Source organism: Convolutriloba macropyga, chromosome 12 (assembly GCF_964194025.1).
Source record: "Convolutriloba macropyga chromosome 12, txConMacr16.3, whole genome shotgun sequence".
Classification (NCBI taxonomy): Eukaryota; Metazoa; Xenacoelomorpha; order Acoela; family Convolutidae; genus Convolutriloba; species Convolutriloba macropyga.
In genome coordinates this window covers 49,274,465-49,346,553 of record NC_134479.1, presented here as the reverse complement: position 1 = coordinate 49,346,553, position 72,089 = coordinate 49,274,465, and the positions used below count along the sequence as shown (strand labels likewise).

General features: G+C 37.4%; 2 protein-coding genes across 2 annotated transcripts; one reads left to right on the top strand and one right to left on the bottom strand.

The window, feature by feature from the left end:
- Positions 1-28,730: 28,730 nt before the first annotated feature.
- On the bottom strand, positions 28,731-34,582 carry LOC142351149 (uncharacterized). The gene is made up of 2 exons (XM_075403265.1): positions 33,762-34,582; positions 28,731-29,000 (listed from the first exon to the last, which is right to left on the bottom strand). The coding sequence occupies exons 1-2, from the start codon at positions 34,434-34,436 to the stop codon at positions 28,830-28,832; spliced, it is 846 nt and encodes a 281-aa protein (XP_075259380.1). The 5' UTR covers positions 34,437-34,582; the 3' UTR covers positions 28,731-28,829.
- Positions 34,583-35,011: 429 nt separating this feature from the next.
- LOC142351217 (uncharacterized) lies at positions 35,012-39,639 on the top strand. Its single transcript, XM_075403348.1, has 4 exons — positions 35,012-35,301; positions 35,913-36,265; positions 38,809-38,972; positions 39,105-39,639. The coding sequence occupies exons 1-4, from the start codon at positions 35,140-35,142 to the stop codon at positions 39,371-39,373; spliced, it is 948 nt and encodes a 315-aa protein (XP_075259463.1). The 5' UTR covers positions 35,012-35,139; the 3' UTR covers positions 39,374-39,639.
- Positions 39,640-72,089: the final 32,450 nt, after the last annotated feature.

Below are 72,089 nucleotides of genomic sequence, written 5' to 3'. Positions count from 1 at the left end.
TTTTAAACTCACCTCCATATTCCACAGCTGATCTCCGACTTTCGACTATATTAGGAGGGTGCTTAATAATTATATAAGCCCTTTCGGAATACGAAATGCTTATACAGGGTTTACAACAACCTATTTTATTATATCCAGACCGCAAACCAAAACTCTTTCCTTTCACACAGAAAAGTAAAACGAATCACAAAGTTTAAGAGTTTCAACTCATCTTAATGAAATCTACAAACGTACAAATTATTTGGACAGACGGGAAAAACTTTTCACCCCTGACTCACTAAATTGTTCACAAATTTCCACTTCACTAGAGTAACCTCGCCCTAAAACGGTAGAAACACCGAAAGCAGTCAAATTGTTTATGACACAAAATCCCCAAACCCTGCCAGAACCCTGTCACTATTCTGATTCCAAAGAATACATTACCAATATTACAGCAGTGTGTACAAGAGACAACAGAACAAAAGACAACTACATTTTGGTTGAGCTTGAAAATAATTTTTTCTTACCAATTTTATATAGTTAGTAAACTGCCAAAGCACAATCAAAAGACTCGATAAAAAAACAAATACGACGAAAAAACAACAAGTCTCTCGCACTAACTCCACCACACGCCGATTACGCAGAAATAATGAACACTATAAAAATTTCACTTCCACCAATGGAAGACTTTATACCTGACTCACTAGAAGTTAACAATGGTTCTTTTCCAGAAAAAACGGAACGAACTGAATCATTTTTACAGGAAACACAAAACAAGACTCTGTACCGGGTCAAGTCCTACTTTGGAAACAGCACAAAAAACTATTACTCCAACATTAACAATACCGTCAAAAAAAAGATTTCTCCCATATTAACGCCTTTTTAACATAATTTAATAAAGTCAAATTTTGCAGTTTCTTCAAGGAAAAAGTTGTTTAACACTCTCTCTGTTACTGGTTATAATCTAAAAAGCACAGATGAATAATCTTTTATGCCATCCTGGTTGTGAAAAACCATATGCAAATCTTACAGAAGAATTATTCTTGCCGAACATTAAAACTTGATTAGAATCGAATTAATTCCTACACAAGGTTGTTTAGACTTCCAGGCAGGAAAAACAATGCCAAATGTTTTAATGGCCCCTTAAAAGCCTAAAAATAACTTCTAGAAGTTCTGCCATACTTCAATCATCGTATCTCAATGTACTCAAAAGGACCAATGACGCTCTCATCGGACAGAAATTCTTACTTTTATGTAATATTAGAAGCATTCTCACACCATGTCGTTCTACGCCCATCTCCCCAAAAAGATGCGGCTAATAAACAAAACGTACTGTTTGATCACCGGATCTCAAATTTCGGAACTTCCGATATCCCTGGCACACACAATTGAAATGAATATATTACAGTGAATTGACATATTTCTGTCGCATTTGCAACGTACAAAATTAACCATGCACGCCTTACGCTCTGTGGTCAAATGATCTTGCTGAAAACGGCAGAAGGCAATTGAATACCTTTCTTTGCACTGTTTTAGATACACAAAACGAGAGATTCTCACAGAACGTAGAAATTTTCCTCTTTGCTTCTAAGTTAAAGCAAATACCGGACTTTCCCCACAAAAAAATCGTCTTTGGAATCAAACCAAAGAAACCTACAATTTGCAACTTATCTTCCACTACAGCTGGCATTGGAAATTTTAACCCAGCAGAATACTCACAGTATAACTATTTATCGAAGCATACACATAGCTACCATCCTGACCACAACTCACAAATTAAGAACCTACCAAAAGGAACTTTCGCATTTTGGTTCGTTAAAAGAGCAAGACACATTCAGATGTTTAAGTTGGAACCCAAAAATAGTTAAAACAAAGCAAAACTCTTTGATTGTTGATTAATCACCGTTGCTGCACAACTCAACCACTAAAAATTAACTCATGTTTACTAATAGTAAATATAACACCATAGATTGAAGTTTCAAAAAAGATACAACCACAAAAAGCTGGACCCTACAAAATAAACCTATCCCCAAATTTTAGACGATCCGTGTAGAACGTATTTTACTCAGAAACTAAAATGCTAGAGTTGTTCGCCTACAAAAGCAACCGACGAAACACTACAGATTCTTTATACCGCAATGCGAAATTTTGGCTCCACAAACGAAAAACTACTAATGTACACAAGCACAAACTACAAATATAAATATTTCACAAATCTTTGTTGTTTTTAGCGGAACACAACTTAGCCTAACACGGAAAATACCGCACAAATAGAACCAGGCGGAATATACAAAAGTATATTTCTCAGCAACGGGGAAACGAATTTGAATAGTTTTTCAAAACTTCTATCCGTTAATACAATTACTTACAAAGGGAGTGTATACAAAAACTACTACCCCACGATATGTTCACTTGGTGATTATTTCATCACCTGCTATTGTAGCATAACCACGAAACCCCTCCATCAGGAAATGGATCCAGGGAAAAGCAGGTCAATCACTGGGGATATAAAGGAGAGAAAATAAGTTAAGTATTAATATGGGAACTGCCCCACAGATCGGTATGGAAATCCCCCCAATTCCATTAATTTAACTAGATACGGCTTGGTAACTTTAATATCTCCGAGAAGAAGTTGCAGTCAGCCCAAACGTTTTCGACCAAAATTACTTCACAGTCTTTTTTGCGTTGTTATCTCTCTCTTTTCTCTTTATTTCTTTGCCAAATTCTCTGGCTATATTATTAATCAATTTTCTCAGACTCTAACTCTCTTTTCACTGTTTCTAACTCTATCTTCTGAAAAATATAGAAATTTCTCGGCAAAACCTAAATTTTTTCCACATTTCATAAAATCAATAAGGAACTGTCTCACTGTAAAATTTGGTTTCTCTATTTTTCTTTCCTGGTCAACAACAAATTGGTCACAAGTCGAAAAACAATTTACAATTTTGTCAAGCACAGTCGCCCTCTTCAATAACTTCAACAATTGCTTAAAACAGCACTTGAATCCTTATTAAAGGAATAATCAAAAACTAAAAAAATTAGCGCTCTGCCACCTCCAGCATCTTTTTCCGTCCACAGTGCTGAAAATTCCTCTTTCCATGCATCTTTAACAACAGGTATGCAAACAACCCCTTAACAGAAACTTGAAGTTTCATATAAGAGAACATCGTATGCGGAAACATAACGAATCAAAACAAATTTCAAAACTGAAGGAATTAGGTTCTCGAAATCTTCTGTAACGTACACCAGGTACTCGATCCAAACAAATGTTGCGGACGTCTTTTTTATATCAAAAAATCTAACAAGGAATTTACTGCTCTTTTTTTTCTCCTAATTTTTGCACCACAAGCTATACCAAAACCTTCAGAACTTTTATACACAGATGTAATGTATACACTCAACTTAGATTCTATCCCAGCATCTCACAGTATTAAATCCAAAGGAGATCCTATTATTTTGGATGACCAACAACAATTAGCAAAGAGAAGTCGGATATCCGCACATCATTTTATCTTCAATAAGAATTTTAAAAACTTATTTTCAGGTTTTTCAGATCTCATCTCTAATTATAATGTCTCGCAAGCTCTATACTGAAATTTCTCTCACCATGTCATTCAATGCCCATCTCCCCAAAAGGATGCGGCCAATAAACTGAAAGTACCGTTTGGTCTCTGGATCTCAATTTTCGCAACACAATGGAGATGAGTCTATTACAGTGCATTGGCGCATTTTCGTCGCATTTACAGCGTACAAAATTAATCAGGCACGCCTTACGCTTTATATAGATTTGTCAAATGGCCCTGTAAATATCGGACTTTCCCCACATGAAATCGTTTTTGAAATCAAGCCAAAGGAACCTATAGGTTGCATTTTGTCTTCTTCTACAGATGGAATGGGAAATTTTAAACCAACAGAACACTCACAGAATAACTCTTTATCGAAGCATACACATAATGACCATCTTGACCCCAAAAATCACCAATTAGGAACCTATCGAAAAGAAACCTGCGCATTTTGCTTCCCTAATAGAGCAAAAACACAAACAGATGTCTACGTTGGAATCCATAAACAATTTAAAATGCAAAACAGTTCGACTGTTGATTAATCACCGTTACGGCACAACTCAACCAAAAATTAACTCATGTGTACTCATAGTAAATAAAACTCCAAAAACTAAAGTTTCAAAAAAGATACAATCACAGAAAATCGGTTATTATAAAATAAATTGAATGCAAATAAAACTAGAGGATTTTTCGTGAATAAAAAATTCGCCACCGCAGTAAAATTGTCCCCTGTTATCCGAATTTTTGATTCATTCAAAAACAAATTGAGAGTTAATTCTGTGATATTTCCGTTTTAAGACTGCCCCTACAAAAACCGACATTCTCAATATCGAAGTCCGCTTCGTCTAATCTATACAAAACCAAATTACTATCAATTACAGAGAAACCCTATCCTCAACTTTTAGACGATCCGTGTATTACGTATATTACTAACTCGGAAAATACAATACAAGAGTTGTTCGCTTATGAAAGCAACCGACGAAAGACTACAGAGTCTCTATACCACAATACAAAATTTGGGCTCCACAAACGAAAAATTACTAATGTACACAAGCACAAACTACAAATATAAATATTTCACAAATCTTTGTTGTTTTTTGCGGAATACAAATTAGCCTTACACGGAGAATACCCCACAAATATAAGCAGTCGGAGGATACAAAATTATATTTCTCACAACGGTGGAACGAATTCGGATTGTTCTTTCAAACTTCTATCCGTTAATACAATTACTTACAAAGGGAATATTTACAAACACTACTACTCCACGATATCTCCACTTGGTGATTATTTCATCACTTGCTATCGTAGCATAACCGCGAAACCCCTCCATCAGGAAATGGATCCAGGGAAAAGCAGGTCATTCACTTGAGGTAAAAAGGAGATTAAACAAGTTAAGAATTAAGATGGGAACTGCCCCCTTGACGTGTATGAACCCACCTCCAATTCCACTATTTTCTAGATACAGCTTAGTGACTTTTTTACATCCGAGAACAAGTTGCTGTCAGCCCAAACGGTTCCGATCAAAATTATTTCACAGTCTTTTTGAGTTGGTTTCTGTCTCTCTACTCTCTTTTTTTCTTTGCAAAACTCTCTTGCTATATTACTAATCAAATTTCTCAGTCTCTAACTCTCTTTTCACTGTCACTAACTCTATCTTCTGAAAAATATAGAGTTTTCTCTTAATACTTTTCTTCCTAAGTACTTTTCACATTTCATAAAAATAACAAAGATCTGTCTCACTGAAAAATTCTGTTTCTCTTGTTCAACAACAATTCGGTCGCAAGTCGAAAAACGGTTAACAATTTTGTCGAGCACAGTCTTCCTCTGCCTCAACTTCAAAAATTGCTTACAAGAGCACGTGAATCTTTATTAAAGGAACAACCAGAAACTAAAAAAAGCAGCGCTCTCCCACGTCCAGCATCTTTTTCCGTCCACAGTACTGCAAATTCTTCTTTCCATGCATCTTTTACAACAGGTATGCCAACAACCTATCAACAACGACTTGAAATTTTATATAAAAGAACATCGTATGCGGACACATACCGAATTACAACAAACTTCACAACTAAATGAATTAAGTTAACGATATCTTATACTAATGTCGACAAGGTACTCTATTCAAACAAATGTTGCGGACGTGACTGTCATATCAGAATTTCTAACAACGATTTTATTGCTCTATATTTTCTCCCAATGTTTGCACCGCAAGCTATACCAAAACTGTCAAAAATATTACATACAGATATAGTGCATACTCTTAACTGAGATGCTACACATAATGACCATCTTGACCCCAAAAATCGCCAATTAGGAACCTATCGAAAGGAACTTTCGCATTTTGCTTCCCTAATAGAGCAAAAACACAAACAGATGTCTACGTTGGAATCCATAAACAATTTAAAATGCAAAACAGTTCGACTGTTGATTAATCACCGTTACGGCACAACTGAACCACTAAAAATTAACTCATGTGTACTCATAGTAACTAAAACTCCAAAAACTAAAGTTTCAAAAAAGATACAATCACAGAAAGTCAGTTATTATAAAATAAAATAAATGCAAATAAAACTAGAGGATTTTTCGGGAATAAAAAATTCGCCACCGCAGTAAAAATGCCCCCTGTTATCCAAATTTTTGATTCATTCAAAAACAAATTGAGAGTTAATTCTGTGATATTTCCCTTTCAAGACTGCCCCTACAAAAACCGACATTCTCAATATCGAAGTCCGCTTCGTCTAATCTATACAAAACCAAATTACTATCAATTACAGAAAAAACCTATCCTCAACTTTTAGACGATCCGTGTTTTACGTATATTACTAACTCGGAAAATACATTACAAGAGTTGTTCGACTACAGAGTCTTTATACCACAATACAAAATTTGGGCTCCACAAACGAAAAATTACTAATGTACACAAGCACAAACTACAAATATAAATATTTCACAAATCTTTGTTGTTTTTTGCGGAATACAAATTAGCCTTACACGGAGAATACCCCACAAATATAAGCAGTCGGAGGATACAAAATTATATTTCATACAATGGGGAAACGAATTCGGATTGTTCTTTCAAACTTCTATCCGTTAATACAATTACTTACAAAGGGAATATTTACAAAAACTACTACCCCACGATATCTCCACTTGGTGATTATTTCATCACTTGCTATCGTAGCATAACCGCAAAACCCCTCCATCAGGAAATGGATCCAGGGAAAAGCAGGTCATTCACTTGAGGTAAAAAGGAGATTAAACAAGTTAAGAATTAAGATGGGAACTGCCCCCTTGACGTGTATGAACCCACCTCCAATTCCACTAATTTCTCGATACAGCTTAGTAACTTTTTTACATCCGAGAACAAGTTGCTGTCAGCCCAAACAGTTCCAATCAAATTTATTTCACAGTCTTTTTGAGTTGGTTTCTGTCTCTCTACTCTCTATTTTTCTTTGCAAAACTCTCTTGCTATATTACTAATCAAATTTCTCAGTCTCTAACTCTCTTTTCACTGTCACTAACTCTATCTTCTGAAAAATATAGAGTTTTCTCTTAATACTTTTCTTCCTTCCTAAGTACTTTTCACATTTCACAAAAAAAAAAACAAAAAACTGTCTCAAGGAAAAATTCTGTTTCTCTATTTCTCTTGTTCAACAACAATTCGGTCGCAAGTCGAAAAACAATTAACAATTTTGTCGAGCAAGTCTTCCTCTTCCTCAACTTCAACAATTGATTACAAGAGCACGTGAATCTTTATTAAAGGAACAATCAGAAACCAAAAAAAAGCAGCGCTCTCCCACGTCCAGCATCTTTTTCCGTCCACAGTACTGCAAATTCTTCTTTCCATGCATCTTTTACAACAAGTATGCCAACAACCTATCAACAACGACTTGAAATTTTATATAAAAGAACATCGTATGCGGACACATACCGAATTATAACAAACTTCACAACTAAATGAATTAAGTTAAAGATATCTTATACTAATGCCGACAAGGTACTCTATTCAAACAAATATTGCGGACGTGACTGTTATATCAGAAATTCTAACAACGATTTTATTGCTCTATATTTTCTCCTAATGTTTGCACCACAAGCTATACCAAAACTGTCAAAAATATTACATACAGATATAGTGCATACTCTCAACTGAGATGCTATCCCATCATCTCACAATATTAAACACATAGGAGCTCTTATTAAGTTGGATGACCAACAACAATGAGTAAATAGAAGTTGCATATCACCACGTCATTTTATCTCCAAACAAAATTTCAAAAATTGTTTTCCGATTTTTTAGATCTCATCTCCAAATATAAGATCCCGCCACCACTCTACTGAAATTTTTCTCACCATGTCATTCTACGCCCCTCTCCCCAAAAGGATGCGGCCAAATAAACTAAAATTACTGTTTGATCACTGGATCTCAATTTTCGGAACCCCCGATATCGATGGCACACACAATGGAAATGAATGTATTACAGTGAATTGTCACGTTTCTGTCGCATTTACAACGTACAAAATTAATAACGCTCGCCATAAGCTCTGTTGTCAAATGGCCTTATTGGAAACAACAGCAGGCAATTGGATACATTTCTTTGCACTGTTTTAGATACACAAAACAAGAGATGCTCAGAGAAAATAGAAATTTTCCCGTTTGATTTTCAGTTAAAACAAGTATCGGACTTTCCCCACATGAAATCGTTTTTGATATCAAACCAAAGGAACCAATAAATTGCAATTTGTCTTCCACTACAGTTGGCAATGGAAATTTTAAACCAACAGAACACTCAGAGTATAACTCTTTATCGAAGCATACACATAGCGACCACCTTGACCACAACTCATTTAGCGACAAACCATTACAAAATAATAGAAATGTAAATGTAACTAGAGTTTTTTGGGAATCAAAAAGTTCGCCACTGCAGTAAAATTGTCCCCTGTTATCCAAATTATTGATTCATTCAAAAACAAATGGAGAATTATTTCTCTGATACTTCTCTTAAACTACTGCCCCGACAACAACCGACATTCTCAATGTCGAAATCCGTTTCTTTTAATCTATACATCCCCAACTTACCATCAAATAAAGAAAAACCCTATCCCCAACTTTTAGACGATCCGTGCATAACGCATATTACTAACTCGGAAATTACAATACTATAGTTGTTCGCTTACGAAAGCAAACGACGAAACACTACAGAGTCTTTATACCACAATACAAAATTTTGGCTCCACAAACGAAAACCTACTGGTGTATTCAAGCACAAACTATAAATAAAAATATTTCTTGGCCTAACACGGAAAAATACCCCACGAATAGAAGCAGTCGGAAGATACAAAAGTACATTTCTCAGCAACGGGGAAACGAATTCGGATAGTTCTTTCAAACTGCTATCCGTTAATACAATTACTTACAAAGGGAATATTTACAAACACTACTACTCCACGATATCTCCACTTGGTGATTATTTCATCACTTGCTATCGTAGCATAACCCCGAAACCCCTCCATCAGGAAATGGATCCAGGCAATAGTAGGTCATTCACTTGAGGTAAAAAGGAGATTAAACAAGTTAAGAACTAAGATGGGAACTGTACCATTGACCGGTATGAAAGCCCCCATTTCCATTAATTTCACTAGATAAGGCTTGGTAACTTTTATACAACCGAGTTGCAGTCAACCCAAATGGTTCCGACCAAACGTATCTCACACCTTTTTTGCGTTGCTTTCTGTCTCTTCTCTCTTTTTTTGCAAAACTCTCTTGCTATATTAATAATCAATTTTCTCAGTCTCTAACACTTTTTTCACTGTCACTAACTCCATCTTCTGAAAAATATAGAGTTTCCTCTGCAAAACCTAAATACTTTTCACATTTCATAAAAACAACAAAGAACTGTCTCACTGTAAAATTCTGTTTCTCTGTTTCTCTAGTTCAACAGCAATTCGCTCGCAAGTCGAAAAACAATTAACAACTTTGTCGAGCACAGTCTTCCTCTTCTTCAACTTCGACAATTGTTTACAACAGCACGTAAATTTTTATTAAAGGAACAGTCAGAAACTAAAAAAGCAGCGCTCTCCTACCTCCAGCATCTTTGTCCGTCCACAGTACTAAAAATTCTTCTTTCCTTGCATCTTTTACAACAGGTATACAAACAACCTCTCAACAGCTACTTGAAATTTTATATAAAAGAACGTCAACGTCGTATGCGGACACATACCGAAATATAACAAACTTGAAAACTGAATGAATTAGATTCACGATATCTTTTCTAATGTAGACCAGGTACTCTATTCAAAAAAATGTTGCGGACGTGACTTATATATCAGAAATTCTAACAACGAATTTACTGCTCTATACTTTCTCCCAAATTTTGCACCTCAAGTTATACCAAAACTGTCAAAATTATTATATACAGATATAGTGCATACTCTCAACCTAGATGCTATCTCCGCATCTCGCAATATTAAATACATAGGAGCTCTTATTCATTTGGATGACCAACAAGAATTAGCAAAGAGAAGTTGCATATCCGCACATCATTTTATCTGCAAACAAAATTTCAGAATTTTTTTTCTGATTTTTTAGATCTCATCTCCAAATATAACGTCCCGCCACCACTTTACTAAAATTTCTCTCACCATGTCTTTCTACGCCCATCTCCCCAAAAGGATGCGGCACATAAACCAAAAGTACTGTTTGATCATTGGATCTCAATTTTTGGGACTCCCAATATCCCTGGCACACACAATGGAAATGAAGGTATTACAGTGAATTCGCACATTTTTGTCGCATTTACAACGTACAAAATTAATTACGCACACCTTACGCTTTGTTGTCAAATTGCCTTGTTGGAAACAGCATAATGCAATTGAGTGCATTTTTTGCACTGTTTTAGATACACAAAACAAGAGATACTCACAGAAAGTAGAAATCTTCCCGTTTATACATACACATAGCGACCTTCTTGACCAATAATCACAAATTAGGAACCTACCAAAAGGAATTTTCGCATTTTGGTTCGTTAATAGAGCAAAGACACAAACTGATGTCTACGTTGGAATCTATAATTAATTTAAAAAAGCAAAACTCTTCGATAGTTTTTTGATCACCGTTACGGCACAACTCAACCACTAAAAATTAACTCATGTGTACTCATAGTAAATAAAATTTCAAATCTGAAGTATCAAAAAAAGATACAATCACAGAAAGTCAATTATTACAAAATAATAGAAATGCAAATTTAACTAGAGAATTTTTTGGGAATCAAAGAGTTCGCCACCGCAGTAAAATTTTCCCCTATTATCCGAAGCATTGGTTCGTTCAAAAACAAATGGAAAGTTATTTCTCTGATGTTTCTCTTTTAAGACTGTCCCTACAAAAACCGACATTCTCAATTTCGAAATCCGTTTCTTTTATTCTATACAACCCCAACTTACCTTCATATACAGAAAAAAACCTATCCCCAAATTTTAGACGATCCGTGTAGAACGTATTTTACTCAGAAACTAAAATGCTAGAGTTGTTCGCCTACAAAAGCAACCGACGAAAGACTACAGAGTCTTTATACCACAATACAAAATTTTGGCTCCACAAAAGAAAAACTACTAATGTACACAAGCACAATCTACAAATATAAATATTCCACAATAATTTGTTTTTTGCGGAACACAAATCAGCCTAACACGGAGAATACCCCACAAATATAACCAGTCGGAAAATACAAAAAGTATATTTCCCACCAACGCAGAAAGGAATTCGGATAGTTCTTTCAAACTTCTATCCGTTAATACAATTAATTACAAAGCGAATATTTACAAAAACTACAACCCCACGATATCTCGACTTGGTGATTATTTCATCACCTGCTATCGTAGCATAACCACAAAACCCCTCCTCAAGAAGTGGATCTAGGGAAAAGCAGCTCATTCACTGGGGGTATAGAGGAGATTAAACAAATGAAGAATTAGTTTCACTCGATAAGGCTTGGTAACTTTTATACATCCGAGAACATGTTGCAGTCAGCCCAAACGGTTCCGATCAAAATTTTTCTCAAACTTTTTTTGCGTTGTTTTCTCTCTCTTCTCTCTTTTTTTCTTTGCAAGACTCTCTTGCTATATTAATAATCAATTTTCTCAGAGTCTAACTCTTTTTTCACTGTCACTAACTCCATCTTCTGAAAAATATAGAAATTTCTCTGCAAAACCTAAATAATTTTCACATTTCATAAAAACAACAAAGAACTGTCTCACTGTAAAGCTCTGTTTCTCTATTTCACTTGTTCAACAATTTGGTCGCAAGTCAAAAATTTTTTTTACAATTTTGTAGAGCTAAGTCTCTCTCTCTTCTTCAACTTCAACAATTGCTTACAACAGCACGTGAATCTTTATTAAAGAAACAATCAGAAACTAAAAAAGAAGCGCTCTCCCACCTCCAGCATCTCTTTCCGTCCACAGTACTGAAAATTTTTCTTTCCATTCATCTTTTACAACAGGTATACAAACAACCTCTCAACAACGACTTGAAATTTTATGTAAAAAAACATCGTATGCGGACACATACCGAATCATAAAAAACTTCAAATCTAAAAGAATTAGTTTCACGATATCTTCTGCAACGTAGACCAGTTACTCTATTCAAACAAATGTTGCGCACGTGACTGATATATCAAAAATTTTAGCAACGAATTTACTGCTCTATATTTGCTCCCATTTTTTGCACCACAAGCTATACAAAAACTGTCAGAACTCTTTTATACAGATATAGTGTATACTCTCAACTTACAATATCAATATATTAAATACATAGGAGCTTTTAATAAGTTGGATGACGAACAACAATTAGCAAAGAGAAGTTGCATATCTGCACATCATTTTATCTGCAAACAAAATTTCAAAACCTTTCTCTCTGATTTTTTAGGTCTCATCTCAAAATATAACATCCCCCCACCACTATACTGAAATTTCTCCACCCATGTCATGTCATTCTTCGCCCATCTCCCCAATGGATGCGGTCATTAAACTAAGAGTACTGTTTGATCACTAGATCTCAATTTTCGGAACTCCCGATATCCCTGGCAGACGCAATGGAAATGAGTGTAGTACAATGAATTGGCACGTTTTTGTCGCATTTACAACGAACAAAATAAATCACTCACGCCTTACACTCTGTTGTCAAATGGCATTGGTGAAAACAGCAGCAGGAAATTGAATTCATTTCTTTGCACTTTTTTAGATACACAAAACAAGAGATGCTCACAGAAAATACAAAATTTTCCCGTTTGCTTTTCAGTTAAAACAAATATCGGACTTTCCCCATATGAAATCATTTTTGGAATCAAACCAAAGGAACCTATAATTTGCAATTTGTCTTCCACTACAGTTGGCATTGGAAATTTTAAACCAACAGAACACTCACAATATAACTCTATATCGAAGCATAGACATAGCGACCTTATTGACCACAACTCACAGATTAGGAAACTAACGAGCGGATTTTTAGCATTTTTGTTCGTTAATAGAGCAAAGACACAAAGAGATGTCTACGTTGGAATCCATAAATAAATTAAAAAAGCAAAAATCTTCGATTGTTGATTAGTCACCGTTACAGCACAACTCAACCACTAAAAAATAACTCATGTTTACTCATAGTAAATATAACACCAAAGACAGATGTTTCAAGAGATACAACCACAGAAAGTTGGACCCTACAAGATAATAGAAATGCAAATGTAAATGGAGGATTTTTTAGGGAATCAAAAAGTTGGCCACCGCAGTAAAATTGTCCCCTTTTATCCGAGGGAGTGATTCATTCAAAAACAAATGGAGAATTATTTCTCTGATAACTCTCTTTACGATTGCCAGCACAAAAACTGACATTCTCAGTGCTGAAATCTGTTTCGTTCAATCTATACAACCCCAATATAGCATCAAATACAGTTAAACCCCTTCCCCAATTCTTAGACGATCCGTGTATAACGTATATTACTAACTCGGAAAATACAATACTAGAGTTGTTCGCTTACGAAAGCAACCGACGAAAAACTACAGAGCCTTTATACCGCAATGCAAAATTTTGGCTCCACAAACGAAAATCTACTAGTGTATTCAAATTACAAATACAAATATTTCTTGGCCTAACACGGAAAAATACCCCACGAATAGAAGCAGTGGGAAGATACAAAAGTATATTTCTCAGCAACGGCGAAACGAATTCGGATAGTTCTTTCAAACTTCTATCGGCTAATACAATTACTTAGAAAGGTAATATATACAAAAACTACTACCCCAAAATATCTCCCTTTGGTGATTATTTCATCACCTGCTGTCGTAGCATAACCACGAAACCCTTTCATCAGGAAATGGATCGAGGGAAAAGCAGGTCATTCACTTGAGGTAAAAAAGAGATTAAACAAGTTAAGAACTAAGATGGGAACTGTACCATTGACCGGTATGAAAGCCCCCATTTCCATTAATTTCACTAGATAAGGCTTGGTAACTTTTATACAACCGAGTTGCAGTCAACCCAAATGGTTCCGACCAAAAGTATCTCACACTTTTTTTGCGTTGCTTTCTGTCTCTTCTCTCTTTTTCTTGCAAAACTCTCTTGCTATATTAATAATCAATTTTCTCAGTGGGGATATGAAGGAGAATAAATAGAATAAGAATTAAGATGGGAAATGCTCCATAGACTGGCATGGAACCCCCCAATCCCACTTATTTCACTAGGTACGGCTTGGTAAATTTTTTACCTCCGAGAACAAGTTGCAGTCAGCCCAAACAGTTTCGACCAAATTTTTTCACACTCTTTGTTTTCTCTCTCCTCTCTCTTGTTTTCTCTCTCCTCTCTCTTCTTCTCTTTGCAAAACTCTCTTGCTATATTACCAATTATCAATTATTATCTAAATATTTTCAATTTTCTCAGACTCTAACTCTCTTTTCACTGTCATTAACTCTATCTTCTGAAAAATATAGAGTTTTCTCTGAAAAACCTCTTTTTTTCACATTTCATAAAAATAACAAAGAGCTGTCTCACTGTAAAATTATTTTTCTCTACTTCCCTATCTTGTTCAACAACAATTCAGTCGCAAGTAGAAGTACAATTTACAACTTTGTCTAGCACAGTTTGCCTCTTCTTCAACTTCAACACTTTCTTACCGCAGCACGTGTATCTTTATTAAAGGAACAATCAGAAACTAAAAAAAGAGCGCTCTCCCACCTCCAGCTTGTTTTTTCGTCCACAATACTGAAAATTCTTCTTTCCATGCATCTTTTATACCAGATATGCAAACGGCCTCTCAACAACGACTTGAAGTTTTAGATAAAAAGAACATCGTAAGCGAAAACATTCCGAATTTTAACAAACTTCAAAACTAAATGAATTAGCATCACGATATCTTTTGTAACGTAGAGCAGGTACTCTATTTAAACAAATGTTGTGGACGTGTTTATTATATCAGAAATTCTAACAACGATTTTACTGCTCTATAATTTCTCCCAATTTTTGCGCCACAAGTTATACCAAGACTGTCAAAATTAAATACAGATATTGTGCATACTCTCAACTTAGATGCTAACCCAGCATTCTACAATATTAAGCACATAGGAGCTTTTATTAAGTTGGATGATCAACAAAAATTCGGAAAGAGAAGTCGAATATCCGCACATCATTTCATCTTTTGAAAGAAAAAATTATACCCTCAACAAAATTTTTAAAAAGTTTTTCTGATTTTTCAGATCTCATCTCCAAACATAACATCTCGCTTTCTTTATACCGAAAGTTTTCTCATCTCTTTACATCAGACAGGTATGCAAATAACTTTGCAAGACAGACTTGATGTCTTGTTTTGAAGAACGATGATACTTTTGAATTAATTCAATGTCTTAAAATAAAATAAATACGCTTTCAAGGCATATTTTACGATCTAGATCACATCCTATATTCACACACTTGTAGTGAATGGTAGTTTTATATGGTAATTTAAGAACGAACACATTGCTCTCTTTTACCACACAATATTCCTACCCTAAGCAGCACCAAAATTATCTGAACTATTTTATACTGATATAGTATACACAATTAAATTCGACGCCATACCCGCTTCTTATGATATAAAGTATAACAAAGAACTCCTTATTTTCGATGAACAACAACAGTTTGCAAAACAAACTGAATATCCACACATTTTTTTCTTTTGAACGGAAAAACTATACAATTGAAGAGTGAGTTACTAACAGTTTTCTCACCTGATTTTTTTGATCTCTTCTTTCGGCATATCAACTGCGAGTACATGAAGCGCGAGTACATCAAGCATAAACACACCAACAAGTTCACACACAAATTTTTTGCCATTTTCAGGCTTTATAGCATACGCAGTTTTGCCAAACAACAAATAAAATCTGCTCCGGGGAGAGCACCACAATCTGGAATGTTGAAATATTCACCTTCAGCAAATTGCTCAACACAACAAAAAAATTGCAAACTCAACTAAAACTCAAAGCTCAGGTCCTTCGCAACCAATACATAGAGTGTCTATTATTATCAAAACTCCACAAAATATTAGCCTCGTTTCAAACAATTCCTCAAGTGTTTCAAACAAATGCTCAAATCAAATTGCTTAAAAAAACCCATTTAATCCAATCATAAGGACTGGTCTCAAATATGGAACGATTGCTTTCACAAGCCCAGTGGAAACAACTTTTAATATAGTATATCACCAGTAATGACTCCCAGCTCACATTCACCAACTTTGGATCCAGACCAACTTCGGTTATATAATTGAGATAAACGAAGAATAACAAAATCCTTTAAAATTACCCCAGTAAAAAAACAAAGAATACACGACATAATTAAACAATCAAAAAATCAAAATCAAATCACACAATTTTGCTGAAAAGAACAAAGTTTTTCACCCTCAAGCAGACGTTCCGTCTATTTTCCGATTAAAAACCACCACACTTTTGCCAGGAAATTTTTTATCAATTTGATCGTTATACCAAAAATACAGCAGGCCACTTTGTATATTATATTCCTCACTCAGGATTATCTTGCACATGACCACTAGAATTCTAATCAAACTACTGACTAATTTGCGTGTTTCACTCTCACTATCTCTAAAACAATTGCCATTTATAAACCTTAGATATTGACTTCCATCTTAACACGCTTTAACTGTTTTCCACAACATATCACAAATATGCAGTTCACTACGCTCAATCGAAATGGTGAAAGTAAGATCAAACCAACAAATTTTAATATCTTACCTGCCCAACCATCCATCTTTTTTGCAAATTAGAAAAGTTCAAACACGGGCATTTGATCTACAAATGAAACTCAGCGACAAAGAATGATTTTGCCACAAAGACTCCCTTAAAGGAGGCTGTTGATTTCATCAAGACTATTAATATGTTACCAATATCAAAATCTTTTTCCTTCCAACAGAAACGTCAACTCGTAGAGATCATTCGAGGATTGCACTTGTAAAGAAGAATCACAATGCACCACAGTAACACAATTTGAGGTACTCAATGATCCACGCTGGCCAGCGAATAATGAAGCCAAATAGGGTAGATTTCCAGGTGACCGTTATAGCCCTTTTGCTTTTCAACGCAGAAGTCTTGAAATCTGGTTGTTCATCCATAAGGTCATAATTGGATTCCAAATGCAATGGATAATCTCCGGGCAAACTAACCCGGAAATACTCCCACTTAAGAATATCATGTCATCCATACACCAGGATGGCAACAACAATTATTAAATATCACATTAACGTTTGACTTAAACTCCGCCAGGTTACTATCCCCCAAATCTCGCAATCAAAGCAACTGTCATTTGGGAACCGAATTTTCATTGTCGAGTATTCGACTTCAGACGATCAAACGACGCCCGAATGATTATATTTCAAAAACGCTATTTCCTTGAAACATGAAAAGAAAAAGAAACTAATGTTGGCGTCAGCAAAATGGTCACAGGTAGGCTAATTGTTTTCAAGACTCCCTATGTGAAGAATCAGGTCTTTCTGGATTCGACGCAATCATTAAACCACTACACTAATGCAACGATGACCGCCCAAATGATGCTACGCAAAATTAAGATCACTTTATTCAATATAAAGAATTAATTTACTTTGCTACTGGCAAACCATCCTCACATCTTAAAGCCCTACACTTAACAGACCAATAGATAGCACCATCTGTGTCACCGTACACTAAAACAAACAATAAAAACTGTTGCTTCATTTCCGAAGAATCGAAAGTATATCGTAAATATTAAAAGTACCAAATTTTCCGAAAACAAAATCGGATTGGCAAAGTACATCCAATTGTACAAATAGGCGCCAAAATATAATATGCTTATAGTCGAGTTGTCTTAGAGATGAACCACAATAGTTTATCTCCTTACGAAAATTTATGCGGTGTTGACAGAAGTCTGTAATAAGCCGCTTTCATTCTTCTTACTCAAAAATAATCACTCGTAGGCTATATTACTACAGGAAACAGGACCGGATCCACTACACTAAAGAGCTAAATGTTACGTCCAATTTTCATGTCAATTTCTTTTTCATCTATATCTGCTCGAAAACCAGGGTTTTCAGAGAATAACCATGTTCTATCCTAACAAAGTACAATTTGTAGACCAAATATCACGTAAGACATTTCCTTGGTCAACAAAACATCGAACAAAGCGAACAATTTTTATCGACAAGAATCACTAGACGCAGAAAACGATGACTCTTATCGCTTGACGTCTTGGCGATTTAAGTCCCAAAGCAGTTTAAAAATGTTCACACCCGTAGAAATTGAAATTTGCTTTAACAGATATAAATATTTAGCAACTGGACAAATTCCACCGAAAGGAATTATCCAATTAGTTGAAAACGCAGCAGAAAATTTTGAAGAATCATATGCAGTTAATATTGAGGATTTAGCACGATATGCCCAATTACAAGCTTTTTACTCACAGTTACAGAGCAAACATAAAAACCAATTAAAAAATTATTTATCAACTTAAAAAAATCACCCTTCGCCGCCTAGATTGGGTTGGCTTAATTAACAGAACTTGTTTAAAGGAGTCCCTTATTTGAATATTTGGATACCCTGGATGTGCACTAAACACAACCCTTGCATGGAGAGTGTTCAACTTTTTGCAATTTCTTCTGGGCTTGCTGAGAAGCACTTTACACTCACATCTCTTCTTTGTAACCTAATATCACTTTAGCCAAAATAAAAACATCAGGATTCATTAGGGGTATTTTAAGCAACGGTTTTTCATGTATTACAAAGTGACCCAAATAACTGACCATCAACCTCTGAAAAACGAAAAAGACGACACTCTGTTGATAGCACTCATTCACACTCCCAAACTCAATTAAATTTTCAACTAAAAAAAACTGATAATTTTTCTTACAATTTCTTGGCTCCTTTTCACAATAACTTTAGCAAACGCAGAGAAGTGACTGTTTTAAACTCAGTCTATAGTTAATGTGAACTGCATATTGAGTCAAAAGTTAAACCAGATTTCAGACCAATCCATCTTGAATCTTTTCACCCTATAATACAAAAACGCTCTCACGCTATTTTTTTGTTTAAAGGTAATTTTTAGGCAATATCCTGACTATCAGGAAATTATTGAAGAACTCATATTTAAATTACCAAGTACTCGATACTGACACTATTTTATTTTAGTGACACTACAGATGTCAATCAAACTCCGTCTAACTATGCAGAGGGATCACCAATTCTTCCTAAACACGACGTTCTCGCCTAACTTCTCACACTTCTGTCACTTTCGACTCCGATGCCCAAACCAGAGCGAGAGATGCAAAACACGGCGCTTTTCACAATAGCGTAAGCGTCACCGCAGCATCAGCTTGTGAATGTCGCCACGTTTTCAAGGGTGCCAGTGCCTTAACCCGCTACTACTTGTTCTTGCTCAGCAGAACTGCCCCTTTTTTATTGACAGTGACGCAAGTTCCGCGACATTACTGCTAGGTTCTAAAAGCTAATACTCCAAAGTAAACGAACACCGCAGCAGAGATCTTCCTGGTTGTTGAAGTGGATATTGAACAGTCACTACTCTCCAAGTCAGAGAGAGAGAGAGAGAGAGTTGCCAAATTGGGCATACTCTGGGCAAGTGAGCGGACCAAAACTTCTTTCACAGTTGCTCACATACCACCTTAAACAGATGCGAATACCTGCACCACCACCATCACCACCAGCAGCAACCAAATCACATACAAGTCGATATGAAATTCTCGTGGTGCCTGCTCCTCGGCCTCAACGACAGATTCTCCAGCCTCCTCCGTTTGAGAGACCAACTTCTATGGACAATTACTCGTGCACTGACCCCTCACCCAGAAGACGACCTTCCCAATGATACATCAGACCTACCCGATCTGCATGTACCCTGTCCGATCGCAACATTCGATTGAAACCTCTCGACTGACGTATAGCCCACACAAAGGCTCACATTCTTCATCCAAGTCCAGTCCTTTCGTGCCAAAACAGAGCACATTCCACAGGCCACTTGAACCAAGCATTCACTTTTATCAGTTCACTAGTTCTTCTGGAGTTAACACGGAACATGAAATCCATGTTCCCGAGAGGTTTTTTTCATATCTCTATTTCCCCAGAAACGCAGCAGAAAATTTTGAAGAATCATATGCAGTTAATATTGAGGATTTAGCACGATATGCCCAATTACAAGCTTTTTACTCACAGTTACAGAGCAAACATAAAAACCAATTAAAAAAATATTTATCAACTTAAAAAAATAACCCTTCGCCGCCTAGATTGGGTTGGCTTAATTAACAGAACTTGTTTAAAGGACTCCCTTATTTGAATATTTGGATACCCTGGATGTGCACTAAACACAACCCTTGCATGGAGAGTGTTCAACTTTTTGCAATTTTTTCTGGGCTTGCTGAGAAGCACTTTACACTCACATCTCTTCTTTGTAACCTAATATCACTTTAGCCAAAATAAAAACATCAGGATTCATTAGGGGTATTTTAAGCAACGGTTTTTCATGTATTACAAAGTGACCCAAATAACTGACCATCAACCTCTGAAAAACGAAAAAGACGACACTCTGTTGATAGCACTCATTCACACTCCCAAACTCAATTAAATTTTCAACTAAAAAAAACTGATAATTTTTCTTACAATTTCTTGGCTCCTTTTCACAATAACTTTAGCAAACGCAGAGAAGTGACTGTTTTAAACTCAGTCTATAATTAATGTGAACTGCATATTGAGTCAAAAGTTAAACCAGATTTCAGACCAATCCATCTTGAATCTTTTCACCCTATAATACAAAAACGCTCTCACGCTATTTTTTTGTTTAAAGGTAATTTTTAGGCAATATCCTGACTATCAGGAAATTATTGAAGAACTCATATTTAAATTACCAAGTACTCGATACTGACACTATTTTATTTTAGTGACACTACAGATGTCAATCAAACTCCGTCTAACTATGCAGAGGGATCACCAATTCTTCCTAAACACGACGTTCTCGCCTAACTTCTCACACTTCTGTCACTTTCGACTCCGATGCCCAAACCAGAGCGAGAGATGCAAAACACGGCGCTTTTCACAATAGCGTAAGCGTCACCGCAGCATCAGCTTGTGAATGTCGCCACGTTTTCAAGGGTGCCAGTGCCTTAACCCGCTACTACTTGTTCTTGCTCAGCAGAACTGCCCCTTTTTTATTGACAGTGACGCAAGTTCCGCGACATTACTGCTAGGTTCTAAAAGCTAATACTCCAAAGTAAACGAACACCGCAGCAGAGATCTTCCTGGTTGTTGAAGTGGATATTGAACAGTCACTACTCTCCAAGTCAGAGAGAGAGAGAGAGAGTTGCCAAATTGGGCATACTCTGGGCAAGTGAGCGGACCAAAACTTCTTTCACAGTTGCTCACATACCACCTTAAACAGATGCGAATACCTGCACCACCACCATCACCACCAGCAGCAACTAAATCACATACAAGTCGATATGAAATTCTCGTGGTGCCTGCTCCTCGGCCTCAACGACAGATTCTCCAGCCTCCTCCGTTTGAGAGACCAACTTCTATGGACAATTACTCGTGCACTGACCCCTCACCCAGAAGACGACCTTCCCAATGATACATCAGACCTACCCGATCTGCATGTACCCTGTCCGATCGCAACATTCGATTGAAACCTCTCGACTGACGTATAGCCCACACAAAGGCTCACATTCTTCATCCAAGTCCAGTCCTTTCGTGCCAAAACAGAGCACATTCCACAGGCCACTTGAACCAAGCATTCACTTTTATCAGTTCACTAGTTCTTCTGGAGTTAACACGGAACATGAAATCCATGTTCCCGAGAGGTTTTTTTCATATCTCTATTTCCCCAGAAACGCAGCAGAAAATTTTGAAGAATCATATGCAGTTAATATTGAGGATTTAGCACGATATGCCCAATTACAAGCTTTTTACTCACAGTTACAGAGCAAACATAAAAACCAATTAAAAAAATATTTATCAACTTAAAAAAATAACCCTTCGCCGCCTAGATTGGGTTGGCTTAATTAACAGAACTTGTTTAAAGGACTCCCTTATTTGAATATTTGGATACCCTGGATGTGCACTAAACACAACCCTTGCATGGAGAGTGTTCAACTTTTTGCAATTTTTTCTGGGCTTGCTGAGAAGCACTTTACACTCACATCTCTTCTTTGTAACCTAATATCACTTTAGCCAAAATAAAAACATCAGGATTCATTAGGGGTATTTTAAGCAACGGTTTTTCATGTATTACAAAGTGACCCAAATAACTGACCATCAACCTCTGAAAAACGAAAAAGACGACACTCTGTTGATAGCACTCATTCACACTCCCAAACTCAATTAAGTTTTCAACTAAAAAAAACTGATAATTTTTCTTACAATTTCTTGGCTCCTTTTCACAATAACTTTAGCAAACGCAGAGAAGTGACTGTTTTAAACTCAGTCTATAATTAATGTGAACTGCATATTGAGTCAAAAGTTAAACCAGATTTCAGACCAATCCATCTTGAATCTTTTCACCCTATAATACAAAAACGCTCTCACGCTATTTTTTTGTTTAAAGGTAATTTTTAGGCAATATCCTGACTATCAGGAAATTATTGAAGAACTCATATTTAAATTACCAAGTACTCGATACTGACACTATTTTATTTTAGTGACACTACAGATGTCAATCAAACTCCGTCTAACTATGCAGAGGGATCACCAATTCTTCCTAACCACGACGCCCTCGCCTAACTTCTCACACTTCTGTCACTTTCGACTCCGATGCCCAAACCAGAGCGAGAGATGCAAAACACGGCACTTTTCTCAATAGCGTAAGCGTCACCGCAGCATCAGCTTGTGAATGTCGCCACGTTTTCAAGGGTGCCAGTGCCTTAACCCGCTACTACTTGTTCTTGCTCAGCAGAACTGCCCCTTTTTTATTGACAGGGACGCAAGTTCCGCGACATTACTGCTAGGTTCCAAAAGCTAATACTCCAAAGTAAATGAACACCGCAGCAGAGATCTTCCTGGTTGTTGAAGTGGATATTGAACAGTCACTACTCTCCAAGTCAGAGAGAGAGAGAGAGAGAGAGAGAGAGAGTTGCCAAATTGGGCATACTCTGGGCAAGTGAGCGGACCAAAACTTCTTTCACAGTTGCTCACATACCACCTTAAACAGATGCGAATACCTGCACCACCACCATCACCACCAGCAGCAACCAAATCACATACAAGTCGATATGAAATTCTCGTGGTGCCTGCTCCTCGGCCTCAACGACAGATTCTCCAGCCTCCTCCGTTTGAGAGACCAACTTCTATGGACATTTACTCGTGCACTGACCCCTCACCCAGAAGACGACCTTCCCAATGGTACATCAGACCTACCCGATCTGCATGTACCCTGTCCGAGCGCAACATTCGATTGAAACCTCTCGACTGACGTATAGCCCACACAAAGGCTCACATTCTTCATCCAAGTCCAGTCCTTTCGTGCCAAAACAGAGCACATTCCACCGGCCACTTGAACCAAGCATTCACTTTTATCAGTTCACTAGATCTTCTGGAGTTAACACGGAACATGAAATCCATGTTCCCGAGAAGTTTTTTTCATATCTCTATTTCCCCAGAACATACACTAAAGCCAACCTATGGCACGTGCACATCCGAATAAAATGAAAACGAAAACGTGGAAGGAGGACAAGATAAGAACATCCGCTTTGATTGTGCTCAATTCTTGATCATTTTCAGATTCACGGAAAGATTTTGGCACACGTCCAAACACTCCGTTGCTCCGGCAGCACTCCGTATAGTGTCTGTCAAAAAAACGACCCGTTCTATTCTGAAATTCGGTTGTCTACTTCGCTAATATACTTTATAATTTTACAATGGGCTTCGCGGAGTGAAGACACAATGTCAAAATTAGAATTGGAATTCGCAAGGCGAAAGGCCCATTATAGTTTTGAGGTCAGCATTGCAAGAAATCAAAAGAGATTCGGACTACTGCATTGGAATGAAAAGACATAATTAAGAAAAACTGAAGTGGTTGTCCTCAAATAAGCTATTATGAACAGACATGTCTGAGCATGCAGCGGGCAATGTAATAAAAGTTAACACGAGACAACTAAACTGCGGAAAACATGAAAAAAGATCTGACTAAAATAATGGAGTGAAAGGCATTATGATATAAAATCAATTTTTGCACCGTATTAAGATTTACTGCACTTAATCAAATAAAGATGATCAGCTATAACATAACCTCTTGAACCTTAATAAAAATTGTCCAGTAGGAACAAATTTTAATAATAATAAAGTGTTTACGATATTAATACTTGGTCCCAGGTTAAATATAAAAATACAATATATACAATGGTTTTTGTAGTTAGTGATACTTATTAAAAAAAATATGGTAAGTTTTTCAGTTTTCAGAATTCGTTTTCAAGTCTGCTTTGTAGACGGTCATTGAAACTGCATCTTCTTCGGGTGTCGTGCTCATGTACTCGCCCAGATACCTCACTCGCGGGTGCGTAGGATATACATTTCCAATTCCAATAGAGATGTTTGTCTATTCCGGGGCTTATTCTGCAGTTCTTTGGACAGCTTCAACAACAAAAATATTGGGTGTTGAAAGTCTTTGACGTCACCTGGTCTGCGTTGATATCTCTGATTTTTCCAGTGAAAGCTTTCACGTGGCTTTAGATCTTTTCCTTCACCAATTTCTCACTAGATCTGGGTCCGCGGCGGTCAGCATATACCTTGAGTGGGGTCTGACGTTCAATTTGAGTACCGAACTCTGCAATATTGCCATTGCGAACCGTGACCACCAATTTTCATAGTTCTTTGATGGTAGACGTCTTTTATGATGGTTAACTTTTATGATGGTAGATCGCGGTGCAAGCATTTCGTGCAAGACCTCCAGGTTCATCGTTGACCTCCCGTTTCTGTGCTTTTGGATTTCTGCGAAAAAAGGCGTGTTTCCAAAAACAAGGCTGCATTATTTGTTGTCTAAGTAAGGGTTTCCAAGAGCTCTTGCTGTGGCAGCCTGGCATTGTTTTTCTGAACATTCTCAAGTCAGCAAATTTATTAGGTGAGGGCCATCATCTCATCCACAGTTCATTGGTGAAAGCAGTGACTGACTGAGTGCTATACCCTACCGCAGGATAGCTACCCGAGACTTTTTCAAACATTTTCAGACAGCTTTCGAGGAGATGCCCTATCGATCGCGCGTAATCAAGAGCGTTGAAGTGAGCTTCAGCCACTATATCCACTTGATTGTGTTTTAATTTTGTCGGAAACGTTGCGCTAATGCTCTGGAACAGAATATCTAGTAGGCGGGACTCCAAGCAAGACTTCACAGACAGACATTGGCGGATACATTCTTGAAAATCGATCTTAAAATGCAATTCTGTTGGACTCGCTGCTTTTTCAAGTGATAATGTGCCCACATTGAGGAAGCATAGATGAGTTTCGGTTGGATGAAGTTTTTTGTAAAAGAGCGTTTGAGTGTTAAGTGTGACACCCCATCGCATTGAACATTTCCACTGGATCGCGTTCCAACTTTTCTCTCATTTTCTGATAGCATTGTCGAGATGATTCGGATCTTTTCCGTTTGTTGCCCCCCAGTACGTTTTGCGCCCCCCCCCCGTTAGAGCACGTGCCATTACATAGTGAATCAGTATGTAAAAATATTGCACGTGCGTCTGAGGGATGCAAATAATATGCGCCCACTAAGTTGGGGGCACAAACTGAAAACATCCGATGATTCTTGTATGTCAGTTTCCTGTCAATGATTAATACTAGTGACTTTGCAAATTTTTTTCGTAAATAATTGACCGTTAAAATAGATTGTAGATGATGTAGGTTCGTCTGTGCGATAAGACATTATTTCTGTTTTTGATCCGTTCACTTTCATCTTCCAGTTGAAGCACCAACTTTCTATCGTACTGCAAAAATTTCTCAGCAAGTTGGTCTGCCTGTTTAGCTGGCAAATCCGCATGAACCTGTACAGATGTATCTTCTGCATGTTTGAACACCTGGTAAGAGTTGGTAAGAGTTAGGAATTTTTCGCGACTTGACTATGAATGATGCAAGAAGTTGAAAGCTACAGTTACGCTGATCCTTTTAAAGCGATAGCGCGCAACCAAAATGATATGAACAAGGCAACAGAAACTATTCAGAAATGGCTTGAGACCAACAAAATGAAACTAAAAACAGTAAAATGTCATAAACATAACATGAAAGGGCGCATCAAGGCAAAAATTGGGAAGAAAGATCAAGAATCATTCAAGTCTCAATTTGGGACTCATTATACATCAAAACTTAAGTTGGAATTAAATTTGCTTTAGCAGGTTCTAGGAAAACAATGAGTGCAGTGTTTCAAATAAAACATAATTTGTCAAGCTCATGTGACTGAAAGTGAAACTAAATGCATACACTGGATATGTTGTGCCGATTGCCGTCTATGCCTCTCAAACGCAGCTACCAAGTAGAAGTAACCTCTGCGAATTTGAAAAGCCCAACACCAATAACGATGTTGAAGAAGCATTAGAAACAACACGTCAGACTGAACGGGGTGAATATCGAATCACAAAAGTGAAAATTAACAAAACTAACGATAACTTTTTTAGAAGAACAAAATTGTTCATCAACTACGTCTCTAGAGTTGAGAATGGTTATTGAAAGACCCTAAACAAAATTACTTTACAGAGAATATACCGGAAATTTTTCTCAAATCCTTATGTGAAAGAGAATAAATGCACATGTTGAGATTTGCAGATGTGGAAATTGCAACATACTAAATGGGATAAAACTGATTTGAACTGAAATTGGGTGAGTCTTACTCTAAATCTTGCACTACGACTACTACTGCAACTCACTTTAGTATGAATTACCTGATGTACTTCATGTGAAGATACAAAGGATAATGAATTGTGCATATAGGCTGGTATTTCGACTCTTGCCCGGAACATCAATTACAATATCAATTGGCAGTTACAACATAAATTCGCCAATAAAATTAAACAAATGTGCAGTAAATACACGACAAAACGAGCTCATAGCAATTGATAAAACTCGTACCAAATAAACGGATGAGAATTTTTGAATTAGATCCAGCAAGCTACTGAATATCATTATTAAAAGCGCTAACTTTGATATAAAGCAGATTGACAAATAATATCTAACAAAAGTTTACTGGAGTTACTTCGAAAATTGTTACTCTGAAGTCAACTCCTGTTCTTGGACCTTGCTCTGCAATTGTGGCAGCTGTAATTCAGAGCAAGGTCCGTAATTTTGAGCAAGTAAGTTTAAAGCAATATATGTAGGTTTTTTAATAAAAAAAACATGTCGATTTGCATCTGCTACATCAAGTCGAAAATGTATTTTTACTCAGATGTAAATGTTTTGTAGATACGATTGTAGATATGTAAAAATTCGTTTCAAATTTCCTTGAATGATTGATTTTAGTGATTTGCAATCTATTTTCTGGCTTTTCATTTTAGCATTTTGTATTGTTTATAACCTGACGATGAACTCGAAAACGTTCGAAAACGTTCGTAAGAAAGTTTCAAATTGACAATCCTTTCTTAAATCGCAATTCAGAAAGTGGTCAACTGTACCCCTCAATGATGGGTGCAAACCCTTGTGCTCACTACACAGAAGCCTAAACTCTCTCTCTATCTCTCACACACACACCAACTCCAGGATTCATTAAGCAGCTACATTGGTTACCTGTGAAGAAACGTGTGCTGTTCAAAATGCCAGCGCCTAATTCGTCATGTTCGACGAGTTCCAGGGTATCTTAGCTCTCTTCTGTCTCGCGATGATAAAGTTACAAGATGCCAATTCATTTACAACCTTAAATTGGGAAGAAGGTCTTTTAGCCATGCAGTTCTGCATGAATGGAACAGACTGCCAGTTAAATTGAAGCTAATACCAGATTAGCATACATATAGCACGAAACAAAACTTTTTATATTGAAGCACTTTTGAGTATTTGAATGGTGCCTAAATCGATACAAATAAAAATGAGTATTTAAAGTTATGATTAGTTTTGATGTGATAATTAGCATTGGGGAGACTGACACCTTGCTCGAATGCTTTCTTCATCCCTTTGATGTAGACAAATATATAGGGTAAAGATTTTTGCTGAATGCGTTGGTCAATGCTCAAACACTTCGGCAAGCGCAGTTTAGACGATGATTTTATAACTGAGCGGAAGAATACCGTTTTCAGACCCCGGTTCATCAGCCTTTCCAGAGAATGTATCAAACTTTTCCTTATACCAATGAAGAAAAGGCTCCTGTAATCAAGATGTCTAATAAAGCTTTTAATGATTTTTTAGGGAGCTGATTCCTAATTGCTTTGATTGTTTTGATACCTATAGCCGTCTTTTGTAAAACTTTTTTGCTTGGCTTTGAAAATTTCAGTGACAGTCCAGTATGATTCCGAGGTATTTGCATTCAGTTTTCAGTTTGTTTTTTTTTGGTTGTCCACTTGAATTTTTTCTGATACATATGCAGAGACAACAGGGCATTGTTTTAATGAAGCCGATTGGGACCAAGTCCACTCAGCTACGAGCTGAAAATCCACAACAACAACAAGCACAATGCTCTGTAACGTGGGGGTGCATATCGTTCTAGGAGGCCCAAACATAAGATCTTAAAGCTGGTAGCATAGTCTAGTGCTTTTAATTTCTTTAGAAAGTTATAAGACAATTTATTATCATTGTATTGAATGATTCAAATTAAATTTCTGACAGTTTGATTTATCTTTTGCTTCCGCGACTTTTGCCTGCACTTTTTCTTGTAGTTTCCTGACTCACTGACATGCGTGAAGCTATATTGCTGTTCATGTCTCTCGTTTCTCGGGCAGCGCCTCTCGAAGGAACAGGGCGAAGCGGAAATGTGCCGAGTGGAGACGGTCTAGGAATCACAACCTAAAAGACGTTAGCTTATTTGAGAATTCCACGAACATTAAGTACTCCGGAAGTGCTCTACAAACATTAAGTGCTGCCGTGGTACTAAACTTATAATGGTGGATATACCTTTTTAAACTTTTATCCTGCTCTTAAATAGCTATTCGGTTGTATTTGATTATAATCCGGCGTCATATAGAATGCTGAAATCGAATTAGAAATCATCAAGAGTGAGATATGACCCCTCCTATATGATCAAATTTTGTTATTTGAATATACTGATACTCTATTACATTTAATAGGTGTGATGCTGAGCTCAACTAGTATCGAAAATTTGGATATTTCCTTGTTGTGCCCCATCTTAGGGGGTGCAAATTATTTGATCACACCAGACGCACGTGGCATATTTTAAGAAAATGATTTACTGTGTAATGACACGTGCTCTCTAACTGGGGAGTGCATAACCACTAGGAAGGGGGAGAGAAATGGAAAAGATCTGAAAATTCAATTAAACACGTTGAGGCAGGGCGGATTTTGTCTTAATGTCTCCGTAAATAAATAAATTTAAAATCACAATTTCAAATCACAATCGGTATACATCATTTCGTTTCGTGTTATCGTATTTTTAATTGCTCTCAAACGAAGTTTGTAGCAATTATATGAGTCCTGTCGGTCTTTTTTAATGCAATTTTTTGCGTGGCAAGTTTTTCGTCTGACCCATTTGAACTTTTCGTCATCAAAAATGGGATAACAGGTAGCGCCCAGCGGGCAATAAATGCTCTAAGAGCTTTTCAGCTCACTAGTCTCCAAGTATGCGACTCACAGAAACTTTTTTGAAGACTTATACGTATGGTGTGAAGTATGAAGAGATGTTCTTAGGAATTGAACCACGCCCCCCCCCCCCCCCCCAAACATCAGTCCCCCTCTCACTTCAAAAGAAGAACTTTTGGTTCTGTGTCTGGACTTCAAAAAAGCCTTCGATAGCGTTCCACATGACATCGTGCTACAGAAAGTTGAATTACTAGGCTTTGGCGGTAACTTCTGGAAAATTTTTGCCAGCTACTTAAGTAAAAGAAAACTATGTAAAGCTTAATGATTTTAACTCAGAAACAGTGCAGGTAACAAGTGGTGTTCCACAAGGATCACTACTAGGTGCACCTCTATTCATAATTTTTGTTAACGATCTTCCCTTACAAGTAACCAAGTGTGAAGCCTTTGGTTATGCAGACAATTTCAAGCTTGTTGCAACGAATAGTGAAAACAATCAATGCGATATAAAAACAAAGATGTATGGCGTTTAAACAATAAAATGACATTAGATGAAAATAAGTGTTATATCTCGCCAATCAAAAGTCAAGACAAATCCAAGTCAAGTTTAACAATAAAACTATACGTTAGCAGAGCGAACAAAAAGATCAAGGCATTACAATGGCGCCAAAGCTGAACTGGAAACCTAATGACGAAAAATGTGGCTCAAAGGCACTGAAAGCGTTCTACTTCTTAAAAAGAAACACTTCAGCTTCCACAAAACTAAACGCAAAACTCAATGTGTACGCAGTATATGTGGTACCAATTGTTACATATGCAACTGAAGCCTGGTTCGCTAACAAAACGGGACGAAGGAGATTGAGCGCGTTCGAATGAAAGCTACGGGTTGGTTCCTTAACAACTGGGAACTGAATTACCAGAAGATGCTTGGAAAACTCAATTTACTTCCTCTCATTATTTATAGAACTACACGATATACTTCTTTTAATTGCTTTTCTCTCAGGAAATGTCAATATTCCGACCACTAAAAACCAAAACTGTGTTGATCAACCAATTACCAGACAATTTGAGCTAATAAATATAAATCAAACAACAACGAAAAAGGCAGATGAAAATTTCTGGAGTCGTTCTAGTCAACTTTTAAATATTATCTGTAATATCACAAATTTAGCTATTGAAAGCTTTAGCAAAAAACGATTAAGCGAATTACAGAATTGTACTGGAATTTTTGCTCTAGACATTACTCTGAAACCAATTCTTGTACCTGGACCTTTTTGAGCAACTGCAATCCAGTACAGAAGGTCAGATTAGCCAACCAATAAAGGTATGTCAACCCTAGTGCCACGACGCTGAAGCCTAAACTACCACTACTTTACCCCCCATTCCCCATCCCTGAACATTGTTCAGGGCGTAAGGGCCGTGTGCAGCCAAAACCGCCCTCTGACCGTTGCACCCCTCCCAATGTTACCATCAGCCCCCTGGTACACTTCCGCTGCGCTCATTTCACGCCCCTTCAATTAAGCTAAAGCTAGACTCACTAAACCTTGGCTAGCTACTGACGAAGCCAACCGCTCGCCGGTCGTTTCAGGGCAGTTCTCCCGACTTTAGTCGATTTTGTTCTAAATGCTTTTTCTATATTTCCAATTCAAATGTATGACACCTTTGCTATCGTCTTCTGTCAAAATTCGATACTGTTTAATTGCTCTCAGACTACGTTTGTACCACCTATATTAGTGTTTCTCAATGCATTTTCTTGCTTTACTAATTTTTAGTCTGACCCCTTTGACTTATAATCCTCAAAAACAATCTAAACAGGTAACGCTCGGAGGGCATTAAGATTTTTTGGAGCCTTTCGGCTTACTAGACTAATTATTCGATGCGGCGACACTGTTTTGCAGACTTAAGTTCATTGTCTGAAGGGCGTTTCTTAGAAATTGACAAACTAGAACTATTAGAAATGACAATCAATTCGCCCGACCTCTTAGCTTTTCTTTTTTCCTCGCTTTTGTTCATTCCTGAAGAAATCTTTTACGATTTCAACGAACTGAACCGTGAAACTTAAAAAAATTTAGAATTCTTAATGTTTTAAGAATCAAGAAATTTCAAATATGAGAATTGAAGATTGTGTTTCTTGCATTTTTTTTGTCAGTTTGCAAACCTTTAGATTGCCAAGGTTACAATGTTTCAATCAAAGCAAGCTTTTGATTAAGCGCAATCAAAGGAAACGGAGATAGATGTTTCTCAATTTTACAATTCTTAAGATAGGAGGGCATAAAATTATGCAGATTTTTTGAAATTGTTTTCTTCGTGTTATGCATTTGGCACTGGTGCTTTTTTAGTTCCTCAAAAAACTAGGTTTTTGGAATATCTATAGAGGATGCCAGATCATATTTTTAACGTCTTTTTCAGAATAATAAACCAATATTGAGTTGAGGAATGTTGAAAAAATACTTAGGATGTTTTCCTTCTCTTGGCTTTTCCAAATATCCCGAAAAAATCATTTAGAAATGAAGGGCATGGAAAGCGTATTATTCAGAGAATTTCAAAGTGCTTTTTCTTAAGCAATTGACCGAATAAGTTGTTTTTTCTAGTTCGAGTATTCAGCAAACACTTAATTGAAAATAATTTTTGAAGGCTCTAATCTGTAGGGAACTCAAGGCCATGGTTTCGAGGTTTATCTTACATATTCAGAACAACTGAAAAAAAAGTATAAGTGAGCCAAGTTCTTTGAGCTTTTTCTTCCATTGCAAAACCGTAATAGCATATATATCGCTACATTGTACAACTACTATTAACCATAATTTTGCTGTAGTTGTTGTCTGGACCCATTTTCTAGCGGGAAAACATTGGTTGAGTTAACTGAAAAACCAATAAATTGGGGAATATGTCAATTTTTTTCTCCTTAAACGTTCTTAAAAAATGCTTTCTAATCGTCGTTACGTATATCAAGCACTCCCCTATTGGTCAAGCAAATTAGGTATTCTCGCATTTCTTACCGATTTTGATATTGTGCATAATATTTGTTTTTTAAGCGGGGCGCGTTGATGTTCATTTTTGTTTTTTTTTTTCAATAAATTGTCCTTCATTCTTTTCAAATGGTTTTATCATTTAATCATGCATTCGTGCCTGGTACAAAATATTGACTGTCTCAAATATTTGCTTTTTTTAAAAGATGTTTTGCATTACTTTCTGATTTCATCTTACCAGGCAAACTGATGGCTCTATTGGTATTGGTATATTCTCGGATTCGAAAGTTTTCGTAAAAATAGTGCACTATGCTACCAGGTTATCGATTAATTAGATTTCTGTTGCCAAAAATAATCATCTAAGATTAGGCAGCAGCCAAAGCCGACCCTTGTCTTGTGGTTCGAGAGCAATTTGTTCGATGCTAGTGGGTTTATGTTTGCTTATTGCAAGAAAACTCAGCAAAAAAGATGTCCTATAATTGCAATTGTGAACTACTAATAAAATTTTGGCCCATGAAAATTGACTTAAAAGTACAATTTTCGGTATGAATCTTTTATTAGTTATTCATACTCATAGTGGCAAAACGTGTGAAGATTTAAATTGGAGTCATTGTGTTTGAGCCGAGTGAGAATACAGATTCAAATTTGAACATTTTTTTTACAATTCTTCAAAATATTTGTTCTTTTTTTCTGATTGAAGATGGCCGAAATAGTGAACGGCTGAAATAGGTGTCCGTTCTACAGGCACTTGTTTTTGTTTGAATAATTTGAAAGTCGAAATTGCTGAATACTTTAAACTACCTTCTGTTCTTATAGAGCTTTTGAGGTTTTAGAACGAAGACTTTTTAACATTTATTTTGCTAGTTTTCCTTAAAGCTATACCGGGCGCTATTGCAGAGAAAACTACAATGTCTTCTTGCCTTTTTCTGCATATCTGGCCGAGTCGCCGGCATAGAACCAGTTTTTGTCGACTTTTTAGACTCGAAATTTAGGGGACTTAACACCCCTGCCCCTAGTGGGTTATTATGGGAAAGAGCTCAATCCTTACTTTCTCCACATCTTTGAACAATGCTTCTTGTGCAGCTCCCAGTTCGTGTGCTAACATTTTTGTCGTCAAATCAGACTGTGTCGTTATTGAAGCCTGAATCATCTGCCTAATTCGTTCTCGAATAGTCAAGTTATCAGCGTCCGAAATTGGCAAATTTTTCAACTGAGAGGTTACTTCTCGTCGGTCCGTTTTCAAATCCACAACTTCATCCGCACGTTTTGCGTCGTTTTCTGCAACTTCGCCATCGATTTGTTTGATTTTGTAGTTGTACGCCCAAATTTTGTCAGAGATTCCTGTCGAAAATGCTGGCGGGGCTTCTAATGTTTCGATCGTTTCTTCGAGTTGCTTCTTAAGAACAGTTCGCGGCTCGGTCGCAACGTATTTATACAATGAGAAATGTTGGAATAATGTGGTTGTTATGTACTCGGAAATAATGGTACAGCATCGAGTAGTTAAGTCAGATTGCAGTTCAATTAATTCTTGTTGAAAATTCGATATCAATTTTGGTAGAGTTAAATCGTTATCGATCGAATCGAAAAGTTTCAAGCAGAATGCGGTTGAAATTTCAGTTTGATTTTTCGTGAACCCTCTTTGCGTGCAGAATTCTCGACAGTCTGATTCCAATAGGAATCTCGAGCCTTCTAGAATGTTCTCATGGTCGTAATCAACGAGCATTATTTTTGGAAATGCCAAATAAAATATTCCAATTTCAAATTGTTTGGTGTTTGTAATTTATGTTTTGGCTTGCACGTGCGTTTGAAATTTAATGTACGTGTTTAAAATTACGTAGAAGACGTTTATGCTTTTACAAAAAAGAGTCTATATTAGAATATGAAAGCGCAGCGCTCTCATGTATTGATTAAAAAGAGCCATAGTGTGGAATAGCTCAATTTGGAATTACACTGAATTGGTTTTTGGGTCTTTCCCTTTATAGCCCCACAGTTTACTGATTAGGTAATATACACCCCCCATCATGGTAAACATATCATGATGGGGGTCTATAATAGGAAAAATTCTGGTTGTTTTAGATCTATTCTGCCCCCCTCCCCGCAACAGCTCAGAGGGCATATAACTTTTAAGCCCCCACCGCATGTGCTATTTTTTTACATAGTAACTTGCCGTATATACAACAGATGGTGGGCGAAAATGGAGCCGATTTTCTATAGAAAAATCGTGTTTTGAAACCATCAGAACTTATAGTTGCTGAAATATGCTAAAATTTATGAACCCTTCTTAAAGAATGTAATCTGAAATTCGTCTCGATAAGAAATCATGTCGACAAAAAATTTGTATTTTTAAGCTAATCCCTCAATGCTGGAATTAACTCTTTTCAGACCTTAGAATGTAATTTTACTAGTTAGTTAGTCGCTGAGTAAACATGCAACAGCAAACACCACAAGCCAAATCTCAACCTCAAGACATTGAGCTGCCATTGGAAGTCAATCTGACAATAGTTAGACATGGGAGGACAGACGCGAACAGAAGAGGGGTTATCCAGGGTCACATAGACACTCCCCTCGACAGACAAGGCATCATACAAGTGATAGATTCATGGAATCATTAAAATCGTATCCTTACCCCCCCCCCCCCCCCGGGCACCACCGCTCGTGCACTACTACTATTTTTATGCGAAGTAAAATGCTACACAACAGAACATAATCTGTAAAATTACAGCCCTAAACGTTACGTTTGGTTGAAAGTGGAGTAGAATTGTTCAAATTATCACTATTTAATAATTTAACGCAGTTTAACTTGCAAGTAGGTAATGATATACTTTTAACGTGCGCGCCGTGCCGAAGTTTGGGTTATGGACACTCGTAATTGTCGTAATTGTACCACAATAGGCGATGGGACATATTAAACAGGGGAGTCATTTAACAAGGTCGGGTCACCGAAGCTCTCTACAGTTTATACCATTATAATAGCAAAAGTAGACCGCAGACAGACATGAAGCCTGGCAGTTTAAACAGGATATTTTTTTGGTCACCAAATTTTGTGATTAGATGAATGACGTAAGTTGGGGTTCGGGGTCCCTGTTTTTGAGTGAATGTTTTAGACTAGGCATTGCCTAACTTGACTCAATCTCGATACTTAAAAAATGCACGCGGTAGTTAGACTGTCTGATGTGAAATCATTGGTGTTTTATTGCAGGCTACTCGACTCGGTCGACTTCTTGCAAAAGACAAATTTCACTTCGCTTTTGCTAGTGACCTCCAACGCGCTCATCTTACATGCAAACTGGTGCTATCTCAACAGACCTCAGGTGGAAACAAATCAGTACCTCAAATAGAACCCCTCAAATGTCTCAGAGAAAGGTACTACGGAGTCATAGAGGATCGGCCAATTTCAGAGCTGAACAAATTGGCACAAGAAGCGAAGCAGAAAGTGCCAGATTTCGTGCCAGAAAATGCCGAAAGCTTGCCAGAGATGCAACAACGTGCAAGGGAATTTTTGGAGCATTTATTTAGACGAGTTTCAAGTGCCAATACTGCTGAGTGTTCAAGGTTTGAAATTCAGTTTGTTAAAAGCTTTATGGAGACTGAATTTGAGGAGCAATTGAACAAAGCTAATAGCTCTCAAAATGGAAATGGTCGGAATTTTAGTGGTTCCTGAGTCAAAGCAATCGAACGTGCGGGCCAGACAATAAATCGAGAGTGACAAAGTTTCTCTAATGTTCTCTCAAAGTTATGCTCTCCGGGCTTTACTTGTTTATCACGTTTTTGATGGCGAAAAATCAATCTTGCAAAAAATGGCATATAGAAGACGGCTTTGGCTAATTTGGCCATGCCTGAGGGAATCTATCACGATTGAGCAAATTATCGGAGCTCGGACCGCAGATCGAAAGACAATAAGTTAGTCCCTCAAATTATCGAGACCAAACATAGGATAATCTTGATTGTAAATTTAATTTCTCACTTTGTATACAGTCCATGTTTTTTGCATTAGTTTTTAATAACTCTCGGATGAAGTAGTCCTGCGCTCTTTTTTATACGATTTTTGCTTGACTGATTTTTGCCTGAGGTTTTTTGCTTTTTGTCCTCAAAAACAGAATAAACAGGTAAAGCCCAGAGGGAAATAGCTGGCTGAGCAGCAGTCTTAGAGCCTTACTAGTCTCTAAGTATTTTGTTCACTGCAACTGTTGTGAAGTACATAAATTCATGATGTGAAGGACGGTTCCTATAGTTTGATTGTTCTAAGCTACGTTGTTTCTATACTAAACGGTAAAAGTAATTAGCACCCCTATTTTGACGTAGTAAAAACTCAATTTTTCAGGCATTATTACTCCAACTTAAAATCAAACTTTGAAAACAATTTTTACGCCATTATTCCCCTAGTTGTGTCGTCTACCTGTTAAATTCAGATAAAACACAACGTTCACTTACCAGAAATGTTAAAATGTTGAGATTAAAATCATTTTAATCTTAACTTTTTTTTAGAAATGTTAAGATTAAAATGTTATATCGTCACAACTTTCTTTTTCTTATTAGACTTGGATAGAGTTCAACAACTTTGCTTTGGGATTTCTGGTAAGTGAAACGTTGTGATTTATCTGAATTTAATAGGTAGATGAGAGGACCTGTGTAGGGGATCATTGGTAAAAAAGATTGTCTGCGATTTCAAATTGGAGTAATAAGGCCTCAAAAATTGAATTTTTGCTTCGTGAAAATAGGGGGTGCTAACTTCTGCCGTTCAGTATATTATCTTGTATGGTACTACTTTGTGGAAAGCCAATATGTCGGAGCCAACAGATAGAATATATATAGGAAAAAGCTACGAAGTGGATCCTTGGAACCAAAAATCATATTTACTAAGCACCACTGAAAATTCGTTTTTTGGCCCATTCGTTATGACGCGAGATGCATGTTCCTAAATGTTTGACGACATAGTCAAATGTAGATACAACCTCGGCTGGAAGAATTTCGTTCCAATGAAAAACGAATCAGAGCAATTACGAGATCCTATGAATTAGGTCTACGGGACGGGAACTTTGCAAAAATACAAAAAAGAAAACTATTTTGGAACGAAGAAGTTTGTTCTTAGCAAACATATTGAGTCAAAAAATTGGCTGCGATTTCGACGAAAAAGAACACCCGAAAAGCAAAATAACAGAAGTACATCAAAATTATATCGACAGCAAGAACAATCTCAATGACATTAGTAAATAGAGGCCAATATGTCTCTGTGCAAACTGCAGGAACCATCTAAAGTTCAAGTGATTTTTCTAAAAACAAACTCGTGGAAAAATGGCTCCCCTGATTTATTTGTAAATTCTGTTTTATTGTTATTAATTGCTCTCGAACGAAGTGAAAGCAATTATTGGAAATATGTATGTCTTTTTATGCAAAATACGTTTTTCGACGCTTTTGGGTTTTTGTTCTAAAATCTTTAATGACTTCTTGAGTGACTTTTTTCTCACTTAGGTAACTTAGTTGATTTTTCAGTGATAGTTGCTTTCGTTCTGAAATAAAGTGCGTTGGGTAAAGCGATTGTGAGTAAAAGTATATCAAAAATTTCTATGCTACGCGCACTCCTGTCGCTCCCCGCCTGTCGTTCGAGAGCAATTCATCTGACGTTAGTCGGTTTATGTTATGTCTCAGATCTTTCGGTCCACTGTCGTACCCCTAATTCATCCTGTATCTCCGAACACGTGTGAGAAAGTCTAGCATGTATACTTTGTTGATATTTAATCAAAATTGTGTATAGTGTATTGAAAACATTTTAAAACCCGAATATTTTCTTAAACTGTTGCAAATTAAAACATCTGCTATTATAAAAAAAGAATCGTGAGTTCACCCAAGATGCGTTCCAAAAACTTAACAAAGGATTTATGGTATTCCAATAGTTCCGGGCTAAAAAGACTAACAGGAACCTGAAGTTCACGAAATTGATTGTTGTTTTTCTTCATACTTGCTTCGTTGCACTTCAGACCCTAAAAATAACTTTTCAACTAATTGCTACCCATTCGGGTTAGTAAAGAATGTTGATATTTTTTGTTGATACTGAAGAGGTTATCACTAGTTTCATTCACAATGTATCTGTTTTGTAGTGGCGTGAAGACGTCTGACGAAAACAATGGCGACGCAAATAGCTGTTCTTCAGAAGACAAAGAATTAACTGATGCTCTTTCTGTAGTTTCGAGTGCTGAGAAAGAGCTGAAAATTAAGCCATCATATCAGAGGAAAGATCATTTTCTGCCTCTTGCCAAGAAACGTTAGTTGTGGTTTTAGTCATACAGTATTTGAGCATCTAAAAAGGTGGACAAAATTAACCAAAATGTTGACATCGGTGATTCTATGATAAATGGGGGGAAATCAGTAATTATGCTGGTCTGATGTTTTACAGGTGCAATTAACTGTTTGGTTGCCAGTCACGGTGGTCAAATTCGTGAAATTCTTCGAGTACTTTCACAGCATTCATCAACAGTAGGAACAAGAAATAACAAACATCATCAACAACAGCCAACTTCAAATACTTCGCCTCTAATTGACCGGAAGTATCTGGTCACGCCTCCTAATACAGCATTCACACATTTGACTTTAACTATGGAAAATGGGTGCAATTTCAAGCTTGTAAAGGTTCATAGAATACATGACACATCGCATTTAGAGTAAAAAATTATTTGCGTTTGAGTTTTTGTAATGGTGCTGTGAAGAATGTTTACCTCTAAATTTTACATGATTTTTACATGGCTGAATCTTTGAAGGAAAACAGATTAACCTAAATTGAGCGGTTGCTATTTTCGAAGCCAGTGATATGAAAACCTGAGAAATTGCTTTAAGCGTCTATAGGTTCTTATTGCTCTGGGTTTGGCTTCTGCGATTTGTTGTCCTTCGTAAACGCGGTGGGGCTAAGGTACATGTTCACACCTTCCATCTGAATATGGTTGGGCGATGGTGAAATCGCATATGGTTAAAAGGTCATTTTAAAGAGTTTTTGAGCCCAAAATGTTGCAATTTTTCGTTTTTTTTCGTCATTTTTCAAATTTTATTGGACCAGTCTAAAATTAAGGCTGGTTAGAGTTGAAAGAGGTCTTTTGCAAGACCTAAGTACTTTTTGTGACCATTTTAACAGCTATATGTGTTGGTACTCCAAACAAAAACGCAGGTTTATTAATTGCTCTCAAAAGAAGTTTAGCAATTATATTAGTCCTGTCGGTCTTTTTTATGCGATTTTTCGCTTGACCGATTTTTCGTCTGAAACTTTTGACTTTTCGTCCTCAAAAACGGGATAAACAGGTAGCGCCCAGCGGGCATTAAGTGCTCTTAGAGCCTTTCAGTTCAGCTCAAACGGTTTTGGAGACTTATACTTATGGTGTGAAGGGCGGTTCTTAGAGGTTGAGACACCCCCCCCCCCCCCCTGTTGCCCCCCCACTATTGCCTCCACCCCCCACCGCGCTGTTGCCCAACCCAACCCCGTGTTGCCCCCCCCCATTGCACCCCCACCCCCCCCCCCCCCCCACCCGTGGCTAGCTACTGACGAAGCCAACCGCTCGCCGGTCGTTTGAGAGCAATTCGCCCGACGTTAGTCGGTTATGTTAATAATTTTCAAAAATTTTTCAAATTTAAAAAATTTTTGCCATTTTCTGGCAACTTTTTCAGCCCTAGGTGCTAAGAGACCTCCACTAGGGTTTGATAATGGTTTAGTGCATATTTTCTTGTGGTAATAGAATCGTTTTCAACATTTTAACATCGCCAATTATAGCTTTTTTGACAAAACCTGCAATTTCATTTTTTTGATATTGTCATCATTAAAGTTTTTCCAGACCCAGGGGCCATAAAACTTCCTTATGAATTTGACAATAAGGTACTGAAAAAATTTTTTTGGCCTTGGAATATCAACTTAGTCTCACAAATTTTAGCTGTTTTTTTTTTTTATAAAACTTGCAATTTTTTGTAAACGATTTTGAAAATTTGTCATTTTCCAAGTTTCTCCAGCCTGAAGAACCAAAGAACCTCCTCTTAGGTATGATATTAGGATACTGCATAGTTTCTAGTGGTAATGGAAGGTTTTTCAACATTTTAACATCACGAATGTTAGCATTTTTTAAACCTGGAATTTTTGACAAAACCTGGAATTTCAATGTTTTTGAAATTTATTGTCATGATTAAAGCTTTTCCAGACCCAGGGGCCAGAAAACTTCCTTACCTGTTTGATAATAAGGTACTGAAAAATTTTTTATGGGCCATGGAATAGTTTCCAAGTTTTTAGTATCACAAATTTTAGCTATTTTTTGATAAAACTAGCAATTTTTTTTTCAAGTTTCTGAAAATTTGTCATTTTTTAGGTTTCTCCAGCCTGAAGAACCAAGGAACCTCCTGTGAGGTATGATAATTGGTTAGTTCGTAGTTTCTAGTGGTAATGGAACCGTTTTCAACCTTTTAGCATCACGGATTCTTAGCTTTTTTTGACAAAACTTGCTTTTCAATGGGCCAGAAAATCTTCTTTAGGGTTTGCCAATAAGTTACTGGAAATTTTTGTTTGGATAGTTTTCAACTTTTTAATATAAAAAATTTACCAATCTTTTTAATAAAACTTGCAATTTGCAGTTTTTAAAATTTTGTCATTTTAAGTTTCTCCATCCTCAAGAGCCAATGAACCTCTAGGGTTGGTATGGAAAAGCGGGCTTTTGCGTTGGTATGGAAAAGCGGGTCAATTAAGATAAAAGTAAATGTATGCCGGCAAATGCTGTCTGAAAGTTTTATTTTGGAGAGGAAAATGAATCAGGGCCCTCTGTGTAGGAATTGAGTGGTTTGTTGATAAAAGTTTGGAATTAGGCCCTTTCTGTCTAGTGGTCCTACTTAAAAGTAAAAACTCAATTTTGGGCCGTATAGAGACACGATTGCCCTTCTACCAAAAAACGTCCGCTATGTAATTTTACCAAACCCTAAAGCTTCTGATTATATGAAATGATTTCAATGAATAAGTATAAATGTAAATGTGATCTCAATTTTGGAACTGACGAACAAAAATATAATCACATTGTAAAATTTCGTATCAATCGCTATATATAGTACTGTCTTAGATGTTGAAAACCACTTTTTGTTTCCCAGTTTTCAAAACATACGTATCATCAAAATACGTCAAACCGTTATATAGTTATCCTACCCTAGTTTTGGTAAAATATTCGATCAATTTTGCCCATTTTGCCCAAGAAAGAGTTCTTTTGTAAAAAACGAAAAATCCCGAGGGATACGAAAAAGCTCGAGGAATATTCCATAGGAAGACTGGACAACTTTCCTAAAGTAAATTTTCTTTCTGCGTTTTGAATAAAAGACCATCAGTAATATTTAACTTTATTTCTTTTAATTTTGTTCTATAAAAGAAGTACTTATTAACAAGAAAAAGAAAGTATATTTCAATCATTCAGTGTTAGAATCTTCAATAAAGACACTGGCGCGTTTAATTGAAATAACTTGGGATTCTTCGTTCCTAGACACAGCTTCTACATTTTCAGAGTTTCTAGAAACGAGTCTTTCGCTTTCATTGAATAGGTTTCTGTTTACATTAGCTGTTTTCTTTTTATAAAGTAGCACAGTCACTGCTGCTGGTAAAATTATCCCGGCTTTCCTTAGCTTCGTTGAGAATGAATGGGTTACTGATTTGATGATTAGAGTCATCACTGTGATCAGATAGGTTCGAAAGGTCGACAAAATCATTCAACTCCTCTTTCGAATACGATGGTTGATTGAAGCCGGGATCAGTTGTTTCCCAGCCCGATATCCCGCCACCTTCGGGATGTTCGAACACATTAAACGGTTCATTCAATTCCTTATCCCAATCATCTTCAACGCACATTATGTTTGTAATGTACTCATCCCTCAATTAGTGTCCAAATGGTAGCGTAATTTTTCGATCCTAGCTGATATATCTTTTGTCATCATATGCGCTCAGCGCAATTTTGTTGACACAAACAGTTTGTAATTGGTGTTTGTCGGTGTTATACTTGATGTTTTCCACTCTCACTAGATCACCGGTTTCTAATGTATTTTTGAACATCTCTTGGTTCAATTTGTCTTAGGCGAACTTTTTGGTCCCTTTTGCAGACATTTTTGTTTTCCCATTAGCAAATAGAATTAAAGGACAGTGTTGGTTTAAGGGCACAAAACTCCTGTATTGGCGTTCCTGCAGGTTCATCTATGAACTTTAGGACAACTTTGACAAACTTGGAAAATTTGAGAGGTCGAAATGGTTTTTCGAGTTTCAAGTTTTTTTCGAAGTCGCTATAGAATTTTTTTTGTCTTTCAAGCTTGTAAATGGAAGAGTATCTGAAAAGAGCAGCACATACTCGTTTTTTTCCATTACATTATAGTGGAACTCCAACATTTATTTCGAAAGCTCTAAAATGCATGCACCAACAATTGTTGGTTTGTTCCACAGGATAGAATGCTTTGTCTTAGTGATCCGAGTCAAATTTTCGTTTTTGATTTTGATAAAGGAAATATTGCCTTCGTATGTTGCGTGTTGAGTGCAATGTAGCTTGAAAGACACTTCGATTGTCGGAATTTTACCGCTTGATGAACCTTAGTAATTCTGATACCGTTGTTAAGGAAGTATTTCAGGTTACTGTAGTGAACCACATTGTTTTTATCATGAAGGAAGGTCTGTCTCAGCTTGTTTTTGATGCTTTCAGTTTAAGGGTGTTTTTAGAGAAGTTTGAATGTCACTCAGTTCTAGCGTGTCGATTGGTTAATTGCCTGGTACGAGTGGATAGTCTGCATTTTTCTGTAGATCGTCAGGGTGCTCCAAATCTACTTCAACCACGAAACTAATATCCCCATCATCTTAAGTTTGTAATATTTCGTCCCATGAAATGTCTTCAACGAGCTCAAAATCCTTGAATGGCAATGGGTAGTGGACCATGATGCCACCGTAAAGATTATTCGCATCAATGTAGATTATTGATGAAACATGTTTCGTCTCAAATTCCGGCAACATGTTGGCAACCTCTAATCTTGAGCTGAATTCAAGACTGCCCTCTATGCATCATCCTCTCCGTCATGTCAAGTATTTGTCGATCACTTAGTATCTCAAGTTGTGGTTAACAAACTTCAAAGCAGGCATTTCATGAAAGATTTGAGGCCGTATAGAATCGGGAACAGTCCAATCCTTATGTGTTATGAGACTCGGACCGTAGCTCCTCAAATCAGCATGCTAACTGGAGAACATCTCCTGTAAGGTAAAGTTCGTGGAACTGTTTGAGGCTTTCTCAGTTGAAGTGTTCTCATTATTCAACTGAATGAGCTCTTTCTTGGTGATGTCAATTTTGTTGCCTATTAGACTGTTCTTTAGACTTCGGAAGAGAAAGATCACTTAGCTTACTGAATGATTCACCATATGCGTAAGGAAGTGTTTCATTTCTTCTTCAATAGTTTTCGCTGCTCGTCTGTATAGCCCTGATTGAAATTCTCCAGGAGAGAAAATTTGGTGTCGGGTAAACTTTGTACCAGTTTATCTAAGCTACAAGGCAAAAATTTGAAACTGTCAATAAAGCAAAGGTACTGGTACACTGCAACTTCAGCTCGCTTCGGTTTTCGCGTTGAGATTAAAACGCCAAAATTGAGTGCAATAAACTTTTCGGCATTAGTTGGTATGAAGGAGGCTGAGTGTAAGGACTCGACTGTGAGGCTGAGTGTAAGGACTCTACAATATGATATAAGTCATAGTTCATCAAATATTCATAAATCAAAGTTTCAACTGCAACACTTTGACCACGTGTCTTTTGGAGGTGCTGTCCCAAGAAAACATGGGAATTTCCGCTTTTGCTGATAAAAATCTTATGCAAGTTTCTCTATTTTTGAAACATAGCGTTCCATACAATCGAGCCCAGTATATATCAAATTGCAGGGGCTCAGGGTTAGCACGCTCAACAACAACCATGCAATAACTGCAGGGGAGATGTTCTAATGCAGGAGTAATTGAAATAGTTGGCTAATTTTTTGCAGTTGCAACTGGCACGAGAGATTCCAGATACACCACAAAAGGTGAAAACCACCTAACCGCATAGTTCTCGAGTTTTAGATTGTTTTTGTCGTGTGTGGACATTGTTATGTGTACTGAATCGTTTTACAGGCACACTTTTTGATGGGAGGTGAGTATATCTGCTGATAAACATACATGAAACCAATTCCGACAGCTCGTTGCTATCACGATACTCCCTCCCTTTGACTTTCGCGAAAAGTTTCATGAAATTGATAATGAGTACGTAGTGGTAAGTCTGTTCATTTTGTTGAAGCAACAAGTTGGAAATGGTTTTCCTTTCGACAGCCTCGGGAGCAGTGGCTGTTTCTTGTCGTACCTTAAGCAGAATTTTTTTACAGTTTTCAGGGGGATTATCAAACAAAGTTTTTTTGATATTAGATAATAAGTTTTTCATAAATTCAAGTGTTTTTCCTTCGAAAGGCTGATTTTTACTAGGCAGAAGTGGTGTTATTTAAAAATTTTAATACTTGAACACATGGACTTGCACGACTTTTGCAAGACCTAAGTACTTTTTGTGACCATTTTAACAGCTTTATGTGTTGGTACTCCAAACAAAAACGCAGGTTTATTAATTGCTCTCAAAAGAAGTTTAGCAATTATATTAGTCCTGTCGGTCTTTTTTATGCGATTTTTCGCTTGACCGATTTTTCGTCTGAAACTTTTGACTTTTCGTCCTCAAAAACGGGATAAACAGGTAGCGCCCAGCGGGCATTAAGTACTCTTAGAGCCTTTCAGTTCAGCTCAAACGGTTTTGGAGACTTATACTTATGGTGTGAAGGGCGGTTCTTAGAGGTTGAGACACCCCCCCCCCCTGTTGCCCCCCCACTATTGCCTCCACCCCCCACCGCGCTGTTGCCCAACCCAACCCCGTGTTGCCCCCCCCATTGCACCCCCCCCCCCACCCGTGGCTAGCTACTGACGAAGCCAACCGCTCGCCGGTCGTTTGAGAGCAATTCGCCCGACGTTAGTCGGTTATGTTAATAATTTTCAAAAATTTTTCAAATTTAAAATTTTTGCCATTTTCTGGCAACTTTTTCAGCCCTAGGTGCTAAGAGACCTCCACTAGGGTTTGATAATGGTTTAGTGCATATTTTCTTGTGGTAATAGAATCGTTTTCAACATTTTAACATCGCCAATTATAGCTTTTTTGACAAAACCTGCAATTTCATTTTTTTGATATTGTAATCATTAAAGTTTTTCCAGACCCAGGGGCCATAAAACTTCCTTATGAATTTGACAATAAGGTACTGAAAAAATTTTTTTGGCCTTGGAATATCAACTTAGTCTCACAAATTTTAGCTGTTTTTTTTTATAAAACTTGCAATTTTTTGTAAACGATTTTGAAAATTTGTCATTTTCCAAGTTTCTCCAGCCTGAAGAACCAAAGAACCTCCTCTTAGGTATGATATTAGGATACTGCATAGTTTCTAGTGGTAATGGAAGGTTTTTCAACATTTTAACATCACGAATGTTAGCATTTTTTAAACCTGGAATTTTTGACAAAACCTGGAATTTCAATGTTTTTGAAATTTATTGTCATGATTAAAGCTTTTCCAGACCCAGGGGCCAGAAAACTTCCTTACCTGTTTGATAATAAGGTACTGAAAAATTTTTTATGGGCCATGGAATAGTTTCCAAGTTTTTAGTATCACAAATTTTAGCTATTTTTTGATAAAACTAGCAATTTTTTTTTCAAGTTTCTGAAAATTTGTCATTTTTTAGGTTTCTCCAGCCTGAAGAACCAAGGAACCTCCTGTGAGGTATGATAATTGGTTAGTTCGTAGTTTCTAGTGGTAATGGAACCGTTTTCAACCTTTTAGCATCACGGATTCTTAGCTTTTTTTGACAAAACTTGCTTTTCAATGGGCCAGAAAATCTTCTTTAGGGTTTGCCAATAAGTTACTGGAAATTTTTGTTTGGATAGTTTTCAACTTTTTAATATAAAAAATTTACCAATCTTTTTAATAAAACTTGCAATTTGCAGTTTTTAAAATTTTGTCATTTTAAGTTTCTCCATCCTCAAGAGCCAATGAACCTCTAGGGTTGGTATGGAAAAGCGGGCTTTTGCGTTGGTATGGAAAAGCGGGTCAATTAAGATAAAAGTAAATGTATGCCGGCAAATGCTGTCTGAAAGTTTTATTTTGGAGAGGAAAATGAATCAGGGCCCTCTGTGTAGGAATTGAGTGGTTTGTTGATAAAAGTTTGGAATTAGGCCCTTTCTGTCTAGTGGTCCTACTTAAAAGTAAAAACTCAATTTTGGGCCGTATAGAGACACGATTGCCCTTCTACCAAAAAACGTCCGCTATGTAATTTTACCAAACCCTAAAGCTTCTGATTATATGAAATGATTTCAATGAATAAGTATAAATGTAAATGTGATCTCAATTTTGGAACTGACGAACAAAAATATAATCACATTGTAAAATTTCGTATCAATCGCTATATATAGTACTGTCTTAGATGTTGAAAACCACTTTTTGTTTCCCAGTTTTCAAAACATACGTATCATCAAAATACGTCAAACCGTTATATAGTTATCCTACCCTAGTTTTGGTAAAATATTCGATCAATTTTGCCCATTTTGCCCAAGAAAGAGTTCTTTTGTAAAAAACGAAAAATCCCGAGGGATACGAAAAAGCTCGAGGAATATTCCATAGGAAGACTGGACAACTTTCCTAAAGTAAATTTTCTTTCTGCGTTTTGAATAAAAGACCATCAGTAATATTTAACTTTATTTCTTTTAATTTTGTTCTATAAAAGAAGTACTTATTAACAAGAAAAAGAAAGTATATTTCAATCATTCAGTGTTAGAATCTTCAATAAAGACACTGGCGCGTTTAATTGAAATAACTTGGGATTCTTCGTTCCTAGACACAGCTTCTACATTTTCAGAGTTTCTAGAAACGAGTCTTTCGCTTTCATTGAATAGGTTTCTGTTTACATTAGCTGTTTTCTTTTTATAAAGTAGCACAGTCACTGCTGCTGGTAAAATTATCCCGGCTTTCCTTAGCTTCGTTGAGAATGAATGGGTTACTGATTTGATGATTAGAGTCATCACTGTGATCAGATAGGTTCGAAAGGTCGACAAAATCATTCAACTCCTCTTTCGAATACGATGGTTGATTGAAGCCGGGATCAGTTGTTTCCCAGCCCGATATCCCGCCACCTTCGGGATGTTCGAACACATTAAACGGTTCATTCAATTCCTTATCCCAATCATCTTCAACGCACATTATGTTTGTAATGTACTCATCCCTCAATTAGTGTCCAAATGGTAGCGTAATTTTTCGATCCTAGCTGATATATCTTTTGTCATCATATGCGCTCAGCGCAATTTTGTTGACACAAACAGTTTGTAATTGGTGTTTGTCGGTGTTATACTTGATGTTTTCCACTCTCACTAGATCACCGGTTTCTAATGTATTTTTGAACATCTCTTGGTTCAATTTGTCTTAGGCGAACTTTTTGGTCCCTTTTGCAGACATTTTTGTTTTCCCATTAGCAAATAGAATTAAAGGACAGTGTTGGTTTAAGGGCACAAAACTCCTGTATTGGCGTTCCTGCAGGTTCATCTATGAACTTTAGGACAACTTTGACAAACTTGGAAAATTTGAGAGGTCGAAATGGTTTTTCGAGTTTCAAGTTTTTTTCGAAGTCGCTATAGAATTTTTTTTGTCTTTCAAGCTTGTAAATGGAAGAGTATCTGAAAAGAGCAGCACATACTCGTTTTTTTCCATTACATTATAGTGGAACTCCAACATTTATTTCGAAAGCTCTAAAATGCATGCACCAACAATTGTTGGTTTGTTCCACAGGATAGAATGCTTTGTCTTAGTGATCCGAGTCAAATTTTCGTTTTTGATTTTGATAAAGGAAATATTGCCTTCGGATGTTGCGTGTTGAGTGCAATGTAGCTTGAAAGACACTTCGATTGTCGGAATTTTACCGCTTGATGAACCTTAGTAATTCTGATACCGTTGTTAAGGAAGTATTTCAGGTTACTGTAGTGAACCACATTGTTTTTATCATGAAGGAAGGTCTGTCTCAGCTTGTTTTTGATGCTTTCAGTTTAAGGGTGTTTTTAGAGAAGTTTGAATGTCACTCAGTTCTAGCGTGTCGATTGGTTAATTGCCTGGTACGAGTGGATAGTCTGCATTTTTCTGTAGATCGTCAGGGTGCTCCAAATCTACTTCAACCACGAAACTAATATCCCCATCATCTTAAGTTTGTAATATTTCGTCCCATGAAATGTCTTCAACGAGCTCAAAATCCTTGAATGGCAATGGGTAGTGGACCATGATGCCACCGTAAAGATTATTCGCATCAATGTAGATTATTGATGAAACATGTTTCGTCTCAAATTCCGGCAACATGTTGGCAACCTCTAATCTTGAGCTGAATTCAAGACTGCCCTCTATGCATCATCCTCTCCGTCATGTCAAGTATTTGTCGATCACTTAGTATCTCAAGTTGTGGTTAACAAACTTCAAAGCAGGCATTTCATGAAAGGTTTGAGGCCGTATAGAATCGGGAACAGTCCAATCCTTATGTGTTATGAGACTCGGACCGTAGCTCCTCAAATGAGCATGCTAACTGGAGAACATCTCCTGTAAGGTAAAGTTCGTGGAACTGTTTGAGGCTTTCTCAGTTGAAGTGTTCTCATTATTCAACTGAATGAGCTCTTTCTTGGTGATGTCAATTTTGTTGCCTATTAGACTGTTCTTTAGACTTCGGAAGAGAAAGATCATTTAGCTTACTGAATGATTCACCATATGAGTAAGGAAGTGTTTCATTTCTTCTTCAATAGTTTTCGCTGCTCGTCTGTATAGCCCTGATTGAAATTCTCCAGGAGAGAAAATTTGGTGTCGGGTAAACTTTGTACCAGTTTATCTAAGCTACAAGGCAAAAATTTGAAACTGTCAATAAAGCAAAGGTACTGGTACACTGCAACTTCAGCTCGCTTCGGTTTTCGCGTTGAGATTAAAACGCCAAAATTGAGTGCAATAAACTTTTCGGCATTAGTTGGTATGAAGGAGGCTGAGTGTAAGGACTCGACTGTGAGGCTGAGTGTAAGGACTCTACAATATGATATAAGTCATAGTTCATCAAATATTCATAAATCAAAGTTTCAACTGCAACACTTTGACCACGTGTCTTTTGGAGGTGCTGTCCCAAGAAAACATGGGAATTTCCGCTTTTGCTGATAAAAATCTTATGCAAGTTTCTCTATTTTTGAAACATAGCGTTCCATACAATCGAGCCCAGTATATATCAAATTGCAGGGGCTCAGGGTTAGCACGCTCAACAACAACCATGCAATAACTGCAGGGGAGATGTTCTAATGCAGGAGTAATTGAAATAGTTGGCTAATTTTTTGCAGTTGCAACTGGCACCAGAGATTCCAGATACACCACAAAAGGTGAAAACCACCTAACCGCATAGTTCTCGAGTTTTAGATTGTTTTTGTCGTGTGTGGACATTGTTATGTGTACTGAATCGTTTTACAGGCACACTTTTTGATGGGAGGTGAGTATATCTGCTGATAAACATACATGAAACCAATTCCGACAGCTCGTTGCTATCACGATACTCCCTCCCTTTGACTTTCGCGAAAAGTTTCATGAAATTGATAATGAGTACGTAGTGGTAAGTCTGTTCATTTTGTTGAAGCAACAAGTTGGAAATGGTTTTCCTTTCGACAGCCTCGGGAGCAGTGGCTGTTTCTTGTCGTACCTTAAGCAGAATTTTTTTACAGTTTTCAGGGGGATTATCAAACAAAGTTTTTTTGATATTAGATAATAAGTTTTTCATAAATTCAAGTGTTTTTCCTTCGAAAGGCTGATTTTTACTAGGCAGAAGTGGTGTTATTTAAAAATTTTAATACTTGAACACATGGACTTGCACTTTATTGAGATCTTCGAAATATGATATGTCATGAAGACTCATTGGCATTTCAAAGTTCCATTTCGGCATCTTGGCTGACGGGTTCCCTCTGCTGTTCGTAAGAACTTTCGTCCGGTGTCTGAAGCAGGGTGCTGATGGTTCCATTTTTTTGTAAACTTTGGTATCCAGCTTTGTAGCAATATAGAAAGCAGTTATCATCGCTTCCATTGTTTTTGTTCAGCAAATTCGAATCCCTTCTCAAGCGATGTCCTGCATGAAACAGTATGTAGCTGCTACTGCGCACTGCAATGCATCTAGCCAGTTTCTTGGTAACCTTGTCTATAGAGAGCAGCTGCCTGCCACTTCCATAGCTTGAGAACATTACAAGCTTAGACATTATGTTGTCAACGAGAGATTCGTAGCTTTCATCTGAAATCCCTGAATGATACACAGTCATTGTTGCTGTGTTGAAGTACACGCTCACTTTTTCAATTTCTTCCTCCAAAGGCTTCTGAAGCGTCATTTCAACGTTTAATCGAAGGTTTTCGGGAAATTTGTGTGTGTGTGCTTTTGGATAATTCTTGATATTTCATCACGCTTTCTGAACATGTATTCCATTATGTCCAAATCTTTCTCCCCCTGTTGAAATTCGTAGTTGTTTACAACTCCGCTGATTGAGCTGACAGTTGGTCTTGACAAGTCAGTCCCATCTTCCATGTCCAATATTTGCAGGCCATGCTCGTTGTTAACGTGCTCCGCATAGTCCAGTTTTGTTTGAAAACCTACATGACAAGTGTAACAAAATAGGCTGCTGGTGAGAAATATGGGAATGCTTGCGCAGCGTAGGCAAGCTTCGTACATTGTTAGAGCAATGGAAACAGCAAAACGTTGGTACATCTGCAAATATATTATGGATGTTTTTCAGATGCTTATTAAGAGACCGTCGATCGCGTTTTGTTGAACAGTGTGGGCATTGTATTGCCATATTGAGGCAAGTTGCTCGTTTGATCTTAAATGCGTTTTTAAACTCTTGAAGGTCTCTACAAATGAATTACGGGAAAATTGCAAAATTAATTAAGGTTGGAAACGATTCGAGGAACGAAATGTTTAAGGAATTCAAAAAATGTTGGTAGGGTCAATTAGACAATCAGAGGTGGTATGAGAAAAAGCAATGTAATTCTTTGGTGTGTTGTAAAAAGATTTTGAGAGTTTGTTTTAGTTATAGCTTGAAGAATTTTTCAGCTTAAAAGAATGAAACTAAATCAGAAAATAAAATAACTGAGCACGGGTGTGACAGTGTATGGATTTTCAGGCACGCCCGCCTTTGAATTCAGAGTTGGGAAATTGAAGTTGAGAACATAGAGAAGTAACGTTTGCCTCGCGCAAATTTAGTGTACAGCTTTCAAGCTGTACGTGTTGTTCGATAAATAGACGCTTCCCGAAGTGAACTTCTTATCAGTCTTTCTTTGTATAGATGTTGTATAGGTACCTCTAGTTTACATTTGCTTTTCAATAGCATTCTTAATGATCTTAATTTTCTCAGTTTAATCCTTTGCCGGGTTGACTCTTGCGGCGGTTCGTCAATTGCACAGTCCTGTTTATTGCGCTAAATGCTATGTAAAGAATTCAAAGAGTAAGTAAGAACTGCGATATTTAAGTGAAAAGTAAAAATATCAAGCTCAGACAGAAAACCTGTTACAGGTCATTTAAAAGGCTGTGTGCAATTCGAACAATTTTTACTTGATTTCCGTTCTCTGTCAACGAGCAAACTTTATTTATGGTAATCTAATATTTAAGATTGCTCTACAATTGGACCTCGGGAATCATTTAATTGGTAAACTTAGTTTTAGTAAAACAAACGAGATCTGGGCGTTAAATCATAGTGGAATGCTTTTTTTGCAGCATTATTTTCATTAATAAATTTCAATGATGTTTTCGAGTATTGTGATATGAAGAAATAGCAAAGTTAACGAACCCAACCCACACGCTTTCTACAGATGAGGAGCAAGATGATGCAGCTGTTTGACTACTTTCAGCAATTTATTCAATCGGCATTAAGGTACGCCTGCACGAATTTTTTTTCAAGACGGTAGGCTTGATTTGCGCGCCATCCGCTTCCCAGGGAGACCCTTGCCAGAAGCTGCCTGCCAATCTATACTACGCGGGAAATCTAGGGCTTCATGGTACTTATGCCTGAGGAGGCGAGTAAATAGTCAAGATTACTTGGCGCTCGCATGTTAAGCGCTAGCGCGGTCAGCTTGCTACCCCGAAGAGACAACACATGCCCAGGTTTAAATGGTTCGCTCACTCTCCAGACCAAATGGTTGGCTCACTCTCAAGATAGTAGTGCAGCCCCCAGTAGACCTTGCAGGAAGCAGAGGCTAGCTCAGCCGACCTGCAAGCTGCCTGGTATCGTACCAAGAAAACTCTCGATCACTTAAGACTAGTCCGAGGTTATGAAATCCCGGTCTTTGTCGTCCTGATCCAGTCTTGATTCAAGCACTGCGGCCTATGGATTGGTAGTAAGCTGCTAGTTTCGCGCTTAGTGAGAGTGGGACAGGGCAAGACTGTGCAAGGATGAATACGAGGGAGACGAAGAAAGTGCTAGATGCCGCGAGACGAAGAGTTTTAAACGGCGTTAGTTCAAGAAAATGCAGGACGCCGCAAGCTAGACGAATAGGGTCCAAGATGCTGTGCCCAGTTACTGAGTAAAGACCTGAAGTACAGCATCAAAGTGCCTCTCCCCCTTGCCTCTGACCCAAGTCCTCTTGCTGCCTCCTCGCAAGCTTTTTTCTGCACAAACTCCAATCCTACAATCCTTTTCTTTGCACGATAACGCTATGTCTCAAAGAAAGCCCCTAAACAAGCCCTTCTTACCCAACCAGTCTGTGAACTGCTCTGGAGCCTAAAGACCTGAGTTCAGTTAGTCTGACTACTCGCACAATACAGAAAGAAGCACAATACAAGACTATGGCCCAAGAACGCGCTCTAAAATCTGAAGAACAAACAGCAACGATGAACCCCGAGCTTTCGGTTTTACTTTTGCATCTCTCCCAAGCCTCAGAGTCTTACCTCGAAATGATTGCGATCACAAATTGTCAGAATTATTACGAGTTGAGAAAGAGTAAGAACGACAGAGGATTATCCATCAAACCTTGGACAGTTGAGATAGCCAAGACAGGCGTGCCAACTGAACGCTGCCTTCCCAAACAAAGGTAAACTAAGCACCACGACGAGTAACAACTCTAAGCCAAGTTTTGTAATCACGAGCCTTGACCTGTACATCGAAGCAGCAGACATCAAACTGAACTCCAGAGACATCAGATAGTAGAAACAGTGTATAGAATAATCAGTAGAGCAAACCAACAATCCAACCAGACTAATGAGAGTGTTCACCACAGCGCTAGAGCGGCAGTAGAGAAAGGATTCTTTCTTCAATCAATGCAAGAGATGTGAAAAGTCAAGGGAGATAACAGTAACCGAATGCTACAAATGTCTTGAGTTCGGACATAGAAGACATGAGTGCAGGAACAAATTGAAGTGCCGACGACGTGGAGAACATATTGTCAAGGACTGCTACCGAGCTGAAACAGAGACTAGGTTCCTACATTACGGAGCGAACCACTCCAATTACCAAAAATATTCAAAATACCAGGAGGCAAAGACAATCACCTATGCTCAAGCAGTCATGTAAATCCAATCATTCTCAACAGCCGTTGTCTTCAAAATAGAGAAAAACTGAAGACCATTGGTGAAAAACTCAGCTTTATTGAACCCTGATCCTTTGTAAGTTTGACTCGTCGATCAAAGTTGTGCAAACCCCTAACTTCGTGACAGGCCAAGCGAAGAGTAACTCGCAATCTGACGGAAAAGTAAAAGAAATCAGATAGTACTTTGCAAACCACAAAATTTCGACTCAACATGGCAGATAACTTGACTGTAGCTCAGCTCAATGTTAGTCCAAGACAAGAAGCTGCCGGCACTCAAAGAGTTAATCCTGGTTGCAAGCATCGACGATAACCTGCGTGGTATCTGCCATCTAGGTTAGACGGGGGCTTAACTTCGAACTGATCAAAATTAAAGTTGTAAATTCAGACTCCAAGACAAATGAGATGCTACACATGAGACTCACTCACTCTACCATGGACATCATACTTATCTACTTTTCTCCTGGCTTAGCATTGAACCGACGGACCTCAACTTCTCCCAGAAAAGAAGCAACTAAACGATCAGTAAAGGAACTGCTAGGTGACGACTTTTTGCTACTGAATAATAAGTGTAACACGCAAGAGTGGCTTGATCATCCATCTCCATTTCAGCAGAAGCAGCCTCGGATCACCGCGCGCACCCTTGAACACTGCAGATGGCACTACTGATAAAATTTTCATGGCTTTAAGCCAATTCAAAAACTTGGCTACCTAAAACCAGGGTGGATACAATTCAAGAGGCATGTGGCAGAATTGAAAAAACAGCTCGACAAATTTTATAGGAAGGCGAAAGAGCTGGCTACTCACCTCAGGCCCTGTTATGACGACTGCCTCAAGACTAAAACAAAACTCCAACAGAAATAACCAGACTTGTCAGGACTAGACACCCAACAAGGAGGACGGTTAGAAAACTTAGACGACTCGGACAGAGGGGAGACAAGGATGGAAATGGGCTAACTTTCCAGCTAAATAGAGCCTCCAAACAAGGCAATCCGGCTACAGAAACATCAACAAGATACAAAACTGATTGATTAACTCAATGCGGCAAAAACAGCAAAAACTTCTGGAAGTTCTACAACAGGCACCAATGAAGAACAGCAACATCAACCGACTCAAGATGACAACAGAAGAGGCTGTCGCTGCTAATAGCTTCGCCAACTTCGTACAACAGGCCATGATGACGCCCAGAGTCGAATAACCTGAAGCGAGCGATCTTCAAGAAGTTGAGAGGAGCTCGAACGGAGCTGCGATTGGCGACTAAGGTACCAACAGGACCAACTAACGAGAGAAATAACACAGCTCCATGAGATGACAAGGTTTCTTATAAGATCCTGAAACGACTGGCAGACAACATCATAGAGGCTCTTTGCGAACACATCCAAGAAACACTTAAGCGAGGAAAGATACCAACCTGCTGGTTTTAGCGCGTGCTCCGTAAACCAGGAAGACATTAGGAACTGCAGACTTCTCTCACTGACAAGCGGCAAGCTCGGAAAAAAAATTGAGAAGGACGATCTGATCAAACACTGACCTATGAAAAGTCAAACTGAACCAGAAAAAGACTAACTTCATACTCATCGCCAGATAAAAGGACAAACAAAAGCTACTGACTCAAAGGAACTCAATTGAAGCAAGTTGAGTTCGTTTGAGAGCAACTTGACTGGGACAGAACACTTCAACAAAATTGATCAGAAAGTCTTCTCCTGGGTAAATGGTCTCAGCTCTAAAAGCCTCGTCAGATTCGCGTCGTTTTGCATTAATTTGGTGTCCATGACTTATGACTTCCAAACCCCTATCAATAATTACCATTGAAGGCACCAACTAGCCCCCATTCTGCAAAAATGGTCCAGAACGAAGACTGCGCCAAAGAGAGAAATGTCGATAATTTACTGTCAAATAACTTCACTGTCACAGATACTACGAAACTCAACACAGCAAGTACTATTCATAGCCAGTTACAAATTGGGAACATTACTTCAACCACTTTCATTTATTCCTGCGACACCAACTTGTGATTCATTGAGAAATCGATTATAAAAATGTCTGTTTAAAGACACAAGCTGACAAAATAATCAAGTTTTGATGCAAATCAAAAACGCAAACTACTTCCTCAATTACACATACCTATATAAGTAAAACCAGGAGCGTTTCATAATTACGCCGCCAGATTCTTCGGCTAGTAGCTCAGTCGATAGCTATGAACAGTGGCAACATTTTTTAGAGATAAAATTTGGCAAATTTTTCAGATCTAGGAAAAAACCGACCTGAACAATTCGATCCTCAAAAATTTGGAAATTCCGATACTTCCACGTTCACGCGTTTCATAATTATCGAACCGAATTTCGTGATTGATAGCTCATTGGTGAGCTAAGATCTCGGACAAGGCTTATTAGAGAAAAAAAATTGGACTTTCAATCACAACACGAGAAAACCGGAAAGTCATCGTTGTGAAAAACGCTTCAAAACTGATTTATTTTATTATATTACACTGAACGCAGTAAATTCGCTTCTATTTGCCATCGCATGCATACAACCATGCAAACAGAATACATTGCTCTAACTAACCTAGCGTGTTTGATACAATACAAACACACTGGCACAAACCAATGCGCTCAAAAGTACCCAACACCACTCGTAACGATTGAAATGACTTACCAAAACTACATGTTCATTTCCTTTTGGCAATCTTGTCCAGCTCCTTTAACACATGGCGAGGCTAATTTTTCAATTCAGTAGCCGTCAATGCAGACAACATGGACTTATACGCAGGAAATCCACCACGTTCCTAAACTAACTTTCAAATCGTAGTCAAAGCAGTAAAAGAGCTTCATATGTGTTGTTATTTTGCTTTCCTCTATTGAAATTGGCAAGTTCGAAGTCTGGTTGGCAATTTGTTTCCAATAATTTTTTATTTTCAGCAATCGAACAAGTTGCTCTAAATCGTAAATTTTCAGTTCCTTGGCAATATCACCCTCTTCTATCCTTGTCGCAAAACAATTTACGACTTTTAATCCTCTCCGAGCGTCACATTTTTTTCCAATTGCTTCGAATCCCGTAACAAGTGCCCAAATTTTACGACAATTATCATCAAACTTAGATTCCGTTACATGCGGTAGTACGTTTAATGCGCCGGTTCAACATGCAAAACTCTACATCAAATGAAAACAAACATTTCAATAGCCGTTTGAGCAAAACACATAATTATTTCAATAAAACGAAACTGGCTACAAATAAATAAACGCAACTTGAATGTAACCGCATTTTAACTGTGACTATTAACTGTCTACACCCCAATAAATTCTACACTGATAGCAGTTCTGGATTATCAAGATAATTAAGAGTATTTCTTGAATCACTCTACGACAGCCGAAAGGATCCAGAGGATCGCCTCTCTTTAGGAAGAGTGACGTCCTGAGTAAAATTTCGATTTAACGAAATACAAACTAATCATGTTAGCCTGTGTTTATTCAGAACATTCTAAATTAAATATCAGCAAGCCCCATCAAGTTCAACTTTGGATATTAGAGACAAGCTATAACGCTCTACAAAACAGTTGGACAAGCTAATGATTAAAGATTCCTTCCATTCTTTTCTCTCTTACTTCTTTAATTTAACTTATATTGAAAGAACTTTTTTGCTGTCAAGTTTCAATTAGAAAATTATAGTAGAACGATACTTACTCAAAAGGTTGTCGACTCCGCATTCCGAAGACAAAAACCATAACGCTGCTCCGTCATCCTTGCTGCGTTGAAACTCCTAAACCTTCACATAAAATTAACCCATGCACACAATAAACGAACCAAGCAAGATTCTTGGTTAAAACTGCAGAGATCAAGCAAAGGCTTTTGTTTAAAATCAAAGAAAGAATGCACACATCGTTGTTTGAAATTATTAGTTTTATGAAACCAGGACAAACTCTTGCTACTTGAATTCAATAACACACCTGGTATATGAGTTGGTGACAGGAAGGAAGACAACTTCATCAACATTCAATCTTTCTAGAAGACAGAGACGAGCTGAAACAACACGCCGGCAGTATCTGTGTAACAAGTCAGCTTCCCTAGTGCCTACTACGTGGAAAAACCAAGGAAATTTCACGTGCTACACAGAAGTCACAGCAAGGGTTCGTTGAAAATCTTTTTTGTCCTAATTCTCAGTGCGTTAAATTGATATAGTGCTTAAACAGCTCGATGAACGCTCTTCAACCACAATCGGTAGTACTCATTCCTAACTTTTATAGATTATGTTGCTTGTGAGATCATCAATGATTCCTGAATTGATGAAACTGATTTCATTGGAAGATAACTTAGCAGCCTAAGGCCATAAAGCCAAGAGACCACATCACAGCTCATTTTCTTACTTGGTAATCTCTACATTTTCAAAATCCTAAGCTAAACACCTCTGCGCAGAGAAACACTTTTCTCCGTAACTCATCTCAAGTCTAATTTTCAACAGAATCGCGTTAAATTTCACAAAAATCAAAGTACAGAGAACACTTTTAAACTAACTTAAAATGGTACAACCACAAATGACACTTAAACCCTATGGTGAACTAGTTAACGAGAGTTTTAGAGAGTTTGAAAGACATTTGAGGAGCATAATAGGAGTAGCTGCAATTGCAGGAGCACAGCAGGCAAATTTTTTGCAACTCCACTTGAAAGAAGGTGCACTTCGTTACTTCCAAACTTTACCCGAGGCTACAAGAAACAACTAAGAACTTAGTTTAACGGCATTCAGAAATCACTTCTGCAATCCCCATCATCAAGAACTACATGTTATAAAATTAGAAAGTATTAAATTTGATCCGAAAACCGACTTCCCAGAAAACTTTCTGGTAAAGTTACATAATATGGCTGTGCGCGCGTACCCAGATCCAATTCCTGAAGCCTATCCCAACGGAGCAAATCAAGCTGCGATTGATGCAGTTGACGCACGAAATGCGCAAGCATTGCTGTTTGCCCAACATGAGAGAGAGAGCACCAGATTAAACGGTTCTTTAAAAAATGCATGCCTAGCTGGTTAAGAGCCAAGCTTCCAGAGCAACCTAATAACACAGCTATAGAAGATTTATGCCTCCTTGCGCGTAAACAACTGACTATTCACAACCTGTGTAAAATGGATGATTACACCGATGGAGCATTTAATGAAGTGAGTAGTACCATCACAGAAAATTTGGTTAGTGCTCTATCAAAAATAAATCAGACACAGGAAGCCATGGAAAACAAAATGAATGCTCTCGCAAAACAATTAGACGGGAAAAATAATCAGAAACAAGAAGATAGCTACCAAAACACAGGCTACCAACAAAATCGAGGATACGCTCGCGGAAACTACAGGGGAAATTCTAGAAGAAACAGAGGATATAGAGGACGAAATGGCTATCGTAATAATTTTTGCCGAGGTAGAGGGCAAAATTATTCACAATTCATTCCAACAAACATCATTTACACCAGCACCAACACAGGCATCTTATCAAAGTACAGATCAAAACCCAAGTACAGAATTCAGTGGTCAAACACTCATACAAGTCATACCTCCAGAGAAAAGTTCTAGTCACGTAGCAACTACACAGTACGCTAAAGTCGTTTGCTTTAAATGTGGTTACCCGAACCACTTAGCGAATCAATGCGCTTTAGGTAGAGGAAAAAGACAAGGCGGTAGTTTTCCTTTCGAAAAAGCATCAAAAAACTATTGAAGCCACAAGTTCCAAGCAAGTCCATCAATCATGCATCATCTTTTTCTAATCAATTCGAACAAAAATTAGATAAAGAAGAGAGTTCAGAAAATGATCTTTGCGCGACCATTTCATTAGAGGGAGATTATTTATCTTATGTCCACGTTCTCTTTGACGGCAAAATTCGCCGCCGTGCTTTGATTGGCACAGGTTCTTGTGCGAATGCAATACCTCAAGTCTTGTTAGAAAATCTTCAAACACAAAACGCCAAGCTTGAATTTATTGAACCTTTTTAAAAAAATGTCAAACTGGCATCTGGTTCACCTGTTTCTGTTTCCCATGCTGTTAGAATTCACTTTGAGATAGCCAAGCAAAAGTTTTCTGACGATTTTATTGTTCTTCCAACGATGAACACTGTAATTATTGGCAATCTTTTCTTTAAGAAAAATTCTATCTGGATCTGTCCCTCAAACAATTTGTTAAAACTACAAGAAATAACTGTCCAATTGAATGAAATTAAGCCGAAAAACCAGAACAGCACTTTTTTGAAAAAACTAAAGAAAATTCCAATCTTCCTTACTAAAAAACACTATTCCGCCGAATTCTCATAAAATTTTAGAATGCACATTGAGAGTAAACTCTGACCAATTTTCAGAAAGTAGCGGTGTAGTTATACCTAATGAACAATTTGAAAAAACAGCAGAAATAGCGCGCTTACTTCATCACTAAGCAATATTGATGAAAAAGGAAAAATCCTAATATCTGCAATAAATATTTCTGATCACTAGATTCATATTAAAGCCGATACGTTAATAGCCTCATTCGATTTTTTGAATCAATCTCAGGCCGATAGACTTATTAATATTGACCCTCAGCTAATTGCTTTAGCAAAAATGAGAGACCCAAATGACCTTGAAAATGGTCTCAATCAATTAGTGCAAGTGGATCTCTCAAATCAGAAAAGTCGCCCCAGCCCCGAGTATGACAAACTCTGGTTTCCGACTCCAGAAACCTGTAGTAGTCCAGAAAATTTACCACCGTTGCACAGGGAATTTTATGAGCAGATAAAACACTTTCAAAGTCTCGAAAAAATTGACCCGAAAATTGATTGTGAACAGAAGGAAATGTTTTTGCAAAAATTTAAGTGGGAAAATTCAGTTCTTACGTCAGAGCAAAAGGTCGAAGTTGAAAAGTTACTTGTGGAATTTTCCGACATATTTGCTAAACATCGTTTCGATGTAGGTTAAAATACAGAGCTCAAAATTAAACTAACACCAGAGCATGACATGCCTGTTTACGTTCAAAGTCCTTTTACGCCCATACACTTGAGAGATGAACTCATTGTTGAATTAGCTCTGATGCACTATTTCAATCTTGTGACAACTATTTCTCATTAGTAGTCCTGTGTTTGCTCAGCGAAAGTCATCAGGCAAACTTAGAATTTTGATTGACCTGAGAAGAATAAACCACCTACTAAGGATTGATTATATAAACACGAACTTTCCAAACTCAAATTTGAGTGATGCCTCAAATCACTTTGTCGGAAAAACGCTGTTTACAAAACTAGATTGTTCGCAAGCTTACCACTGTGTACAAATTGCAGATGACCTTTCAGTTCAACTGTTGGCATTTAATTTCGCTTCACGAACTTACGCCTATAAATGCCTAGCACAAGGTCTAAGTAAATCTGTCACAGGCTTCAGTTCCTTTATAAGGCATTTTTTAGATCCATTCCTAGCCGCAAATATTCGTACACAATATTTGGATGACATTGGTAGTGCTGTTGAAAAATTTGAAGACCTTATTCCAAGTCATAAAAAAATTTTTGAATGTGTTAGAAAATCAGGATTGAAACTTTCTCCTAACAAATGTGAATTTGGTACGCAAAAGGTAACGTTTTTGGACAAAATAAATACTCCAGCAGGTGTTGAACCAGAAAGCGAATGAATTAAGAACTTTTTGAGCAAATTAACGATGCCAAAAACAGTAAAACAAGTGAAAAGGTTGATTGGATTTCTGCAATTTTGGAGAGATTTTATCCGCAATCTAGGTGAAAAATTACACCCATTTTACAAAATACTGAGAAAAAATGTTGAACACTTCATCACTGACGAGCATGACAAAAACTTAGAGATCTTAAAAACAGATCTTGACAAGCTACAAACTTGACACTGAGATTAGCTAAACCAGGCTTACAATATGTTATTATGTGACGCTAGTTATTACGGATCAGGCTTTGTTCTGATGACTGAAGATTATATTTTAGACAAGAAAAACAAAAATTGAAAAATTTTTGCACCCGTAGCTTGCGGCACAAAACTTTTTAATGAAACCCAATTGAAGTTCTCGACATACTACTAGGAATTTTTAGGACTCTATTTCGCCCTCGAACATTTTTACCATTTTATCTGGGGAACAGAAAAACCGGTTTTAGTTTTGACTGATAATAAAAGATTGACGCAATTTTTTCAGTCAAAAGCAATTCCGCCTTCGCTTTGGAATTTCTTGGACAGACTTTTGTCATATAACCTTGTAATTGCGCACATTCCCGGCAGAGCAAATTATGCCGCAGATTTTCTATCACGTGTCCAAACTGACCCTAGTCAGACAATACAGCTCAAACTATCAGATCGTATACATGTTAAGGAAATTTAGTTAGAAACTATTGCAAATTCACCTGATGTTTCTTTGAGTTGTTTGGAAACCTTTGAAAGTTTGTTAAGTTCAAATTCCTCACAAATAGATCAAAATGTCATTTCTGAACTCAAACAAAAGAAATTTCCGATGAACTTTTTATGCAAATACAAGTGCAAACAAAAACAAATACCGAATCAGATGACCATTTAGGCCTAATTCGACTCAAATATTGCAAAAATTAAATTAACGCAATTCTCATGCGTGATCCATCTGATCAACTCTGACATTTTGGAAAAACTTAACCCATAAGATCTTAAAGCGGAACAAACAAAGGATGAGGTTATAAAACGCGTTGTTACGTGGAAGCTTCAAAACAATATTGATGATTTGCAATATGCTTCCTTTGCTCTTAAAAAGTACAAAAAACAATTTGACCGTCTGGTACATATTCGTACACAATATTTGGATGACATTGGTAGTGCTGTTGAAAAATTTGAAGACCTTATCCCAAGTCTCAAAAAAATTTTTGAATGTGTTAGAAAATCAGGATTGAAACTTTCTCCTAACAAATGTGAATTTGGTACGCAAAAGGTAACGTTTTTGGACAAAATAAATACTCCAGCAGGTGTTCAACCAGAAAGCGAATGAATTAAGAACTTTTTGAGCAAATTAACGATGCCAAAAACAGTAAAACAAGTGAAAAGGTTGATTGGATTTCTGCAATTTTGGAGAGATTTTATCCGCAATCTAGGTGAAAAATTACACCCATTTTACAAAATACTGAGAAAAAATGTTGAACACTTCATCACTGACGAGCATGACAAAAACTTAGAGATCTTAAAAACAGATCTTGACAAGCTACAAACTTGACAGAGATTAGCTAAACCAGGCTTACAATATGTTATTATGTGACGCTAGTTATTACGGATCAGGCTTTGTTCTGATGACTGAAGATTATATTTTAGACAAGAAAAACAAAAATTGAAAATTTTTTGCACCCGTAGCTTGCGGCACAAAACTTTTTAATGAAACCCAATTGAAGTTCTCGACATACTACTAGGAATTTTTAGGACTCTATTTCGCCCTCGAACATTTTTACCATTTTATCTGGGGAACAGAAAAACCAGTTTTAGTTTTGACTGATAATAAAAGTTTGACGCAATTTTTTCAGTCAAAAGCAATTCCGCCTTCGCTTTGGAATTTCTTGGACAGACTTTTGTCATATAACCTTGTAATTGCGCACATTCCCGGCAGAGCAAATTATGCCGCAGATTTTCTATCACGTGTCCAAACTGACCCTAGTCAGACAATACAGCTCAAACTATCAGATCGTATACATGTTAAGGAAATTTAGTTAGAAACTATTGCAAATTCACCTGATGTTTCTTTGAGTTGTTTGGAAACCTTTGAAAGTTTGTTAAGTTCAAATTCCTCACAAATAGATCAAAATGTCATTTCTGAACTCAAACAAAAGAAATTTCCGATGAACTTTTTATGCAAATACAAGTGCAAACAAAAACAAATACCGAATCAGATGACCATTTAGGCCTAATTCGACTCAAATATTGCAAAAATTAAATTAACGCAATTCTCATGCGTGATCCATCTGATCAACTCTGACATTTTGGAAAAACTTAACCCATAAGATCTTAAAGCGGAACAAACAAAGGTTGAGGTTATAAAACGCGTTGTTACGTGGAAGCTTCAAAACAATATTGATGATTTGCAATATGCTTCCTTTGCTCTTAAAAAGTACAAAAAACAATTTGACCGTCTGGTACTAATTGAAAATATTCTCTACAGACAATTTTTTGATCACGCCGGAAAAGTGAAATACTTAAAATATTGTCTACCAAAGCACCTTCGGAAAGAAGTTATATACCGCTTGCACAATTCGCCTACGGCAGGCCATGTCGGAATAGTTATAACAGTGCAAGAGTTCCGAAAAAAATTTTACTTCCAGGTTTTGTTGAGTATTTTGTTCAAATGATCAAAAATTGTTTAACATGCATACAACAAAAAGCAATCTCCAACAAAGCCCTGCGAACCTTTTTGCAACCATTATCGTCATTGCAATCGTTTCCAGGCGACTTGCTTCAGATAGATATCGTAGGCCCATTGCCATCAACACTATATAAATACGTACTAACACGCATTGATGTATTTTCAAAGTACTTGTTTGCCGTGCCACTGACAAGAATCACAGCAGCAGTAATTGCAACTGAACTCACAAAATTTTTTTCAGCAAGGTTATCTTCCCCAGGCAATTATTTCAGATTTAGCTACAAACTTTGTAGCAGAACTTATGCATGAATTAGCGAAACTATTAGAAATAAAAATTGGACATGCAACTCTGAAACACGCTGAGAGTGCAGGAGTAGTCAAGCGAGCTCATGGAGCACTTACGCGAATTGCAAAGCTAAACACAAATGAGCAGTCGTCCAAATCGGTACAAGTATGTACCTCTTGCTACTTACATTCACAACACATGCTACTCGTCAATTGGATGTTCTCCAACGGCAATATTTCGTGGAAGAGAACCAGTAAAACCACTTGAAGTTAGATTCAATAACAAAGCAATTAAAACGCTGGATCCCAGATTTGATTTTGTGATTGAGTTACAAGATGCAATGCAAGAAAAATTTGCAGAAAAGTCTTCACTCATTGAAAGCTACCACAAATATCGCACTTATTATGACGCTAAAGCAAACGCAAATCCATTAAAACTTCATGCCTTCTGTCTTATCTTAAATCCTAAACTGTCCCATCAATCTGGTTTTGGAAGCAAATCAATGCATGTCTGGATTCCATTATACCGAGTGGAAGAAGTTTTAACGAATTCAAATTATCTAGTTCGTAAAGTTGGAACGAACTTTACACAATGCCTTCATCGGATTAGACTGAGACCTTACGAACCTACAGAAGCTCCAGTTGATTTAGAAGACATCAGCCATGACAATTTCGTACGGGATCCAGTATTGGGAAAATATCGTCAAGAACCAGAAATGTTCGATGACGAAATCCCAAAACTTCTTGAACACAATTTTATCAGCGATGTTTAACCAGAACAAATTGAGCAGGAAGAAACTCAACCTGTCACAACTACACTGAAATATCAGATAGCAGTGCCAGCAGTAGCTGCACCGGGACCAGTACCTCCACCAGCTGCACCTCTTCCACCAGCTGTTCATCCGCCCCCACCGGTTGCTCCACCAAGACTACCGCCAGAACCGGAGGAACTTCCTAATTTTCCTGAACCTCCCAACATTGTTTTGGAGTCTGACCGTGATTTTGAAATTGAGGCTCAAGAAAACCAAGATCCAGGAGAAGTACATTTAATGGTCAATACAGGAGGAATACAAGAGGAAACAGATTTTCCTTTCGCCGACTTTCCGGAACCTTTTGAGCATCACGGCCAACGTCCAATGATCAATCAACATATAAGACATGAAAGTACACCTGAAACACCTATTTCCCAGCAAAATGTAAATAGAAGAGTTACATTTAATCCAGACTCTACGAAGATACCAAAACCAGCCGTAACTCCATCTAACAGAAAAGTTATTAGAATTCCGTCAAAGGATGGAAAGATAGTTATCCCTTTTTCAAATTTATCAAGAGACGAAAAGCTCCAAAAATAGTAGAATCATCAAGAGACAGCACAAAGAAATTAGCTTTTCAACAAAGACCTTCACGCGCTACAAAACTTGACTTGAAAAGAAGCCAAGAGGTTATTGAAAGCGAAAAAGACACACCTTCAAAAAGTTCATCAACACAATTAACACCTAAAACGACAACAAAAACAATCATCACAGAAACAACCTTCACCATTGTATGATTTAGTTCTAGGAGCAAAGTTTAGAACCAGGCTAAACAAACCAGCAGATGAACAAAAGAACGATGGTCAACTCAAAGCTTTGTATAATAGTGAAACACAATTTTACTTCTCTAGAAGTAATATTTCAGAAGCTAAGTGTTCAATTGTACAATCTGTTTCAGTTGAAAACCCCTTTAGCTGATAGATCAAATAGTGCCCTGTAATTCACTTGCAAAAACCATTGATTTAGTAGAAGGATCCTTAATTTTAAGCTTTGACAAAAAACAGAAAAGATTCATTTACAATTTAGTGACAAAAATTTATAAAAACGCTAAAGCCTCTTACACCAATCTCCAAAAATGCTTGTATAACCTCCGTAACACGTTGATGAGCAAAACATTGACAAATTGGCTTTACCGCAAATAGAATGTTCGAACGAAGGCTTAGAATGGTCACAAGTGTTCAAAATCATAACTGAGACGTTTAAAAAATCAAATATGGAGCTTTATTTTTATGTTGCGTAGATATTTTTGCAATGAATTGTACAACCCACAATGCATGTAACAAAATGGATTTAGGCATGACAATTTCTTGACCCTAGTCTTTAGAAAAACGCAAAAAACGTGAATTTGCTGAAAAAATCGAAAATTTTGTGGACAACTATCACTAAAATATCAAAGAAAAACTGATAAACCAGACTTACAACACGTTGCAATTTTTAGCCTCTAGTTTTCCAGATGAATAGAACCAACCAAAGCACAGTCACTGAAGAAATTAAGCAAAAGTCAAGAGAAATGTGCAAAAAATCAAAAATGCCAAAAATATCGAACAAAAAATTTATGTTGAAAAAATTATTTTAGAACCCTAAAAAGGGGTTTGGGATGCATTCTGAGCCATATCCAATGCATTCATGCGTATTAGAAATCACACTGTTGACTTTCACTTTTCGACTTTACCTCGAACGGCACATTTTGAAAAAATAGAACAAAAGTTGAGTTTGCACAAGCTTAAATAATGTATTACAGCAGTAGAACAAATCCCGGATACAAATTTTGTTCACAAAAACACCAGTAATCAGAATTACGCTTTATTTTAGATAAATAGTAAAATTGAATGCAAAAATTGAATAAAATGTTTGAATCTGATCATAACAATTTGATTCAGTTCAATGAAAATTCGCTCGAACCACCTTTTTTTCTCAGTTATCAGAGCGCAGCCGCTTATGGGCGCGCGGGGGAATTATACCATTCGCCCAGGTAGAATCAAAGCTTTTAACATTGCTAAATAAGAAAATAAATCAAATGGTGAAAACCGCTTGTAATACTCAAAATTGAAAACTAACTCTTCAGAAGGAACATACAAAATTGGTTCACAATGGTATCCTTGCTGCTTTCCTACTCGTATATGCTCCGGCATAAGCAGTAAAGCAGCTCCTCGAATTTGGGACTCGGCAGAATGATAATATGGAACCCATGTACCATTTACTTATAATAGATACAGAGATCTATTCCAAGCAAATAAGCCACTCCGAGAAACTGAAACAATGCATACAAGCTTTCGCGGATGAGCGAATAGTTGAAAAAACTTTGTGTATCCACAAAACTTAATTACTCAGTGGTCCCCTATTGTAGAGGAGGAATCACGGCTTTTGATAATTTCAAAAGGAATGCAGACATAGTTCAATTGTTCTCTACACAACTCCGCAAAAGCTGGCTCCAACATTTTATTACCAGTAGCGACACGTATTTTTTGATACGGCGATTGTGTCAATCTTCCATCTAAAAAGTTGGTATGCGAACAACTTTGAAAAATTCATTTCCAAAGTGAAAAATTTTGAGCAATTTACCAGATCTCAGACCCGTTAGCAGAAAATATATGCTTGAGAACAAGCATTGCCCAAATCCTTCAGCCTTTGACGCTGAGCATTCCGGAGTGCCGAGAGTAACAAGATTCAGAAGAGGCTCGACTGGGGCCTCGACAAAATCAAGTTCAAGTCTTCGGCAAAAGTCTCTTTTCGTAGACTCTCTAACTCCCGCCACAATGAAACGATCATTCTTATGCTTAGTTTTGAAGCAGTGTGGGCATGATCGCAGAAACCTAAGCGAAAAAACAACGAACTGCTCTTAGAAAATTAGAAGACAACAATTGATATAATGATAACAAAAAATAACATTTACTCCCCAACGACACGTTCTAAGCCGCCTAAGAATTTTGTCATGTAGAAGCCTGCGGCTACTAGCACTGATACTAAGTGATTCTTTTCTATGCAGTGTAGCTTCTTTTTGTAATGAACTTATTTGAATGTTTTATCGACATTAGCTCAGTTCGGCACAATCCCTTTAGGATGTTTTAACGTTCCGTTTTTTAGTAGGCTCAATTTCGAGAATCGCTTTCGGTATTTTTGCCTCTTGTTGTTATCTCGAAAAACAACATTTCCTTTGAATTCGCCCTTCTTTTTGTAATCAACGATCGTTTTGAATATTATATCCATTTTTAACTGAGAAGCAAGATACCTTTTAATGTGATAGAGCGTGCATCAAAACCTTACAGGAAAAGGTAATAAACAAGAAAAGTTAATTGGAAGTCGACTACTACTATCCGCAAGTTAAGTCCAAAATAATAACTATAATCTAACACAAGTTGCAAAAATCAGTACAGTAAATCAAAAGTCAAAAAACTAATTAAGCTCAATCTCAATTCCCTCATCTCTTTCCCTTTCAAAGAAGTTGATCGTTTGATTTGAAGAGTTTGTACACAGTATACCAGAAGCATAGCAGAGTACATTGACAAGTACAGAGACCTGTAATTATCAGGCAGACAACGCCCAGCCAGTTGACACCAGTCTTCTCAGTGTTACACGCCGAGGGTTGCTCCCTACTCAAGATTTTCTGTCCCATAAGTAAAACATACGAACCGTTGTTGCAACATTTGATGATATGGCCACGCCATTCAACATCATAACAGCTCATGGCAACAAGTGCCAGTCACAAGAATAAAGCAACTTTCAACATAACAAGCAACTGAAAAACAGCAAGATCTTTTACCGAGAGAACAGACTTTTACTTTTACCTGTTCTCGCTCAACTCAAAACAAAGAGGAGTGAAAAATTTTAAATCTGAAACAAAAAAGAAACAGTTATTACATTAAAATACCTTATGTTTAGATGAGGCTTGCTGACACCCTAACCCTTCTAACACTAACCATCCTACTTTTGATCAGAGCACCACTATTCACAAGTACTACTGACTATGAGCCACACTTTGACGATGTTTTGAAGAAAGAAATTTTGTTCAACGAGGAATCTAAGATATTGCTAGCAGAAAAATTCATTCCAGTTCAGTTTCTCGTACCCTTCCCGTCCTTCAACTTCACATTGAAAAGTGATTTCAAAACATTACTGCAAGAACTTAATGAGCTGTGGAAGGAGCCATCAGTTCATTGTTCGCTTGATTTCTCCAGTCATTTTTGATCGAACGTATCTTCATTCAATGTTGACTGGATGCTCACCAAAATAGTTCAAGAAGTAAACCTGTCCAAATCCGATGTCGACGTGATTAGACATCAAACTTCAACTTTCCTTTATACTGACGATGAGCAAACACGAAGCAATCGAGTCAGGAGAGGAGCACATGTAGGAGCATTAGCGGTAGCTGGCATCGGACTTTTTGGATCAGGGCTTATGATGGGAGGACCGGGACAATGTGGTCTTACAGGAGTTTTTGGCTCATGTCAAGATAAGGCCAAAACCAATGCTGCAAATATCGAACATCTGAGCACTGTTACAACAGTTTTAACGGACTATGTTTCAAAGATGAAAACCGACACAAACAATAAATTCTTCTTAGTTGGAAACAAACTCCAAGACATCGAGAAAGCTCAGCAGCAAATGACCGACACACAGAACAGAAATTGGCAGATTATTGAAGAACAGTTTGAAACAATCAATGAGAACTTCCATATCATGCGCGATTGCACGCAGCTTCTGTTTTCCAACCAACAGCTGAAATTCAATTTTGATACAACGGCTTCCCTGCTAACGCTCTTGTATGCGGATGTCAAAAGCTACAGATCAGCTATCTATACTTACAGGATGAATGTACTCAACTCCATACCAATCTTACTCCAACAACATCTCCCAATGTCTTTGGTTCCTAAAGAATCACTTCTCGCTATTCTTAAATCTGTTGGAGATGAGCTAGTGTTGTCCGGAAGTAGGCTGTCACTAGCAATTCGTGCAAACTCAGACTTACTCTCTTACTATGATGCCAAACAACTAAGAGATGTCGTTACGGTACGAGAAGGATTGATTTTAACCCTCTTCATACCATTGGCATCTCGACAAACAGTCTTTTCAACATACAGTGCCAGATTTATCCCAATGCCACAAGGTGAACCTCGGATGGCTATCAAAGGGGTTATTGAAAGCCCATACTTAGCAATCTCTGAGGACCAGATGGAGTCGATAACATTGTCTGAGACTCAATTCGAAAGCTGCATTGGCTCTTCTAAATACCGAATTTTATCACGAACCTCTTGCGTCCCAAGCCAATCACCCATCATGCTTGGCTACGCTTTTTCTTAGTTCTTCGCTTAAAGCTGCAGAAACTTGTGACACTGAGGTTGTCTATCTCCCAACACAAGTTCAAGCAGAGAATTTAGGCTACGGTATCTGGCTACTGACGCTTATGAGATGAGAGAGTACAGCGTGGAATCACAACATAAAGCTTGGAATCGTCTGATACCTGGATGCAAAATTTGTCTTTTGACAGTGGAGTGTGACTACCAAGTTATTGTTGGAGATAGTATCAAAATTAGATCAAATTTGGGAAGTTGTGATAAGATTCCTGCTAAGTTCATTGACGTGCAACTACCAGACCCCTTAGCATAGCTGAAGTTCCCAAAGTTGAAGAGCTGCCATATTTCGAATCGCGAACAGTCGCAGGAGTAAATTTGTTGCGTAAAGTTCGAGCCGAACTAATCAGAAGCCTAAAAGTCAAGACTAGCGAAGATCTTGTAGCTATAGCTAAACCCTTTACCTCGGACATGACTCTACTCAAGCCAACGCTCAAATCTCAACTGAATGAATGTCCCAATCAAACTTTCTCTTTCCTTGACTGTCATTGTGTTCATTTTGAATTTGGCTCTTCATTTTCTATTCATGTGGGCATATCATCGAATCAAAGTTATTCGAAAGTGTCTGCCATCGTTTCTGAATCATGAAACCACTAAGCTACGACCATGCTTGGTAGTACGATCTGATGACGCTGATGAGATTCATGAAATCCACAAAAAATGGAAACATCAGTTTGAAATCTTAACCATTGATGAAAACGGACTAGCCGTATATAATGAGCAACCTTCAAGACGAGCAAGCACTCGATCATTGTCTACCAAGACAGCATCTGAACTCCCAGTCAGTTCTGAATATCATACTTCTCACATACAAAGTTCATCTAACCTTTGATGCAGTTTAATAGTAAAATATTATGTTTTACTGCCACTTGACGAAAGCAGCAAAGAACAAAATTATTCTTAGCCCATATCTACTCGAGTACAAACCAGTTCAGAAGCCGTCTGTTTCAACAAATTGGAGCCAATTTTCTGTATTCTATTTTATTCAGAATTTTCAA

Coding starts and splice junctions, on each gene's coding strand:
- LOC142351149 (XM_075403265.1), bottom strand. CDS start 34,436: ATGCTCGTTGATTACGACCATGAGAACATTCTAGAAGGCTCGAGATTC. Junction 29,001..33,761: donor TGTTCAAAGATGTGGAGAAA/GTAAGGATTGAG, acceptor AACGTCTTTTAG/GTTGTGATTCCTAGACCGTC.
- LOC142351217 (XM_075403348.1), top strand. CDS start 35,140: ATGCAACAGCAAACACCACAAGCCAAATCTCAACCTCAAGACATTGAG. Junction 36,266..38,808: donor AATACTGCTGAGTGTTCAAG/GTTTGAAATTCA, acceptor TCTGTTTTGTAG/TGGCGTGAAGACGTCTGACG. Junction 38,973..39,104: donor TCTGCCTCTTGCCAAGAAAC/GTTAGTTGTGGT, acceptor GATGTTTTACAG/GTGCAATTAACTGTTTGGTT.